The sequence below is a fragment of the Euprymna scolopes genome, chromosome 26 (assembly GCF_053919585.1).
Source record: "Euprymna scolopes isolate OS-2025 chromosome 26, ASM5391958v1, whole genome shotgun sequence".
Classification (NCBI taxonomy): domain Eukaryota; kingdom Metazoa; phylum Mollusca; class Cephalopoda; order Sepiida; family Sepiolidae; genus Euprymna; species Euprymna scolopes.
The window spans coordinates 15,547,618-15,619,706 of NC_136507.1; positions in this window are offsets into that span (position 1 = coordinate 15,547,618).

A 72,089-nucleotide genomic window follows, 5' to 3' on the forward strand; every position below is an offset into this window, starting at 1 on the left:
ACCGGTAAAATATCCAGTAAATAAAATGTTGTTTTGTAAATCGTTATTTATTTATTTTATTTATTTATTTATTGCATTTTTTCTTGCATTTCTCATACACCAAATATTGATATAAATATCACTAAAACATCCGCTAGGTCATAAGATTTATTTCGGTACCTAACTTGCCTGGGTGGGTTGCCTGTAGGCTGAGATAAACCGCGTCACACACACAGACAGTAGGAAAATGTATGATAAGATTCAATTGTTCTTACGCAATTCTAACTTCCCGACCTGAAATGCAATCCTTTTTTATTTCCGGTAGTAGTTCTAGGTTATTTTATAGGACATGAGAAAATGGATCATCTGAAATGTACATGTGTGCACACCCCTGGCTAAATATTCCACATTTTCACTAACGTATACTAACTTTATTTAATTCACAAGCGTGTATTGTTCGCATTCCGTTAATCACAGTAATATAGCAGGCATCTGTCAGCTTTTATTTTATTCATTGTATCCACCTCTACATCCAACTTCTAGAAAACTGTTATTTACAACTGATTGCAACTTAACGCTTTCATCCGCTGCGCTGTGTAAATGTCAGATATAATAAAACAATATACAACTATAAAATTCCGAAATATAAACAAACCTGTATTATTTTTTTTTTTTCCTGATTACTGTTCTCATCTTGGGTGTTATTTTCACAACGTTTCGGTGAATGCAACCTCCGAGATGATTTGCTATGTTGAGCACTGACGGGGGATGCCAAGTCACCTGAACAATTATTATGATGATCACTTTTGATATCTAGAAAATATGTATCAATACGAAATATATTTTTAGGATAAAAATATTATTGTAGAAATGTATTAGGAATGTTAATGTAGGAATGTTGACACAAACAAGAATGTTAGCACATAAACAATGGAGATGATTTTAGTGATGGCATCACGTGACCTTAATATCACGTGTACTGATGACGTAATGGAATAGATTGGTAATACACGTAATGTAAGTTTAGTTTGGGTTTAGATGGGAAAAGTCGAACACGAAAGATATCGTCTCCGCGTTTTGGAAGCTGGGAGAAACGCGACTTTAGCATAATGTAAAAACAATGTCTTGCAGCTCCAATGGGAATGTTATATGAAATATATAGCCTATTGCTGTTTGGTTTCCTTCGGAGGGTGATTAACTTGAAAAATAAGAAGAGACGAATACACAATGAAGATAGATATGGTCTTTGTCAGACTGAATGTAAATGAACTGCTTTATTATACGTGAAACACCCACACATACAATAAAAGAATATTTTAACAACTAGAAGTCATACTCTATATATCACATATCGCAACGTTGATGTGACATCAGTTATATAGACCCTGTTTATATACCGCCCGACCATACAGCAGTGTCTTTTCGAATACGGGAAAATTTTCTGTCAAAATCGGGTTCCTGAATTCTTGAGTTCGGCATGATACACCTGAAGGAGGTTGCTATTTACATCGACCAAGACATTATGAAAATAACACTCATGATGCGAACAGTATTCCCAACAATCTAAATAATTAAAATAATTAGTCCTCACTTCAAAAATTCCACCAATATTTAAACGAACTTGACTTTTATAATCTTGATATAGCCTTAGACATTTCAATAAATGTGACGAAATTAGTCAATGCTAGTCTCTCTCTTTCTCTTTCTCTCTCTCTCTCTCTCTCTCTTTCTCTCTCAGTTTGTATGTCGTACTTTTTGAGTGTAAGTTTAAAAATAGAACAAATAGACAAGGAAATGAAAAGGTACGGCAAAAAAACGTTTATTCATTGCAAAACTAAAAGGATTACCTTTGAGATTATGCTTATAAATATGTGTACAATAAAGACTTAAATGGATGCATACGACTATGTGTGTGTGTGTGTGTGTGTGTGTGTGCGTGTGTGTGTGTGTGTGTGGGTGGGTGTGTGGGTGGGTGTGCGAGTGTGGGGGGCAAAGTTTTGGGACATGTTTCACATGTTGTGAAACGTGTTTGTGAAGCGCACGCGTGCTAGTGAGTGTCTTTATTAGTGCGGCAGGTTGTCTCAATATTCCATAAGAATCTTTCACCTAGTGATACAAGAACCAAGTGAAAAATTGTTTCAGCAATCTGTCCCAATAATATACGGCGAGACCGGAAGAAAGAAATGGATCTTCCTGTGCATCCTGATTGTAGCGATGTCTTTCATCGCCAACTAATTCGGGTCTGAAACACCCTCTGGTTGCTGTATGCGTAGATGCGTAGAAATTGAAGACGTCAGAACCGAAATACGAAATCAACCACCACACTCCTATGGTTAAAAATGGTTAAAATGTGGATTCGTACAGCAGTAATAGTCAGTGACTGATTCCTAAAAAAAACTCATGTTACAGAGTAGATTAAATACCAATAAAATAAGAGGACTGTTTAAGAATTTTTAACCTAAATTGTCTAATTAGTAGGGATATGAGAATATTCTTTTCATTATTTTGACTCTCGAGTATATATCAGTTAATATCTTATATGCTTTTATATAGAGTGATGTGGTTCTCGATTGATTAACTGTGTCTAACTGTGTCGGATATATACTCGAGAGTCAGAACAATGATAAGAATATTCTCTTGTCATAGCCCTAATTAAATACGTTTAGCAAAATGCACAAGTAATAAATGATAAACAAATATGTATTTGACGTTTCTGAATTTTTTAGATGAGGATTGGTTATTCGTATTATTTGGATTTATCGGACTACTGTTCTCATCTGGAGTGTGATTTTCACAGCGTTTCGGCATATGTAACCTCCAAATTTCTTCAGGTGTATGTCAAACTCCTGCAAATTCCCGAGTTCGACAGAAACATTCGACATGATACACCTATAGAAGGTCGGGGGTTACATCGATCGAAACGTAGTGAAAATCATACTCAAGATGAGAACAGTAGTTAGATTAATCCGAATAATACAAATATATATTTGTTCATCATTTATTGATTATGTCATTTTTCATTCTTCTAGTTATTGAACTCTCTCTCTCTCTCTCTCTCTCTCTCTCTCTCTCTCTCTCTCTCCGTGTGCTTCTTTTTTATTGTATTTCATCTACCCCATATGTTTTTGTATTTCTAATCTAAATATTTTTAATTGTTTCTTTTTTTACCTTCAATTTTGTATGATACCAAACTTTTTCTCCACTTCTGATGAAAAGCATTTAGCTTCGAAATGCCATTGACCTGATAATGCGATAAAGCTCTTATGTAATTTTATACCTTATCTTTTTTATTTCATTATATACATATATATAAATGACCTTGGGACATGTTATATGATAAGCAAACAAAATAATGGGTCTATAGGCAGCCATTCATAAAAGAGATATTCTATATATTTTTATATAAATAAGAAAACAGAATATTTGCGAATAGTTGAGATATCTAAGAAGTCAGAGTCGATAGTTTAAGGGCCGTGCGTTACGTGGATCACAAACTCGTAATCCTAACTTCTTCAATCAATTATATAAATTGTATTTCATTAAAAAAATCTTAATAAGAGTCAATGTTCATTGTTTTTCATATTAGAAAGAAAGGTCAGTGAGAAAGGTTGGGAATTTTCAAAAAATAAATTGCTTATAAGTGAACAGATGATAAGGAAGGGATTCATGATCTTCCAAATCACATCTTTACTTCATTTGTAGATATCGGTGTCTCTCAGCGCTCATAGATTGAGTCTTGAGTGTGGTTCAATTTCTTAACGAACACTCAAAACGTGGCATACTCACACTGACTGTTTTTTTACACAACAATCACCACATTATCAAGGCCAAGAGGCCACTCAATGATAAGGGTTAAAGAGTGTACAGTAGAAATTGGACAATATAGTAATCATTAGTAATGAAAATTCGGTAAATTTGTTACCTCATATGGAACGGCTCATCAAGAACTTATTTACGTTAGACTTGAAGACAACCATATTGTATTCAGCCGGAAAGCAGGAAAACGGAAAACAATTCCACAGGCGTGCAGTTTTTGGAAAAAAAGCTTTGTTCATGGAATCTACGTTTAGGTTTCGAGACAGATAAAGAGTGGGGGGAATTATTGATAGTGTTTTCAGCTAGACAAGTGTTTCTTGTGAAAGTTTGGCCAGGGGGAACCATAGACTGAAGCTCAGTCGAACACTTTCCATGAAAAATAACGATACATCAGAGACAAACTCGCAACATCTCTTCCGTGAGAAAGAGGTTGCAGAGAAGAGAAAAGGACATCTACTACGAGGCTACGAAGTCTATTTTGAACTCTATCAAGGCAGGACAAGTTCATTCTAGCAGCTCCTGCCCAGATGTGGCAACAGTATTCCATCCTTGGACGTACCTGGCTCTTATATAGATAGAGAATTGCATCAGCAGTGAGATATCTACTGGATCGATAGAAAGATCCGACCATTTTTCCAGCGGCCCTGGCAACAGATTTGATGTAGGTGTTCCATTCAAGATCAGGAGTAATTGTCAAGCCCAGAAGCTTGTCAAAATATGGAGCCTCCCCAAGACGAGGGTCATCCATTTCAATTGATGCCAGATTTGGATCAGAATGTTGATGATGTAAAGAGAGAAGCTTGGTTTTAGATGCATTAAAAGTAACCAGCCACTCCTTTCCCCATTGTACCACGTATTCAAGATCAGAGGAGAGAGAATCAGAGAGAACTTAGTCGTTTACTGTCTTAGATGTGCTACCATAAATGGTAGTGTCATCAGCATAGATGTCAACGAATGATTTAAGTTTATGTTTTGGGAGATCATTGATGCAGAGCAGGAAGAGAGTTGGGCCAGGATGGACCCCTGGAGGACTCCAGCATTAATACTGTGGGCCTCTGATTTCTGCCCATCAACCACTACTCTTATGAACCTATCAGAGAGAAATGATTTAATGATTTAGAAAACATTTCCAGTAATACCGTAACTGGAAATCTTGTGAAGTAGGCCCTTATGCCATATCTTGTCGAAGGCCTTCGATATGTCAAGAACAATTACCCTGGAAAGGAAATCTTTGTCAAGAGATTCACTAATCCTATGTGATATAACCGTTAGCACATCTGCTGTAGATCTTACAGGGCGGAAACCATATTGCATGTCACTAAGAAGGTTGTTTCTGTTGAGGTGGTTGACTACTTCTTTATTTAATATGGATTCCAACAACTTACTCATGACACACAGGAGACTTATTGGTCTGTACTGAGAGGGAGATGACTTTTCACCTGAATTCTTAAATACAGGGCATACTGATGAGGTTTTCCAGGGTGTTGGAAAGCACTTCTCCTTAAGGCAACGCTTAAACAGTTTTGTAAGTATGGGGGCAAGTTCTGGTTGGAGCTTTTTCAGCACTATAACTAGAATGCCGTCAGGGCCAGTTGCTTTAATGGAATCAAGGTTCTTGATTAGCTTGGCGACCTCACGCACAGATGTTTGTATGTTGCATAGCTTGTTGTTTGTTATAGGAGGAAATACAGGGAGTTGATGGTCATTGTCGCATAGGGTAGAATTAGCTGCCAAGTTCTTGGCAAATAGTCTAGCCGTGTCTGATGCTGACGAAATGACCTCAGGTCCATTGATGATAGTTGGGATAGAACGCACGCTTCTGTTCAAGATCCTGTTTGCTATTTGACAGAACTGGTGGCAACCAAGCCTCTGCTCAGCTACTTTGGATTTAACAGACTGAACATATAGTTCTCTTGCATGTTTTATTACTCTTTTACAGTAGTTGCTGGCAGTCCTGAAAGCAGCTTTAGTCTCAGTACATCTATTACGTTGGTAGATATGGAAAAAGTGATTTCTGTGCGCGATGGCAGCAGCACATTCAGAGCAGAACCATGGCTGGCTGTTAGATTTTTGTTGGAATTTTTTGGATGGTATGAATCGGTCTATGCCTACAATTAACCATTTGGTCAGGTCTTATACTATAGAAGACACATCCTTTTTAAACATGGAATGCAGAGGTAGGTCAGATATGAATGTACGGAAGCTATCCCAGTCAGCGATAGAGTATCAATATACAGTACGGTAGAGAGGTACGTCTGAAGACTTATTACATTTCATTTTTATCTTAACTGATACAACGGAGTGGTCAGAGTATCCCAATGGAGATAGAACGGAACATGAACACAGCTCAGGGGAAGTTGTGAGGAAAAGGTCTAGAAGGCTTGCATATTGACCGGGTGTATCGGGCACATGGGTGGGTTCGTGGACAATTTGAGTGAGGTCATAGGCAATGGCAAAATCATGAAAAAACCTCCCCTCGTCATCGGTTTTATTTGAGTGGGTCAGCCATTCCCCATTATGAACATTGAAGTCACCACAAATGTGAATTTTAACCGAAGGATGAGCAGACAGGATGTGGTCAATTTTCTCAGATATGCTCTTAAAGATACTAACCTCATTGTTGTGGGGGCGATAGAGGGAAAATATAAATGCAGTGGTGTAAGCTAGTGCAACCTGAAAGCACATATAAGGTAAATTAGGGTCTTCTCTGGAGATATCTCTACCACACGGAAAGCCATCTTTGATGTAGGCACATATTCCATGCCCATGGCGATCTTGGGGGTCAGATTTAGATGTAAAGTTGGAGTATCCTTTAATTATGAATTCGTCTAGAGAAGTGGTTGACCCTATGCCAGTTTCACTTAGAAAGAATATGTCCTGTTTCGTCTCCTGTAATTGTGTTTCAACCTCTGGAAGGTTGGAACGTAGACCCCTGATGTTGGAGAAGGAGACCTGGTAGTAGGGGTCTACGTTGGAGGATGGAGTTCTAGGTGTATTCGTGTTTCTTTTTTTTTTAGATTTGTCATGATTGAGGTTTTAGGGTTTGTGGAGCAGGTCGGTAGACTTGGTTAGAGCAGGAATGAGAGGGAAAATAAGAGAGAAAAAGACAAGAATTTTTTTCACCGCTACTTTGAAAGTGCTCGATATGTTTTGTTAATTTACAAAGAGCATTGTGTTCTGCTGATTAAGTAGAAGGTGAAATGATTCACAACAGTGCTCAACCCGAAAAGGGGGCTTTGTATAATGGTCATTCATAGGCAGATTGTTGTGCTGTATCACAGCTCTGCAAACAGTGCAGTTAGAATAGCACCATCCTGAATCAGGGATCGAACCATCTAGTTGATAGCCGACAGTTGTACTTACTCGCCCTATAAAATCGACGCCCACAAACTATCTCATCAAATATCTGTTTATAGAAACATTTTACCGCTACTTTTAAAGTGCTCGGTTTGTTTTGTTTATTTAGAAAGAACTTGGTTTTATGCTAGTAAAATAGCACTCGAAATCATTTACGAGAGGGAGGGTGCATTACACGATATTTTGTTACAGTCCAAATACCAAGTCCTTATTCACCTTACGAATCGTTTTTTTTTTCTTTCAAATTAAAAAAGTTTGGAAAATTTACGGATCCTTTTTCGTATACAAAAGAACAACCGATATGTGTGTATCAATCACGGTCTTTTGCATATCTCAATGAAACAGACAAAAATTGTGAAGAGATTGATTTTAAAAGTGAATTTTATTATAACATTAATGCTAAAAAAATATTATAAACCAACATTTGTAGAAGAAAAATTATACAAAAATTTGAACCCATCTCTACAAATTTAACATTTGTTTTATTTAGTGGAATATCTTTCATTGAAATATATGGTTACATGTGTCGTTACTCGAGAGTCGTTTAATTTTTATTTTTGTTTTATCATTTTTAATTATGCCAATATTTTTATAAATCAATATTTTTCTGTATTAATTTTTATATTATTTTATGTAGAGAACTCTATATGTCATATTACAATGTAATACGTTAAATATGTGATTATATGAGGCTTCATACATAAAACAATATTATTTTACTAATCAATTGCATTGTTTTTTAATGAGCATAGATTACTTCATAAAGACTGTAGTGCTATTTGTACTTGATTGCTTTTTAAGTGTTTTGATCACCATGGCAACAATGTACCTCATTTTTGTTTGTTTTGTTTTGTTTTCTAGTCGGCAATTATGATTTTGATCGCTGAAGTCGCCGCGTTCAAAGCGAGGCTAATATGACGAAAGGCGCCGGAAGGAATTATATCATTTGCAATGCTGAAATCTAGGAGTGCCGAACATGATGGCGTCGGTAAAGTTCTCTTTCGTCTCGACAAAACAAACCAAGCGAACGATAATGAAAGTGAAAGTAAAAGTAAAAGTGAAAGTGAAAGCGGAAGTGGGGTAGAAATTCACACGGCGACACGTGGGTTTACAGGGACGTTATTTTTAAGACGAAAACGGGAGCGGATACCTTTTTAAAGCAACGACCACTCTATCTGCGCGATTTTTAACTAACGCCTTACAAATCTTCCTTTGACCTAGTACAAAATCAACATTATGTTTCCTCAGTAGGGGACGATACTAAAGATATTATTACGAATTACTGTTGTCTCGTTCCCTTGAACAGTTCGGTAAGTGAGGTTAAAGATCCAACGCTCCCAAGGACGAGTACTTTGGCTTTTAAAAAAATGTCTCGCAGTTCTGTCGGCATTCTCCGGTAAAGGCGACTTACATGATTAGCAATAAACTAACCTGTTCTAAAAAAGAGAAGTTAAAATCTAGGCAGATGGACTGCGCAGGATCAACAAAATATCGCAGTAAAAACTGGTTTAGATTTTGTTTAATTTGGTGCCGAGGGGAAAATATTATCTGATCACGGCTGTAAGCTGCAACCGTGAATTAATCAAAGAGTCTAGTCCGGCGCCTTTTCCTAGGCAGAAAAGCCACTAGTATCTATGTCATTGTTGAGATGACCTGACCCCTGTAGGCAGAGGTATGGTCTTGGTCCTGTATAATTCTAAGAGGTTTATCTTTCTAGGCTTTGCTTTTTTCACTTTTTGAGGTGCAACTTTATTGCTAATAGTCAGATGTGCTACTGCTAGAGAATGACAACAGGGTTGCCCAGGGAATTTTGCAAACAAAATGCCCATTCGTCTAGGGCGTTGGCTATTCAAATCTCCCTTTTCCGACCCTTGTGTCAAATCATTACGCCGTGGTTGGGAGGTAAACAGATCTCTACAACTTCACGACGTAAAGATGTCCGAGTTTGCAAGACGCAATTGAAGAAGGTCGGATGTTATATCGATCGAAATGTTGAGAGAATATCCAAGATGAGGGCAGTTGTCAGAAAATTCCAGATAATACAGACTTTTAGATTAAATGGAATGCATTTACATTGCAATATTGAAAGTACTTAAGAATCCATGAACATGTTTATTATGGTAATGTAATATTTAAAACTAGCAGGGACACCCGACGTTGCCCGGAATTGAATGAGGATCAACAATGCTCTATGCTTTCAATAATTTTATTGTCACCGAAATCAATAACATCGCCCATTTTTCAATCAAATCGATTGCTTATCTGCTCTAGTCAGGGACCCACCGCAATGCAATGGAAGGAATCTGCACATGCTTCTCTGCAGTGACTAAGTCACTGCAGAGAAGCAATACACGGTAGCTAAGATTGCACCGTAGAGAACTTACAGTTGATATTTATTTATTAAAGTTTAAAATGAAAAAGTCAACGATCATGTTTTCTAAACAGAAATATTCATTCCCAATGCGGATCCTTCTTATCAAATAACCTACTGCTGATTTTATTCGCCAGGCTTTTCTGTTTGTGCGGTGATAGAACTTCTAAAATGTACTTGTGAGAGTAGGCTGTGTAAGAGTGTTAACTTTGGTCAAAATCAGACTGTTATTTCATAAATCGGATTCTTCCATTATCGAGTTTCGAAACTTATCGCAGTCATTCCGGTCCAAAACCTGTCTATGACCATCTCTCTCTCTCTCTCTCTCTCTCTCTCTCTATATATATATATATATATATATATATATATATATATATATATATATATATATATGCATTCCATATATATATATATATATATGTATATATATATATATATATATATATATATATATGCATTCCATTAAAGTTCTCTTTGTAAAAATTTGAGTAAACAAGCTGGTTAAGACCATTAATTTTCATCTCCATAATTGAACAGATGTTACGTTATGGGGTCATCTGTATGACTGTCTGTATGACTGTGTGTATACGGTACTGTTGTATTGTCGGGGGTTGTGTATGACATGAACGGGTGTATATGTTACGTACGTGTGTCTAACTCGTATAATATCTAGTGGTATAACCATAATGACAACAGATAAATTTTAACAACAGATACATTTTAACAACGGACATGTAAGAAAAGGGACAAATAACAGTTCTCTGGGGTTGTAACATCTATCCAATCGAGAAAACCTGACAGACTAACGAACAAAGGCATCCATCTAAAAGAGAAAACTAAGAAATAAAAATAAAAGAGAATGCAAGTTAAAGGGCGGTTAGAGGGGATCGTTATGGGGAGAGACGATACGAATTGCAATTACTCTGTGAGGGGTTCGCCTCTGTAAGCTGCTGACGTTAACCAATGGTTGAACATGAAAGAGGTCAGTCATTTATTGTGTCGATCACTATGATCAGAGTCTGCCCAATTATGTTCTATTTACTGCTCGACCACGCTTTAAGTTGTCCCTGTTTTCTTTAACCCCCATCTCTCTTTCTCTTTCTCCCTCTCTTTCTCTTTCTTTATCTATCTATCTATTTATATTGCTCGCTTTCTCCTTCTCCCTTACACACTCTGCGTTTCTATCTCTCTTTTATTCTCACTCACGTAGCTATATATTTGAATAAGGTTTTCCTTTCTTTCAATTTAACCACCTTCTTTATTTTCTCCTCTATCGATACCTGTCTTCCTGTCTTTCTGCCTCTCATTCTCTCTACTCATATATTTATATATATATATATATATATATATATATATGTGTGTGTGTGTTTGTGTGTGTGTGTGTGTGTGTTTTGTGTGTGTGTGTGTGCGCGCATGCGCGCGTGTGTGTGTGTGTGTGTGTGTGTGTATGGCTGTATGCATGTATAAACATCTTTATAAATAAACAAATACAGGAGTGTAAAGTATCGGTAAATCTATCCATCTATCTATTATAGAAAGGAACTTTGTGTGTGTCTGCGTGTGTGAAAGAGTTCGTTCCTTATGGACTCAAAAACTGCTGGGCCGATTTTTATGAAATTTCAAACAAATGTATATACTGCTGATCAAAAATTTAAGATCACTTAAAAATCTTTTAAAAAAACTTTTTTAAGGATAGATTTTAAACTCTTCCGACTTAAGGTTATCAACACTACAATCTAAAAGGTTGTGGGAACAAAAAGCTACATTCCAAAGATTTATTTTTAAAATTTACACTTTTATTAAATTAGACATTTTACACATGATCAAAATTATAAGACCAGAGACACAAATTCTATTAAATTGTACAAAAAGTGTATGAAAAGATTCAACAATCAAACTTAATAATGAGTTCTACTTCCACTGCATGTGACGCTTCCTTCCGATACACCGCGATAGGTCCCTAACCAGAGCAGGTAATTAATCAATTTGATTGAAAATGACGATTTCACCCATTTCGATGATAATAAAAATATGGGAGTGTTATACATTCGTTGATCATCATTCAATCCCGGGTAACCTCGAGAATCCTTACTGGTGATTGTATAAAAACAAAATATATAATTTACGAGCGTTTCTTCGGTACCCTAGTGGTAAGAGCTGCCGACTCTCAATTGAACAGTTGAAGGTACAATTCCCTCGGAATCGTGTTAGTCCAGCCGCACTGAGAAGCTGTGAAACAGTCAGTTATTGGAGTACAACTATGGCACTATCGTTTCCCAGGGGGGTACTTGGTTGAGGAACGTCCTGGGAGTGTAACCAGCTCCCCGGGGGAATAAACGATATCCAACGATAGGCACACGCAAACATCAACGTAACGGGTCGAGATGTCGTCGGCTATAACTGGCTGGCATGGGTCGCTTCTTTATTTCGTCGTTACAGGCATCTTTCTCTCGTCGGCATTAATGGTATGCTGAAATCGAACACTTATACAAAAATAGCGAACAAATGCATTTTTATAAAAAAATATATATAAATTATTTAAGACGTAACAAGTAGGAAGCATATTCAGTGGACCCATTGCGTGCACACCAAACTCCTATATCCCGCGCGTACGGGGTGCAAGCTTCAACTATTTTAAAAACAATAGAATTATATTTAATTCTCTCTTTCTTCATTGAAAGAAAGATAAGAGGAGTGAAAGAGAGAAATAGAGAAAGAGAGAGGGAGAGAGAGAGGGAGCATTCATAAATAACGTTTAAACATTATTTTGTTTTTGTATCCATGAGTTCTTTCGGGTTTGACCTTTCAAACTCTAAGTTTTATATCGTTTTGCCTTGGTTTAATATTATAAACAAACTGTCATTCTTGGCTGTAGTCATACCATAACATTTTCAAAATAACAAGCACCTGTTTAACACATTTGCACCTCACAATTGCAGATCAAGTTAGGTGCAAGGTTCATTAATGTAGAAGCCCCTCTCAGCTCTCTCAAAAGGGGCGCTCTCCAGTGTGCCACACAACATGTATTTTTTTTAAAGTGTCACAATCATGTCGTATGAATCGGTAAATTTTATTGTTAGCATTAGTTTCCCCGATATTTTTGTAGTTAGAAGATATCAGGTACTTACGGGAGAGACCAGACAAGGTTGCCAACATCCTAAGTGTCGTTAACCACTTTACCACCTCACCACCGTTTTTATAGTGCAAAGTATTTTGATATTTTCTGACCTTCTGTAGTACTATTAATAAATCAATAGATATTACGAGAATTATAGGATAACCGGAAACTGTGCCGAAGTGCGCAGAGAACGATTGATTTTATTTCCTTTTTGTATTTCTTTGACAACTTGCATAACAAAAGCTTTTAGGGTCTAGTCTATTTAATCCAGACCCAAATGTTTAATATATGGGTTCATACCTTTTCTACGGGTATTAGTGAAAGTGATGCATACGTCATGGCAAACTTAAACATAGTATGCCGAGCCCACAGTCGGCGCATAAACACCCGTCTCGCAGAAAACACTATTAATAATTTCCCCCACTCTTTATCTCTGTCTAAACCTAAACATAGATTCCATGAACATTGCTTCTTTCTTAGAACTGCATGCTTATGGAATTATCTTTCGTTCCCCTGCTTTCTAGCTGACTACAATATGGTTGTCTTCAAGTCTAACGTAAACAAGTTTTTGATGAGCCGTTCCATATAAATTTAGAAAATTACCGAATTTTCATTACTAATGATTACTATATTGTCCAATTTCTACTGTACCCTCTTTAATCCTTATCTTCGAGTGGCTTCTTGGCCTTCATAAGTGTTCATGCCTATGTAAAAAATATATATAGTATATGTACTCATTAGGAGTTCTCACACCGGGCATCATCAGAGATTGCTCACTGACAAAAACCTGTGGTGTTCTCTAGAGCCTGGGTCACAGCAAGTCTCCCGATCTTTCTAGTATATTACCTCTTTTGATAACCTTTGCAAATAAATTTGCGTTATCGCAACAGTCACTTGCCATTGACTTCTCGCTAGCAATAACCATTGGTCATAACTGAAATTATGGTGACAATAAGCCTCCTCAAAATCTCAGTCCTTTTTGCACTCATCCAGTGGAGGTTTGGTTAGTACTTTCCTTCCTTGGCTTTTTCATCTTTCTTGACCCTTCGACTATTTGGTGTAGTGTAAGTCAATGCAGGCTCTACAGTTTTTTCTTGTTGTTTTTTTTTTTGGGGGGGGGGGGGGTTAGTCAATCTACAATGGTGCAGTTTCAGTTATCTTGGTTGCATCTTTATCTTAGATCCTATATGCCCGATTAGCATTTGTCGTTCATGTGGATTAGTTTCCGCATTCGATGTTTTTATTTAAGATTCCAGCTGTTTTCAGATTTCCCGTTCTTTACATAATCTTAATCTTCCACTCGATTCTGATTTCTTCTATTCATTTTTTTCAATTTTTTAGGGACTGTTCCTAGTTCTTTTACAATTATTGCTATATATATATATATATATATATATATATATATATATATATATATATATATATATATATATATATATATATTGTGTGTGTGTCAGGTCATGTCATGTCATATGCTACTGATACCATGTAACCCAGTACTATCTGCCTCATGGTCGGGTCACCGATGACTAAACTGGTTCCCCCACCAAACTTGTTTGGTGAGGAGGGTGGCTAGTCTCCATGAAGGATTAAAAACAAGACCTTCCAAAGGGCGAATGAACCCTTTTTCGGGGTCAACGGCCAACTAGCACCGTGTGTGTTTATGTGTATGTATGTGTGTGTGTTGGGGTGGAGAGGGCTCCTGTAAGCCGTGGTGAAGGCAACCTTTCTAGGAGAAGCAAATCTCTGATTTAAAAAACCATAAAGCGGGAGACCAGTACCCGCATTAAGCTGGTCTGCAGTTTAACTTGTTGCTGGCTATCTTGCTGGATCTCAACATTTTGAACCGAGAGAGAGAGAGACTTAGCTGTCGTAGAAAGCTAAGACTGTGTAACATCATCTGTGTATAGATACTCCCTCAGGGATTTGTCTATAAAAATGGTCCTGTGGCGAGAGAAGTCATTTTTGGGCTCATGGAATTTAAGTGTCTGAGGGAGTGGCACTCGTCTGACAAGACGCTGCAATCATCAGATAGATAGATAGACAGATAGATAGATACTCATCGCAGATTGAATATTGTAATGCTCATAACTTTTGGTTCTATAGGATTAAACTATATGAAAATTTGCATGCTTTTTGAAGATTATAATACTATTTTTTGGTTAAAATTTATGACAATTGGTAAAAAAGAATCTATATTTTCAAACTAATAAAATGTGCCCAAATTTGCCTACATTTGTAGAAATAATGTCCTGGCAGGCCAGCTCTGGTTTTGTTGATTCTGTTACTCCCTTATGGCCTTGCCAGGTAACTAATATCATTTATTTTATTAATCGATTTTTGTAGTCAGTTTTTTAATCCCAGCAGAAATACAACGGTAGAACAGATCAATGTAATCAAACCGTAAATATTTTGAAGTATTTGGAATTAACATAGGTTGTTTTAGAAGGAATTAGATTACAGTGATAACACGGCTCTGGTTGGTAGAGCTTGATCACTTGCTTTAGAGATGCTTGTTTTTAATAATAAATCTTGATTTCAGTCAATAGTGTTGCATAAAGGTCTATATTTGTTGTCCTTACTTAACTGAAATGGAAGTATCAAAGGAAATTTTCCTCGAAGATCATTTATCTTATTTTTCTCAGAAAACTTACGAAAAGGTTAAATAAAATATTTTTGGCTCATATTTGGTGTCATTCTTTATGAACATGCAGAGTGGAACGATAAGATAAAATTGTTGTCATAGTAAAGACGATTCCATTTCCGTTTGATGAAACCAGGTTTCCTCTTTTGTTGCAGACCATCTACTAGTTGCCCAGTTGTGTACAAATCCAAAGAGCATGGCTGAACGTTACATAATGTTCAACGAGCGAGATCGGAGATGCACCGCTGTACTACTCATGCTCTCTACTATTGCCAGTACCCTCAAAATGCAAATCCGGGTGGTTCAATGCTTGAGGGCATAATTCAAAGAAATTTCCGGTCACGATAATGTTTTGGGGTGTGGTTTCAAGCGAGGGCCATATCATGCCACCTCACATCTTCGAAGTCGGCTTGAAAGTCAACACCAAAATGCACCTGGATGTGCTAAATAGTGTGGTGATCTCCTGGTGCAATTAGGTGGCCGCTGGCAAACTCTGAGTGTGGCAGTAGGACTCGGCGCCAGCCCACAAGTCAAAAGAGGCCCAGGTTTGGCTTCATAAGGAGTGCTACGACTTTGTACTCTTCTTTCACTGTCCATCTTAATCTCTAACCTGAACCCGTTTGGTCATACGCCGAGAATATCACTAATATGACCTCCAACAGCACCTCCAACAGCACCAAAGTCAGCCTGATCGCCGCCATCCACCGAATATTCGCCAAGCTCTCGCCGGGGCTTATTGAAAAGGAATGCTCCCAGTTTCGGACTCGTATCGAAGCGGTGATTGAGGCTGAAGGCGACTACATTGAATAGATGTCAGCTCTACTATATAATCAAGTTACCTGAATTGATTTTTTTAATAAAAGTTTTAAAATAAAGCTGTAGTGTTTTTTTCTCAAGGGCGCCAAATTTATCGTTCCGCCCTGTATTTTAGAGAAGCAGAATAAATTTCAATGGACGCAAATGCCGCTTGACACAAATGAACATAAGCATAAAATCAACGCCTCATGCCATCTTTAAAGCTCACTCGTGTAAATGGCTACTTTAAATGGAATAAGAAAAGTAATTTTAATTTTAATTAAATTTTTCAAAAGATATGATTGGCAGGGAATAAGACAATTTATAGGAGAGATATTTTAATAGAAATGACGAGAGAATATAAGATCTTGTCAAAAAAGAGAAAATACAAAGTAAATGCCGACGCGTATTTGTACACAGAAAATGGCGTCGATTTACGCATGCGCACTTAGAACTGCAACGATGGCGGCCATTGCATAGTATCAGAATGAGTTGTGACTGCCGGAAGTAAACGAAATAGCAAGGTATGTGTGGGGAAAAATCAGATGACAAAATATAGAGACAGGTAAATGAGACGGATAATGACAGGAAGTAAGAGGATAAAAAGATAGGAATAAAGAAATGAAAGAAAAAAGAAGAAAAGAAAAATAAAGAAAGAAAAAAGACAGCAAGTGAAAGACAGGATAATTTTAAGAAATAAAGGCAAAGGTAAACGAACAAAGAAGGAAATACAAGGAAGAGAGAGAAAGAGAAAGAGGGAGGAAATAACTAGAAGAAGAAAATGGAGAGAAAATGTTAAAAGAAGAGTCATGTGAACAGATATAGAAAATGTTAGGAAAGAAAGTAAAGTAAGAAAGAAATATATAAAAACACCCAAGATAAAAAGAAAATAGATAAAAACAAGAAAAATTAATAAAAAGATGTAGATAGATATAAAGTCACAATAAAAGAAAGAAACGTCGGCTAATAAAAAAAGAAAAGTTACAAATAAAAAAGAAAGAAAGAAGAAAAATAGAAAATAAACAAATTAAAATAAAGTAACGAAAGGAAAAAACAGAAAAAGCAAAAATGGAAAGTGAATGAAATAAACAAAAAACTATTAGAATAAAATGGAAAACATTTGAAACAAAAAAGAGAAATAACAGTAATCTGTTATAAAAAATATTATTAATATTAAGAGACTAGCAGAACCCGTGGAAATTCCGCGGTGGTTGAATTTTGTTTCAACACATCTATAATATAAATCTCACTTGTCTGTTTAAATGTATGTATGTATGTATGTCCGCCTAAAACTTTCGACAAAAGCGACGGATTTTCACGGGATTGGTATCGTTCTGAAGCTCGACCTCGAATAATTGGCTTAAAGTATTAATTCCTTCACTCTCAACTAGGCACTTTTCTACAAGAAGAGGTCGTTTTTTTTTTTCGCCGATATTTTTAATAGTCAACTCTCTTTTCGATTGGCTAGCATTAATTAAAACATTCGTCACTTCCGGTAAGCCGATAGACGCAACAGCAAAGACGTTACATTTTTCATGTTATTTTCCTCCTTCGCGATACGGAATTGAGCCTGCCTACCTACTAATGTTCTTCTTTTTTTTTTGTTCAACACACACGTCCAAAAACCCAGGCTAAATCCCAAACATCTGTGTGTTTGTTTGTTTATTTATTTGATTGTATGTCCGCCTAAAACATTTGATAGACGCTTAAGTACCTGACCAAACCGGTATTGTTTTAAACTTCCTACTTTCGAGCGACAAATATCGAAAAATTGGCCTAAAACCTTCATTCACTCTCAACTGGGCATTTTCTATAGGGCGAGGTTGCTTTTTTCGCCAATATTTTTCAAAGTCGATTTTCGATTTACTAGCCATAATTTAAACAATCGTCACTTCTGGTTTCGCAATGGGCGCAACAGCAAAGACGTAATGTTTTTTTTTCTTTGGATTTTCACGGGATCCGTATTGTTTAGAAGCTCGGCTCTTCTGACGACAAATACCGCATAATTAGCTAAAAACATTAATTCCTTTACATTCAACTATGCACTTTTCTACCAGGAGGGGTAGCATTTTTCGCCGATACTTTCGAAAGTCATCCCCTGTTTTCGATTGACTAGCCTAAATTTAAACCTGCACCACTTTCGGTTTGGCGATGGACGCAACAGCAAAGACGTCACGTTTGTTTGTTTTTTCACGTTCTTTCTTTTCCTCCTGCGCGACACGGGTTCGAGCCTGCCTGCTTACTACCACTTTTTGTTTTGCTCAACACACACCTCCGAACTCCTAGGCAACGCTGGGCACCCAGGTTAGTCTATAATATATATCTCATCTGTCTGTTTAAATGTATGTATGTATGTATGTACTTCTGCCTAAAACTTTCAACAGATGCAATTTCAATTAAAAAAAAAACAACTTCAAATTGAGAAGGCAAAAAGAAAGTCCGCAGCAACAAATTCGCTAAAAACCAGCTTAAATTATCGTCCCTAAATCAGTTTAAAATATCCACCAACGGGCAACAAAGCATCTCTAATCGTAATTGTTGTTGTTCCAGGTTATACATCGTAACATTTAGTCCATATGCCACGACTTTCTCTTGGTGATCGTCAGGAGCTCATTAATCTCCACGTTTCTGGTTTAACCAATCGAGAAATCGGCCGCAGATTGAAATGTAAGGAGAAAACGGTACGAAAGACTGTGCAAAAGCACCAAAACACCGGCAGCGTTCGTAATGCCCCTAAATCTCGTCGTACTAGAGTTACTTCTTACAGGGAAGACAATGCTATCAAGATCTGCAGTCTAAGAAACAAATTTGAAACGGCTTTTCAAATCCAACAACAGTGCAATCTTGTTAAAAAGTGCTCTCCTTCTACTGTCAAGAACAGCGCCGTCTGGGCTTTGTCAGATGCAATGAAGATCATGACTTTTAATATTGGTCAAAAGTGCTTTTTAGCGACGAAAGCAAGTTCAATAGGCTAGGCAGTGATGGTAGGTAGTACGTGCGTCGGAGAAAGACGAAGAACTGAGGTGCAGTTTCAAAGCTGCAAGTTTTGGTGCTTGGCATTATTAGTACCAATGGTCTAGGGTCTACAGTTCGCTTGCAAGGTCGAATTAATTCGACCAAGTACATTAATATGTTGGCTGAGAATTTTCTACCCTACTTTGGTCGGAATTTGGATGATAATCCCATCTTCATGCAGGATAATGCTCACATTGACACAGCTGACAATGTCAAGAGGCTCCTGGAAGAGCGTGATATTCTGTGTTTGGATTAGCCTGCCCAATTTCCAGACCTCAATCCTATCGAAAACGTATGGCATTACATAAAGCAACAACTACGCAATGATAAAATTTCAAATTTGGAAAAACTTGGGACAAAAATTAAAGAAAAGTGGGATGCCTTTCCTCGAGGTATTGCTGCAGTCTAATTTAAGAAATTCCCAAAAGATTGCAGGCTGTCATATTACAGAAGGGCTATGCTACTAAATATTGACTAGTTCATTGTGTTTCTGTTGTATTTGTGTTACATTAATGTCCTAAAGTTACATTAAAATAACAATTTTCCATTGTGCGGAATTCCTTTTTGCATCCCCAATTTGAAGTTATTTTCTTAAATTGAGGTGAACACTAGAATATTTTAATTAAAAGTCAAATATGAACAGAGGATTATAGAAGAATAAAAGGCCAATCAAATGAGGTATAGGTTGTTTAAACAGTTACATTAAATTTAACTTAAATTTGCATTTTTGGGACTTTCCTTTGCCGCCTGTATATATATATATATATATATATATATATATATATATATATATATATATATATATATATATATATATGCCAGGTCATGTCATATGCTACTGGTACCATGTAACCCAGTACTACCTACTGGTTTCTCCACCAGACTTGTTTGGTGACGAGGGTGGCTAGTCTCCCTGAAGGATTAAAAACAAGACCTTCCAAATGGCGAATGAACTCTTTTTCGGGGTCAACGGCCAACTAGCACCGTGTGTGTTTATGCGTATGTATGTGTGTGTTGGGGTGGTGAAGGCTCTCGTAAGCTGTGGTGAAGGAAACCTTTCTAGGAGAAGCAAATCTCTGATTTAAAAAACCATAAAGCGGAAGATCAGTATCCGCATTAAGCTGGTCTTAAGATTAACTTGTTGCTGGCTATCTTGCTCTTGCTTTTTGTTGAATCTCAACATTTTCAACCGAGAGAGAGACTTAGCTGTCGTACAAAGTTAAGACTCTGTAACATCATATGTGTATAGATACTCCTTCAGGCTTTTGTCTATAAAAATGGTCCTGTGGCGATGGAAAAGTTGTGACGCGTGGAGGCTTGAAATGCTGGAAGCATGCAATTATTGATCTCAACGACCGTCGTCAGTGTCTTCAGTGACATGTTTTAGCGTGTGAATTCACCGGTAGGACTAAAAAAAAGAAAAAAGTCATTTTTGGGCTCATGGACTTTAAGTGTCTGAGGGAGTGGCACTCGTCTGACAAACGTTGCAATCATTATATATATATATATATATATATATATATATATATATATATACTAGAAGGCCGCCCGGTATTACCAGGTCGTAAAATACGGTTTAATATTATATTTTAGTACAGATTTCGTATTTATTATTATACTAGTGGGGGTAAATAAAGAATAAGCGAACGATGTTAAATATTATAACCAAAAAAAAAAAACAGTGAACCCGATGAAAAATAAACAATAACCAAACGATGTTAAAATTTCTTTTAAAAAAAGTCGAAAAAAAAAAACAAAAAAAAACAAAAAAAACAGCGAGCGTGATGGAAGAATAAAAAAAAACGAACGAAAAAATGACATAAATAATCCTGTTTTAATATTAATATACAATCGAAACAAAATATATATCTGACATCCGGCTCGAACGCACAATCTTAAGATAACAACGCTGCTATCATACAGACTGGTCTATGTCCACAGCATCGAAATTTTATCGTTTTTTAAATATTTAAACTAATTCAAGAAAGAACTTTTTTTTTTGCGCATGTGTGTATGGCTAAATTGTCATGATGGAACGATTTTTTGCTACCCCACTCTGTAGAAAAGTGCCTAGTTGGGGTGAAGGAATTAATATTTTTAGCCAATTCTTCTATATTTGTCGTCCGAAGGGTCGACTTCAAAATGATACCGATCTCATGAATATCTGTCGAACGTTTTTGCGAGACATACAACATACATTCATACATACATACATACATGATGATTGCAACGTCTTGTCAGACGAGTGCCACTCCCTCAGACATCTAAAATCCATGAGTCCAAATGCCTGAGGGAGCATCTATACAAAGATGATGTTACAGAGTCTTAGCTTTGTACGACAGCTAAGTCTCTCTCTCGGTTCAAAATGTTGAGATCCAGCAACAAGCAAGAGCAAGATAGTCAGCAACAAATTAAACTGCAGACCAGCTTAATGCGGGTACTGGTCTCCCGCTTTATGGTTTTTTAAATCAGAGATTTGCTTCTCCTAGAAAGGTTGCCTTCACCATGGATTACGGGAGCCCTTTCCACCCCATACATACATGCATACATACATACATACATACATACATACATATATACATACATACATTTAAACAGATTTTTGCCCTTTATACTATTGTTTATATGTGACTTAATATATAGTAATGATTTTAAAAGTAAAAAAAAGAATTACTCGTGCGCCATCACCGAGAATAAAAACCAAAAGGTTTAACTTACGTTTTACTTTTTTCCTTTGACGTTAATGTTTGCTGTCAGGCTAAAAATTAAAACAAGAACCAATAGCTATGACGTTACGCATGCATGTTCGTAATGCTGTCGTTCAACTTCCACCTGGAAATTTTTTTTATTTTTTATTTTTTTTACACTTTTGCACCGATTTTGCACGACTAAAACCCAAATAAAAAGTTTCGCATAGGTTCGAATAACCTATATGTTAATTTTAATGTCTGTATACCAACAAAACTGACAGAGGAGTTCGGTAGGCAAAATTTTGGAAACAAAAATATATACGCATACATAAATACATATGAAAAAAGATTTGTGTTTACTATAACCTTTTTACGCAAATATTACGCAAATATAAATCATGTAGAATATCTGCATGAATATAATTACACGTAATATTTGCTTAAAGACGATCATCCAAAAACCTAATAGGGAATTGATTAAAATAAATGTTCAAAAAAAAAAAAATATGTAAATTAGCTAGATCTTTTGCAGATGAATGCAATTCTACGAACTATACATAACAAAGTTGTTTTTTAATAAATAGAAAAAAAGGGTGTTTAATATAAATATCAATACACAAAAAAGCAACTTTATTGGGATATATATATTATATATATATATATATATATTATATATATATATATATATATATATATATATATATATATATATATATACAGGGTGCCCACAAAGTCTGGCTACATAATCTACAGGATGCCTCCACAAAATCTGGTTACATAATGTAGCCAGACTTTGTGGACACCCTATATATATATATATATATATATATATATATATATATATATATATATATATAAATATATATATATATATATATATATATATATATATATATATAGAGAGAGAGAGAGAGAGAGAGAGAGAGAGAGAGAGAGAGAAGAATAAAGAAATTAAAATTTTCAGATAGATTTACTATTTTGAAATTCATAATTTAAACATATTTCGGAGTAGAACTCCATCCTCGGTATTTTGTTTTTTGGAATTAACAACGAGAGTAAAAAGTAAAGACCTAGAAAAAATAGAGACAAACAAAGAATGCATTTAAAACACACACAATAAAACGGGGCTTAAATAGAAGCAAAATCTAAGAAAGGCACAAAATGTACCAATTTATTTTAGTCACGTTTATTAGATCGATAGAGATCGATAGAGAAGAAAATGCAAAAACATAGATATAAAGGGAGATTGATATATAGAGAGATATAGAAAGTTAGATAGAAAATATATAGATATAGATAGAAATCAAGGGACAAAAGTAAAATGCCAAACAGACACATCGATAGGGAGTAAGAATAAAAACAATGTGTATGAAATAAAATACGCATAAAGTGCGCTTGACAGCCAAATTACAACGTAATATTATGAAAATAAATATTTTACTTGTTTGAAATTTTTAATTTAAATATATTTCGGAGTACAAACTCCATCCTCAGAATTTTGTTTGTTTCTTTTTTTTCTTGCCATGTTGTAAAGGTTTAGAAAGAAAAGTGATTGGTAAAAATTCGCAGGTTGTCTCTCTTGTCTAGATAGATAGATAAATAGATATGAAAAACTGTGATACACACATAAATACATACATATTAAAAACGAAGATAGATAGATAGATAGATAGATAGATATGAAAACCTGAGATAGATAGATAGATAGATAGATAGATAGATAGATAGATAGAAAGATAGATATGATAAACTGAGATAGATAGATAGATAGATAGATAGATAGATAGATATAGAAAACCGGGATGGCTGCCGTGCAAAAGATTTTTTTAATTCAAGTAAGCTATGAAAACCTGAGATAGATAAATAAATAGATAGATAGATAGATAGATAGATAGATAGATATAGAAAACCGAAATAGATAGATAGATAAATAGATATGAAAAACTGCGATACACACATACATACATACATATAAAAAACGAAGATAGATAGATAGATAGATAGATAGATAGATATGAACACCTGAGATAGATAGATAGATAGATAGATAGATAGATAGATATGATAAACTGAGATAGATAGATAGATAGATAGATAGATAGATATGATAAACTGAGATAGATAGATAGATAGATAGATAGATAGATAGATGGATATAGAAAACCGGGATAGATAGATAGATATGAAAAACTGAGATACATACACACATTAATATGATGGGAACGGTGCGTTGGCTTTTTTTTTTTTTTTTACATAGGCGTCACCACTTATCAAGGCCGATCGGCCACTCAAGAATAAGAGTTAAAGAGTGTAGAGTATTCAAAAGGACAATATAGTAATCAATCGTAATGGAAGTTCGGTAAATTTGTAAACTTAAGTGGAACGGCTCATCAGAAACGTGTTCACGTTGGACTTGAAGACAACCATATTATAGACAGCTGGAAAGAAGGAAAACGGAAGACAATTCCACAGGCGTGCAGTTCTAAGAAAGAAGCTTTGATCATGGAATCTATCTATATAGATAGATAGATAGATAGATAGATAGATAGATAGATTGATTGATTGATTGATTGGTTGATATGAAAAACTGAGATAGATAGATAGATAGAATGATATGAAAAACTGAGATACACACATACATACATACATACATACATACATATTAAAAACTAAGATAGATAGATAGATAGATAGACAGACAAACCTCCAGACAGGAAGAAAGAAAAATGAAATACAAAATAAAACGAATCTACTCGAATAAACAAAGACAGTAAAAAAAAAGAAAGACCTGGAAAAACAAAAACCCCAGTAACAAAAACAACGATAAAATGAGGCTAAAAATAATAAAAGCAAATTCACAGAGAGAGAAAGACAACAAAAAAGTACGGCAAGTTTATTTTAGTGAAGTCAAGCAGAAACAACACGGATGTAGTCTGAGCCGGACGCCTGCTATGGCAGAGATCACGTGTCCAGTCAGTTATTTGGCTAAAAAAAGAACCTCATGAGACGACAAAAGGGACAATCGAACAAAATAACGAACGTTCTTAAGATGCGCCCATTCAATGTACGTATTTAACGCTGAAAATGCTATTTGAAACGAAAGCGTGACAGATCAACGAACATATTATTTTAAACTACAACAAAAATTCTGACGAGGATGCAATCTCAAATCACAGACTGACGAAAGTGCCATTTCAAACGTACGCTTGACAAATGGACAAAGATACTATCGCAAATCTCAGTGTGACAGACCACGCAAACTCTCTTTCAAACTATGACAGACAGGGATGCTACCTCAAACTTAAGCGTAACAAACTAATAAAAATTGTATTTCAAGCATACGCACAGAAAACCAAGGAGATGATTGATAGACTAACAATAATGTTATTTCAAACTTGACATGCCAGACCATCGAGCATGCAATCAAAACTAGCGTGAACTGTGGAAATTCCATAACGGCATCTTTCATATGTAATCTATTGCTGCTGGGGATTCTGTGGACGTTTAGCGTGAATGAAAACACCGCGATATTATTATAGCCTTCTTGTTAAAACTGTAAAAGTATTTATCTAAGTAATCTGGTTAATGTAGTGTCAGAATATATTTGGTTATTACGGTTCATCTCCAATATCATTCCAGGAGTCTGTGACATGTTCCCATTGTATGGACGCCCTGTGCGAACAGAAACCCAACGATATCATCATGCCATCATTACACAGAACAGATACTACCCTTGGATCCTAGCCAAAAAGCTAAGAAAGTATATTATAGATTGACGTGTTGCCCTAAAAGCAACGTCATTTTTATTTTATTTATTTATTATTTTTGCATTACATCTTCAGTGATCGGGAGATCCTATATATTAAAAAGGAGGATAGGTGATAATCAGAGCTATGACAACAGCATATTCTTTTCATTGTTTTTACTCTCGAGTGTATATCCGACACAGTTAGACACAATTAATCAACAGAGAACCACATCATCCTACATAAAAACATATAAAATATCAATGGATATATACCTGAGAATCAAAACAAGGAAAAGAATATGCTGTTGTCATAGCACTAGTGATAACATACTACGAACATTAAATTAATCTATCTATATACTAATTTAATGTTCATAGTATTTTATCACCTTCTATTCTCCTTTTCAATAAATGGGATCCCCCGATCGAATAATTTATAACCTGGAATCCGTGACACAGGAACATGCGTACTACGTACGTTAAAGGTACTACGGTATTTATATATAGATGCTATTTTAAATCTACGCGTTACAGACCAACCGACCGAATGCAATACTCTTTTCTTTGTTTCATAAGACGCGACGATTCAATCTATGATTATATTAAATGAAAACGCCTTTCCATACTTAAGTGTGACTGACCAACGTAAAAGTTTTTTTCATAATTTAAAGATGACATATCGATTGTCCGACAGACAGGACTTCTGATTGACACACTTGGACGTATATAAATTAATGTGCGTCCATTTAATCTTCGAATGCGTCTAAACTAAAAATAAACGCCACCAACAGCGTCGATAATAGCCTTTCTTTGAGGCGATAACGTTTAGTCGGGACGCTGACGCTGGAAAGAAATATATAAATGTCGTCCGAAAGATGTCTAGCACTAATAATTCCACGGAACACTGATGTTTGTTTCAGCCAATTTAAAATCTCGCAGTGACATGTCTGGAAGTCTCGTAATGGCTGTCCCGTTACGCCTCATTGCGCATGCTCAAGGTTGGCTTTGAAGGACTCTCGAAATAAAAGTAAAACATGGCGCCTGGACGAAGTACGTAATCTTTGCGTACTATGCAAATTTTATATACGCTGTGATAATTATATTTATGTTGTACGAATTCGTCAGAGATTGCGAGTTATTAATAATTTAGTAAATAATCTGGACGAATGCGAACGTTTTGTTTTATTCATCATATCTATATCACAATAATACGATTAAATGTTCTTTTAATCAATAATACAACATAGTCTTTTAAAATACTGTACCCATCTAACTTTTCCTATATATAATTAACCTTGTCTCTCTCTGTATCTGTCTGTGTAATGAATAGTTTATACCAAACAACTCTTTCAATTTTTAGTCTGCAGACTTAAAACTTGACATTTAATTGATTTGGAACAAATTCCAATTGGACTTTAGCCGGTAAAAATAGCTGCTTAAGTGAATTTTTGTTTAATGGCAAGCGCAAGTCGTATACCTTCTACTCATGCGCAAAAATACATTTATATGTTTAATAACGTTATTTGTTATGCTTTTGTGTGCGTATGGATGTGACTCAGACGATAACAGATAGTGCTGGATAGTTATATGTTTTGGTTTCAGTTCTAGTTGATGCCGCCACAAATATTTTTTTTTTAACTTTTGAAATCATTATTATATATGTGTTACAATATAAGAATCAATAAAAAAAACTGGTTCTATAATAACAAAACTACAAACATGAATCAATTAAAGTGTCATATTTACGCGTGGTTTATGATCAGACAACATCAGGATATATTGGATAAAATAAAATTATTAACATTGGCTCTATAAGAATAATAAATACAAAATCAGCATAAAATAAAACATATTTAAGCGTGTTTGACAAGGCAACGCCAGATAGCATGTTAGAATATACTGTTAGAATATATATATATATATATATATATATATATATATATATATATATATATATATATATATATATATATATATACTTCAGAATAACATTATCCAACAATCAGCTGGTATGGAAACCTGTGATTATAAGATTTACAAGATATTAATGGCAATAATATTCTATTAGTATTATCCCATCTAAATAAGAATTGCTCGATATACAAGTTAAGCAAATAAATCTAATTTTAGTCATTCAATGAATTTAAAAATTTATGACGTGAAATATTTAAGTTTCATATCAAAGATTTTTATTAATCTATGTAAGACAAAGAATGCATAAGAAATATTTTAACTCCTTATCCTATAGGGTTTCAATGTCTACCATCTCTTCAGAGGAGAAAATATTAGCAAATAGCTAAATGCATCCTATTTGCTAAAGTCAGTAAGACATGGAAAATCATTATTAAAAATTGAATGAGTTATTAAAAGTCATAGAGTAAGGGAAGTTAAAGAAAAAGATATAAAATTTTACATCCAAATTGTATGGTAAAATCCGAAGTGAATGTCCTTGAAAGCAGTGTGGTAAAATGATCGAAACTGCTTTCAAGGACAGTCAACTCGGATTTTACCGTGCAATTTTGATGTAAACTTTTATATCTTTTTCTTTAACTTCCGGCAACGTCGAGTCTTCCTATTAGTTATATTTACATCTTTAATAAATATAAATAAAGTTATTTATATTGTACTCGCTAGCAGTTCTTATAATGGATATCATCGGAGACTACTCACCGACACTAGCCAGTGGTATTTCCTGGAGTCTGTGTGACAACAAATCTCCCCAGATTTCCAGTACTCTCCACCTTTTTGGTAACGTTACCAGCTTTGAATGCTAGTTTTGCTTTCGGTTTCGATTCTAGCTGATGGCACCCAAATACTTTTTTTTTCTTTTTGAAATCACGACTCTGTAATATAATATATATGAAATCGGAACAAATTAGAATATTATGCTTAAGTGTATTTTACGACCGGGCAAAGCAGGTGCACACCCCCTCGCTAGTTATGTGTATATTAAGTATCTGAAATGGTTAACTTTCTGATAAACTATTTATTAGTATCTTCTTTTGTTATTTTTGTGTAAATATTTATCTTTTTGTTTTTCGTTTTTTTGTTGTTTTTTTTGTTTTTAGCTATTTATTTATTTATTTATTTATTTATTTATTTTTGAAGGAGTTATTCAAATACAACGTTAAAAATAGATTACAAGCAAATCATGAAACTGTATTACAAAATATCTAGACTCACACACAGAATATAAAAAAGACGTTGAGAAATAAAAAAAAAAGGAAAAGATCGTTAAATCTAATATATAAATGGCTATATATCTGTCAGTCTGTCTGTTTGTCTGCATATTTTCAAACTCTATCTCCTCCGAAACTAAAAGTCGCAGTGCGACGCTAGGGGCTTCAAATGATTGGATTTTTACGGGCCGTTCCTTTCAGGGTGTTTAGCTCGTTAAAATTGTTTTTAAAAGGTAAAAAATGGGACAGAATACAATAAGCGTAAAACATTTTATACATTCATCTTAGTTTATTTTTAAATTTTTAATTTTTAGCCAGCTTGCATGCCTGTCACGTGGTTACATTATCACCTTTGAATGCTTTTCGGTTTTTGCATTTGAAATCACAAATCTATAATAATTTATATACGAAATCTGGACAAATTAAAATATCATATTTAAGCGTATTTTACGTTCGGGCAAAGCCGGGCGCTTCCCCCTCCCGCTAGTCTGAACTAATAGGACAAATTAAGTTGTCGTCAAAGTGAACGAGAAAGAAAGAGAGAAAGAAAAGATGTCGGATGTCGTAAGTGGGCCTGACTTCCGTTAGTGAACAGAAGATACTTGATGTCTCTTTGAAAATTGGGAGGGCCGAGTTCGTTTTCCAATAATGTGGGACATGTTTAACATTTTTAGAATCCAGCGATTATGTTTGGGTGAAAGACGAAAGAAAAAGAAAAAAACAACAATAAAAATAACAAGCACAATTAGAAGAACGAGAAAAAGAAGACGAAGAATGAGACGCAGAATGAGAAATGAAAAAATGATGAACAAACACGATAAAAAGAAGTAAAAGAACAAGAAAAATAAAAAAGAAAAAGGATGAGAAGAAGAAGAAGAAGAAGAAGAAGAAGAAGAAAAAAAAACAAAATGAAATATAACCTGTAGATTAAGAAAGAGAGAGGGCAAATGAAATAATAAATTGGAATGGTGAAGACAGGAGCAAAGGATGAATAAAAAAGAGCAAAAAGAAAAATAATATAGCAAAACGGTGAACAGAGAACAGAAAAAGAAAGGAAAACCGAAAAAGAAGAAGGAAAAATAATAGACCAAAAAGTAGGACGAGAATAAGAAGGAAAAAAGAAGAAAAAACGCAGAAGACAAAGTAGGAGAAAAAGAAAAGGAAGAAGAAAAGGAAAGAAAAAGAACAACAACAATAACAAAGAAAAAGAAGAAGAAAAGGAAAGAAAAAGAACAACAACAATAACAAACAGAAGAAATAATAGAAGAAGAAGAAGAAGAAGAAGAAGAAGAAGAAGAAAGAAAGAAAGAAAGAAAACGAAGAAGGAGAAATCATCTTTTGGGAAAAAAAAGAATAGAGACTGTCTCTGGTCGCTGAAAAGAAGCGGAAAAGGGGATTTGTAATTTGCGTTCTTGTCTTCAAAATGGCTTCCCCTCATTTTCAATTTCTAATTTGTCGCATCCGATTGGCCCCATTGGCTTTATTTGTTCAAGAATATTCGTTTGCATGTAGGCGAAGAATAAAAAGAAAAAGAAGACGCGTGTAAAAGGTTCAGTTTTAGTATGCAAATAGGGTAAACTCTTCATTTCATTACTGTATCGTCTTGTAAAGTTGCTTCTCATTTCTACACAAATAACTCATAATAAAGGCAGTTATCACCATTAAGAACTCATACTATATTATAACAGCCAAACTGTAGTCAATAGACTTTCTTTAATGTTAGCTCTATTGAATCTTTCAAGTTTTAATATTGGATCCTATATGTTGTAATGATTTATAAAGTTAAAAAAAAAATAACTTGTGCACCACTACTGAGAATCAAAGCCAAAACGTTTAGCTTTCGATTTACTTTTTCTTTGCCGTTAATTCCTGAACTATGAAGACATGTTTGCTGCCAGGTTTAAAATTAAAACATATTCTCGGCGGGACACATGAGTCATTTTTTTATAACTTTTTAAATCATTACTATATATTGGGTAATACGAAATCTGCATTAATCAAAATATCATATTTAAGCGTATTTTACAACCGAGAAATGCCGTGCGGCTTGCTAGTATATATATATTTATATATATATATATATATATATATATATATATATATATATATATATATATATATATACACTTGTGCCCGATATTATTCATACCCCTCGGATCTTTGAGATTTTTATAAGAATATTGCTCAAACCAGAAGGTAGACAATATTAAAGGGATTTCAAACAATAAATCAAGCATAAGCATTTAATTTAAACTCAACAAATGAATAAATTATGCAAGTTTGAAACATTATACAAAGAAAAACAATAATGGCACTAGTTCAAAATTATTCATACCTCTCTTACTAATAGTCAATAGCATGCCCTTTCCTCTTAATAACTGCTTGTAACCGTTTTGGATATTTATCAACAAGGTTTTTACAAGCATCAACACTGATTTTTGACCATTCTTCAATGCAGTAGTTCTCCAAATCCCTAAAATTTCTAGGTTTCCGCTTTTTAACCTCAGTTTTCAATATGCGCCTGAGGTTTTCGATAGGGTTCAGGTCGAGACTCTGGCTAGGCCATTCCAAAACATTAATTTGATTATCCTCAAACCATTTCTTGACTATTTTCGCAGTATGTTTTGGATCATTATCCTGTTGAAGGACCCAGTTTGGTCCTAAATGGAGCTTCTCCGCATCCTGTCTAATGTTTTTCTGGAGTATCTCCAAATATTGCTCCTTCTTCATGGGTCTATCTATCTTGACCAAACTACCTGGACTACTAGCCGAAAAGGAGCCCCAAAACATTAGGCTACCACCACCATGTTTCACCGTGGGTATGGTGTTCTTTGGGTTGTAAGCTTCTCCTTTCTTCCTCCAAACGTAAGAAGATTTCATATGACCAAACAATTCAATTTTTGTTTCGTCAGTCCACAAAATACTTGAGAAAACGGACTCGGGAGAATTCACATGGGTCCTAGCAAACTTTAGACGTGCTGCAAGGTGTTTTCCGGTGTGCAATGGAGTCCTTCTTGGTCTTCTCCCTTTCAGACCATTTTCATGCAGAGTCCTTTGCAATGTTTGCCTTGATATTTTTATGCCAGAAGACTCCAGATTTTCTAAAATGTCCTTAGTAGTGGTGGTTGGATTTGCATTAACACTTCTTACAATATTCCTGGTGGCTCTAGCAGACAGTTTCCTTTTCATTCCTCTACCAATCAAGTTGTTTGTTGTGTGGTGGCTCTGGAATTTTTTGATGATGCTCTGTACTGTTGCTGTAGGGACCTCAAATTTCTTAGAAATTTACGTGTAACCTAAACCATCCTTATGTGAATTCACAATTTTAGTCCTAAGATCATTACTAAGCTCTTTTTTCTTCCTCATTCTAATAATTTTTATTCTTTTATTGGTTTTCAGTTGATATCATTTTAATTTCTGAAAAATGCAAAAAACGAAATGAAATTAATCAAAGGTTGTATAAAAGCATTCAAAATTACACTCAAACAGGAAACAAACAGTCAGAAACTCGATTAATACTGAAAAAATAAGGGGGTATGATTATTTTTGAACATTGCAGATTTTATAAATAGCTGTATATTTCTTTTATTACAAGTATCCCGAGATTTTAAAATGACGAAAATGATCAGAAGAGGTGTATTAAGAATATGTATCAATATGGACGTAAACAATAAATTCTTACAAAGTTACACCTAATAAACTCAATTTTCAAGGTGGGGGTATGAATAATATCGGGCACAAGTGTATATATATATATATATATATATATATATATATATATATATATGCATTTCTCGGTTGTAAAATACGCTTAAATATGATATTTTGATTAATGCAGATTAAATATATATTAGATTTATATATATATATATATATATATATATATATATATATATATATATAGACATCCACATACAATACTGTTTCCCTGTTTCACAGCTCATCAGTATGGCTAGACAAGCAACTACCTCAAGCCAGGATCGAAGAAACCAGACGACAGTCGGAGCTTCTAACCGTTGCGCTATACGGCTGCTGCTATGTGGGTAGTGAATTAACAATGTTTTGACATTGTCCAAAGTACGTAAGCTAAATTTTTTTACACAAAGAGCATCGATTCATACGCTTCCCAAATGCTCAACCTAAGATAGGGAGCCTTATAGTCATCCACATACAGTACTGTTTCGCTGTTTCACAGCTCATCAGTGCTGCTAGACAAGCAACAACCTCAAGCCAGGATCAAAACTCGATCGCCCAAACGACAATCGGAGCTTCTAACCGTTGCGATATATATATATATATATATATATATATATATACATATATATATATATATATATATATATATATATATATATATATATATATATATGTTATTTTCACCCCAAACACATAGTGTCATTTTGATGTAAGAGGATACTATTTGGGACTAAAGTTACAGGGTTGTAGGAAGTTTGGTAGGGAAATGTATGTTCACATTGTACTTGAACTTCTGCATGTCAGTAGAGTCAGGGCAGCATGGAGACGGAAGGGAATTCCAAAATCTAGCTGTTCGAGGCAAGAAGCTATCCGAGTAGAAGTCTTTCTGACATCTAGGGATATCTACAGATGTACAGGTGGAATTTTACTGTTTGCTGGGTTTGTCGGGGTATGAACGCCGTGGAGGTAAAATGGCATTGAGTTCATCAGAGCACATTCCATTAAAATATTTTTCTTTACAAATATAAAACAGAGGCTGAAGGGAGGCCAATATTTTTCGCCCGAAAAAATGCCCCTCCTATATAAGATTCGAAACCGGCAGTACCGATGGTTTCTGTAAAGTTTTCAAAATAAATATTATGGTCTTATATAGGATTTTTTTTTTTTATTATTATTATCGATCACTTCGCTGGAATGCTTTCCCGCAAACAGCACACAGTTATATATATATATATATATATATATATATATATATATATATATATATATATATATATATATATATATATATTACTGACTTTCTTATCTACTATTTATAATTATTGGTTCTAATATACTATTAAATTGTATATTAGGTCTATTTAACGTATGCGCCGCTTCTTCAAGATATCTTACCCAATGCTGTTCTTCTATGTTTATAATATTTACTTCTTCGCACGAGTCAGATACACTTACTTCACCTCCAAGTTTTAGTCTTACTGGTGTTCTTCTAGTCATACAGTTAGTGTTCTTATTTACTTGCCTCCCCATGAGGGCAGAGTTGGGCACAAGGTCGTGGGGAAAATCCAGCTCCATAAAAAGGGACACTCTGGATTGCAACAAAAATTAAAATTGCCTCATTCTAGGAGGATTTCTCCTCAATGATCGAGGACGAAAAAAGTTAAGTGTAGTATCAGAACAGATACGACACTTTGCTTCTAGCTGAAAGGTCAAGAAGAACTTAGTGTTAGTCCGAAATTGAAAGTCATAAATGCGACTCGAGTCGAACCCGGATTTACGATAGCGGAGACATCATTCAATCGCACGTGCCACCACTTTGTCGTCCTTTTTGGGTTCCGCCGCGACAAAATGTAGACGTTGTTCGTCATCTGTCGAAGAGTGGGTGTGGTCTTCCCCTGACGTTACTCCCGGCGACGTCGTTTATAATCGCTGTAAACAGGATAATTTAGCATTCACACTGAAACGACAAGATTCAAACGTCCCCTCGGGCTTTTGCCCCTTTCTCCAGGCTTTTAAAATGTCATCACAAACTTGTCCAACGATGCGGAAACTGATATCCACGTGTGTCCGACTTGACATATTTGGACGCATTTCCTCACGTTTGAACATTTTATCGGCCTTATATGAGAGAGGGGGCGTTGGTATGAATATGCACGTCATGTCACTGCGTATATACACAGACACATGCGTACATGCATTACACTATAATAAAGTCCAATGTATATTTATTTGTGTACGTATATAAATATTTACATATTCATACATCTATCTATCTATCTATCTATCTATCTATATATATATATATATATATATATATATATATATATATATATAAAAATATATATGGCAATTAAGCTACACGGAATATTCCGCGTTTCATCCTCGAATCTTTAAGCCTGACGAATCCTAACATTGATGAAGCGTGAAATATTCTGTGTAGCTTAATTGCCATATATATTTTTATAACATTCTTCCTAGCTCTACCTATGTATTGAACACTGTTGAAGTAAATGCTTGAAGTTTACGCATAAAATAATACTTTCGTATATTAGTTTATGTGATTAAATAAAGTAGTCATATATATATATATATATATATATATATATATATATATATATATATATATATATATATATATATAAGGTTGTGTATTTATTTTTTATAAGCGATTCTGCGGTGTTTTGTTTTTGTTTTGTTTTGTTTCGTTTTTTGTTTTTTCAAATGGAGAGATTATCTGACTTTGTTTATATTCTAGTCTCCCCAAGATTTTTCGGACGTATTGTTTGCAATTTATTTATTACTTAAATATTTATTTAAATATTTTCTACGAGCATAAAATTAAGTTTATAGACATGACATGTTTCGAATTTCACTTCTCGTCAGTATAGCTAAAATTATTGAAACTCGAACTCACTACTGCAATATATATATATATATATATATATATATATATATATATATATATATATATATATATATATAAAATGGAACTTTGTCTCTGTGTGTATTTGTGTCTGTGAATACACTTGCATTAAGAAAATAATAAAAAATAGAAATCACAATGACTGCAGAGTGATTTAGGGAGGGCTTACGCGAATGTAACTCAATAATTTATATATGAATATGCATATATATATATATATATATATATATATATATATATATATATTTATATGCATATATATATACACATATACATATAGCTATATATATATATAGAGAGAGGGATTTATATGCATATATATATATACACACACACATATACACATATATATATATAGATAGATAGATAGATAGAGAGAGAGAGAGAGAGAGAGAGAGAGAGAGAGAGAGAGAAAGATACAAAAGTTATGCCAAAGTACACCCTTCACACATTTCTGCAGATATTAAACTATATCTCTTCGTGGGACAACACGGAATGCCTAAATTGAAATCTTACATCTGCGAGACTACGAATTAATCAGATAAATAAAAATATTCGATATGAATCCGCTAAAGTTTAAGTGGAACCCAAGTGGAGTCAACTTCCCCTTTTTTTCTGTAATCTTTTATTTTAAATTTTAATAATGATTACTTTATATATATATATATATATATATATATATATATATATATATATATATATATATATATATATTATTTAATCCCATACATTAATATACGAAGACGTAATTTTATGCGTAAATTTTCAGTATTTATTTCAACAGTGTTCGATGCATACATAGAGCTAGGTAGTAAGCTATGAAAATATATATGGCAATTAAGCTACACAGAATATTCTGCGTTTCATTTTCTCGTGAGCATTCCTCTAACGAATTCTCAGCAGAATGAAATATATATATATATATATATATATATATATATATATATATATATATATATATCATGGAATAAAATCGATGTTTAGTTGTTTATTAAGTCTATTAGTTCATTGACCGTTATTCGAAGTTTGAAAGGATCGAAAATAGAATTAGTAGACAAAGATAGTCGATTTTATTTAATGAAATATGCTTAAGAGAAAAAATGCTGTCAAAATATATATATATGTATGTATAAAGGTATAAATAAAATTATTGACAGAAAAGTATATACTGGTGTATATAGATTTATTTATCAGTTCAGATAAGGTCAGGACATCGATAAGTGGGTGATTTATTGATGGTCTTTCTTCATTATCTTTATTTTTATTTTGTTTATCTTTATTGTATGGAGATTTTTCTATATTTTTACGAGGTCCCCTATATCAGTTTAGTTTTGCACAAGATCACAGTGTAGTCCGATTTACCCAGCTCCAATTCTTTTTATAATACGTTAAATTTTGGCTTTTATTATTATTTAACCATTTATTTATGTATTAACCTGAGTGTTCCGCATTGCTTGGGTGTTTTAAGGTTTGTCTTTAGCAGAAAAAAAATGGTTGCAAGCAGGCAGGCTCGAACCCGTATCGCGAAGAAGGAAACATCGTGAAAAAACAACGTGATGTCTTTGCCGTTGCGTTTATCGCACAACCGGGAGTGACAAAGGTTTAAATTAAGGCTAGTAAATCGAAAAGACTGGATGACTTTCGAAAATATCGGCGAAAAAAGCAACCCCTCCCTGTAGAAATGTGCCCAGTTGAGGGTGAAGGAATTAATGTTTTTAGCCAATTCTTCGATATTTGTCGTCCGAAGGGTTGGGCTTCAAAACGAATTCGATCTTGTGAAAATCCGCCCCCTCTGGCGAAAGTTTTAGGCATACATACATACATACATACATGATGATGATTGCAAGGTTTTGTAAGACGAATGCCACTCGCTCAGACACTTAAAGTCCATGAGCCCAAAAATGACTTCCATCGCCATTTTTATAGACAAATCTCTGAGGGAGTATCTATAGACAGATGATGTTACACAGTCTTAGCTTTGTGCGACAGCTAAGTCTCTCTCTCGGTTCAAAATATTGACATCCGGCAACAAGCAAGAGCAAGATAGCTAGCAACAAGTTAAACTGCGGACCAGCTTAATGCGGGTACTGGTCTCCCGCTTTATGTTTTTTTTTTAATCAGAGATTTGCTTCTCCTAGAAAGGTTGCCTTCCCCACGGCTTACGGGAAATCTCTCCACCCCAGCACACACATACATACACACAAACACACACGGTGCTAGTTGCCTGTTGACCCCAAAAAAGGGTTCATTCGCCCTTTGGAAGGTCTTGATTTTAATTCTTCAGGAAGACTAGCAACCCTCCTCACCAAACAAGTCTGATGGGGGAACCAGTTTAGTCGCCGGTGACCCGACCATGAGGCAGGTAGTACTGGGTTACATGGTACCAGTAGCATATGACATACATATATACATAGAGGTGATATTTATATTATATATTCTCTATTTATTACTTTATGAGACATTTGGTTATGCAACTGCATCTTTCCCGTTTTACCCTCATTTTCTCCTCTATATCCACATCACCAACTTGTCCCTGTGAATATAAACTTTCCTTGTGCCTATATAATTTTATGCATATATATATTTATTATATATTTTTATGCATATATATATATATATATATATATATATATATATATATATATATATATATATATATATATATATATATATATATATATATATATATATATATATATATATATATATATATATATATATATATATATATATATATATATAAATAATTTCGGCCACCGATTCCGTAGTCAAGGGGTAGGACTGCCGACTGTCATCACGACGGTTCTAGGTTCGATCCTCGGCTTAGGAGAGGTGTTAGTCTAGCGGCACTGATGAGTTGTGATACAACGAAACAGGTCTGTATGTCGATGACTAAAATATATTTTATAAAGCTCCCCTCTTTGGTAGAGCACTCTCGTAAATTATCTTACTCGCTACTTAATTTAGCTGAAATAATGCGAAGCTCGCGATTTGTTTACAAACAAACGTTTGAGCCCTCTACGAGTAGCGGACGAATGTTTATTTAAATAATCGTTCGGACAGGTTAATTTCGGCCACCGATTCCGTAGTCAAGGGGTAGCATATGACATACATGCCGACTGTCATCACGACGGTTCTAGGTTCGATCCTCGGCTTGGAAGAGGTGTTAGTCTAGCGGCACTGATGAGTTGTGATACAACGAAACAGGTCTGTATGTCGATGACTAAAATATATTTTATATTATATATATATATATATATACGAGCAAACAGTTAATAAAACATGTTTAAAACATTTTGAAATGAGTTAAAAACATATTTAATCTGAAAAGGAAACACTAGATAAGTGGATAGTCTTTAATCCGCGGAGTTTCGAAGAAATACTCTCCTTCTCATCAGAGTGTAGGAATTAGCAAACTGCGGGATCGGATTTTGCATGCAGAAGTATTTGATGCAACAACAAGTAAGGCAAAGATCTTATTTGATAACAAAAAAAGTGAAGCAGAGGGAATATGGTTAAGAAAAAGGTGATTACATATGAATGGATAGTCTGGTGGAAGATAAAAAAAATCCAGTGACGGTAAAATCCAAATGTAAAACTTCAAGAAAGTTAAAAGAATTTCCATTTGTACAGGTAAAATCCAAGGAAATCTCGTAATTGGAAGAATATATATATATATATATATATATATATATATATATATATATATATATATATATATATATCAAGGGTGTGAGTTTCGTTATAGAAGCGTTAATTTAATTTGAATAAAATAAAATACGCATCAAGTACGCTTAAAAGCAAAATTACAACACAATATTAGGAAAATAAACATTTGTTCGTATCCGTCACTTTTCTCAATAAAACACTATTCTCAGCCCCCCCCCATTCTAATTGTATAAATCCTCACCTTAGTTCTGGCCTTAGATATGTCCCGCTAGCTTACCATGAGAAACCCCTGTATATTTATTGTATCTATAATTTCCATAGTTCTAAAATCCCGTTCTCACCTCACTGTACCCTCTCTCCTTATGTTATCAATTACATGGATCCTTCATCTACCCCCATGCTATTCTCTCTTTACTTTTTTCAGATATGCCTTATCTACTGTCTCTTGCTCAATGTACTTTAAGTTAGAGGTCGGATTCTTATATATACGTAAACATGCTTTTCTCTCCTCTTCTGAAGAGAAGTATTAGGTTCTGAAATACCATGATCTAAAGAGCATCTACAAACTCTCCTTCCATCGATGTCCTGTCTTTATCCGAACCGATAAATAAATCGATATACACCAGTATATATGTTTTGTCAATAATTTTCTTAATATACATATTCTTCCCATTAAAAGTTGAACTTCTTTTATCTTGATATGTCCCCATTTAAAGATTACTTATTAATTTTTTTAATCCTTTATATATATATATATATTGTTTAAAGAAAGGTTTTAGATGAGACAATTAATTGGTACCATCAGTTTCAAACCCGATGATTAGGACCGTTATATATATATATATATATATATATATATATATATATATATATATATATATATATATATATATATATAAGAGATGAGTATTGGTTGACGAGAGCTTGATATGGGTATCTAAAACGGTCCTAATTATCGTGGTTGGAGCCGACGGTACCAATGACTTTCCCATCTAAAAGCTTTCTGTATATATATATATATATATATATATATATATATATATATATATATATATATATATATATATATAAGCAAGCTCTTATTTTCGGAAATTTCTTATAATTGAACACTCTGCTGGGTTTCTTTAAAAAAAACAAACAATTATATATATGTATATATGTATATATATATGTATATATATATATATATATATATATATATATATATATATATATAAATAAAAAGGAGCAAACCGTATTATGTGTTTATCAACGTTTCGTCTTTATTTCGAGACTTCCTCTGGATAATATATATATACATATATATATGTATATATATATATATATATATATATATATATATATATATATATATAGCTACTTCATTTAATCACATAAATTAATATACAAAAGTATGAATTTATGCGTAAACTTTAAGTATTTACTTCAACAGTGCTACTATATACATATATGTATATATATACATATATATATATACATATATATATATATGTATATATATATATAGTAAATTATGACGAATTCTCACGAGAATGAAATGAGGAATATTCTGTTTAGCTTAATTCCCATATACATATTCATAACTTACTACCTAGCTCTACCTATGTATTGAGCACTGGTAAAGTAAATACTGAAAATTTATGCATAAATTATATCTTCGTATATTAATTTATGTGATTAAATGAAGTAGTCATATAGATATACACACACATATATATATATATATATATATATATTTATATATATGTGTGTGTGTGTGTGTGTATATATTTATATATATATATATATATCAAATTTTTAGTCAGTAAATTATTTTTAAAATTTATGACGTGAAACGTTTGAGTTTCAGATCAAAAGAGTTTTATTATTCTATCTAAGACAAAGAATACCTTAGAAATATTTTAACTCCTTATCCTATAGAAGAAAATATTAGCAAATAGTTATAATGGTTTACACCTTATTTGCTAAAGTCAGTAAGACATGGAAAATCACAATTAAAAATTGATTGAGTAATTAAAAGTCGTAGAGTAAGGGAAGTTAAAGAAAAGGATATATAAGTTAACATCCAAATTGCATGGTAAAATCCGAAGTCAATGTCTTTGAAAGCAATGTGGTAAAATGATCCAAACTGTATTTTGAGTAATCCGCATCACAATGTAATGTCAGCCGATCGGTTTCGCCTTAATTCATTAACATTATATATCAAGAGGGGCAAAAACGAGGGCACCTATGTATTTTTAAAATAAACCCAGCGTTATAATATATATATATATATATATATATATATATATATATATATATATATATATATATATATACAAAGGCCGTATATCTTAGAAGCTATTACCGTTCAAACCTAAGAGACACCCCTTCTGTTTACAAAGGGTTTTTTTTTGTTTTTTAAACAAACATAGATAGTCGCCAAAATATTCAAATAATAATTTGAGTGAATATGACGCAGAATGGAAAATCAGTCAACTCTGAAATTCGTTTCGCATGACGGTTTTCTGAGTAAATAATCCAGATGTAATACTTAGCTTTGATACAACGAAACAGTATGTCTGTGGTTGACTATATAAGCCCATCCCCTTCTTTGATAGAGAACTTTCGTAAATGACTACGCTTGCTGCTAAATTAGCGTAATGCGAAGCTCTTGGTTTTCAAATAAACAAACAAAGGTGGCAGTGGTCCCGAAGAGCATAACAAATTAACAAACACGTTTTGTCCGATTGAACAAGGAACGTTCCAAAATTAATGTTTCCTATTTACTTCCACCCGAATGGATCAGATGGGATTTCAAATTGTATTGTTATGATGACTGAATTATGCATTTATAACCTTAAAATTTCATCTCTTTCTTGCAGACATTGACGGTGTTAGACTCTAAGAAAGCAACCCGTGTTATAGACGTACGTCAGAAGCAGAGATGCGTTATTGAATTCATCAATACAAAAAAAATGAGTCGATCAACATTTATCGACACCTGTTGAACGTTTACAAACCAATATAGTTAATTTCAGCACAGTTAGAAGATGTGTTCGTCGATTTCAGAGTGGCGACAAAGATGTGAGTCAAAAAGCACTCGCCAGACTTTTACGACCGTTAAAAAAGGATAGCAAAAGGGCATTGAGAGTGATGGCGATGATATAGACGAATAATATCTGTGGCAGAAAAGGTCGCTCGTTTTATGGGTACCACTTCCGTTCTGTAATTCTTCAACGTTTTAGTTTTATAATTAAAAGATAGGAGACCCTACTTTTGCAACGACTCTCGCCGTTTTGATTAGGAAAATAATACATTAGACATTAAAAGATTTTTTTAAAATTCCTTCCACAACAAACTTCCTTTAAAAGCCATAAGTCCTTTGCATAAAATAAACAAACATCCCACACACAAAAATGTGAACTATGAAACTTGTCACATCATTTTAAGTTGTTAAGCATACTAATAAGCATTATTAAATTATTAGGCGTTAAGCAATAACCTTTTTCGAGTTTTAAATGCGTTTGTATGCAACATCTCAGTATTGAAGGCGATCATTTAATGTCGGAAATTACTAGCCGTTAAAAAACTAAACCGTAAAAGACATAGCATTTCCTTTACCATCTTATATTTGTTTTTTGTTTTTTTTATCTTATCAGCCTCATCAGTAGAGCTGTGACAACATTCTATTTTTACATTCTTTTGATTCTCGAGTATATATCCGACACAGTTAGACTTAGCTAATTAACCACGAACCACATCAGTCTATATAAAAACATATAAGATATTAACAGATATATACTCAAGAGTCAAAACAATCAAAAGAATATTAGGTTGTCAAAGCCCTACTTATCAGCCTGATTTAATGTATAATATTTCGGTTTCTATTTTATGCCTAATCTTTGTGCTAAAGATCATACTTCATTAAAATAAATTTAAAAAAATTGATATCTGCTCTGAAATGAGTGTGCACTGATTTTTTTGTTGATGTTGAGGTTTTGTTGACTAAATAAATAATTTTTTTATCAATCATTTCTCTTTGTCTGTCTATTTGCCCGTCTTTTTCTCGGAAATTACAAAGCCGAACTCGCTGGAATTTTGTATAGACCTTTGTTATGACAAGGTGCAGTGAACCAAGTATTATAGAATCCGTTAGACGTACAGCTAGAGATTAATAGAGATTGATACGGATTAGTCACCACAATACTCTATTTGCTCTCACTTATCAGAATGGCTTTAATTATGTTTAGACCATTATTATGATAATATGTAGAGAACTATATCAGATATATCTCTGCGTTCCATGTTTAAAATAAAAGTATTCTCTATACTATCTGACTTGACGGAATGGTTAATTGTCCGTATAGACTTCTAAATACCCTCAAAAAAATTCCAACAAAAACCTAACAGCCATCTGTGGTTCTCTCGAGAATGTTCTGCTGCCATTGCGCACAGAAATTACTTTTTTCCCATTGCTTTCAACACTAAAGCCTCCTTCAGGACTGCCAGCGACCACTGTAAAAGAGTAATAAAAAACGCTATAGAGTTCTATGCTCAGTTCATCAGGTCCAAAATAGTTGAGCAGCGGCTTGGTTCCCAACAGTTTTAGGGAATAACAAACAGGGACCTTAACAGAAGCGTGTGCTCTATCTCAACCATCATCAATGGACCTGAGGCAATCTAGTAAGTATCGGACAAAGCCAAAACTGATTAAAGAGCTTACTGCATGTCCGACTACACTTTATGTAAAATTTCAAATGTTTAGACTCCAAATTGGCTGACTAGTTTGCTAGAGACCGCAAAGGTCAAATATTTTGAACTTTGAATCCTTGGCAGCCAAATTTTTGGCCAAAAACCGATTAAAAAGCTTTCCCTATCTCTGATTTTTTGTTGGTTGTTTTTGTTTTACGGCATATCAACCCTTTTCAGGTTATTTAATGCCGAATCCAAAGATTTTGAAGAAACATTTTAATAGAATATATTTGTTTTTTGTAAGTCAGTTTCTATTTAACCCATAGTTGGGACCCTAACAGGTACTACCACTCCGGGTTAGAGTGGACCTGGGAGCAATGTTAATCAAAGGGTGGCTCCACACTCCCCAGAGCCCACAAGCTGGGGCCTCACCATCGGATATAGTTTAAGGTCATATCCAGGACCCCCATTGAGAGACTTTTACCCTCTGCAGGGGGACAGTCAGCATATTCTAATGCCCCACCGACAGGGCCCCCTATCTCTGAATATACTTCGTGTAAAATTTTAAATGTTTAGACCAAAAATTAACTGAGTAATTTGGAAGAGACGTCAATTTTTATTTTTAACTTTGACCCCAATTTTGACCATTTAATATTTATTGTTTTGGACTCAAATCAAATTAAAACGTTTGATCCATGTCCAAGTAACCTACATCTTAAAATTTTAAGTGTTTAGACCCAAAATTAGTGGAGGAGTTTGGTAGAGTTTTCAAAGGTTAAATCGTTAAACTTTGACCCCTTGACAGCCAAATTTCTGGCCGAAAACCGGTGAAAAAGATTTTCCTAAATCTCAGTACTCCTTATGTCAAATTTCGAATCTGTAGACTAAAAGTTCACAGAGTAGGAAATGTACACACACACACACACACAGACAATTTCACTTATATATATATATATATATATATATATATATATATATATGATTATTTAATTTAATCACATAAATCAATATACGAAAGTATAAATTGATGCGTAAACTTTAAGTATTTACTTCAATAGTGCTCAATACGTAGGTAGAGCTGGGTAGTAAGTTATAAAATATATATGGCAATTAAGCTACACAGAATATTCCGCGTTTCATCCACGCTAGGATTCATTAGGCTGATGAATCCTAGGGTGGATGAAACGCGGAATATTCTGTGTAGCTTAATTGCCATATCTATTTTATAACTTACTACTATATATATATATATATATATATATATATATATATATATATATATATATATATATTCACATTTGCTATTTTTATTCTTACTCTTGTCTTGTTGTTCGAATATCACAAATTCCAAAACGACCACATTTCCCGTCTCGTCATTCTATATATGTAAGAATTTGTATCCACTGTCTTTTTTCTTTCTGTACTCAAACCGAATATCCCAATATCATTCTTTCTTTCTATCTATCTATTAATATACCAATCTCTTATTGTGGCCATCATTTTGCGCAAGTATAACCCATTTCAATATCACAATGACTTTTCGATCCTAAACGACCATCAGAAAGTACCTGCACCGACTATTCTTTAAAATGTTTCCTCCACCCCCACCTGAAAGCCCGACCCCTTTAATCCATCGCTTGTAAAAAAAAAAAAGAAGCCTAAACACAACGGACATTGGCGATCGTACATTAGTGACATGCCACCAAGAAGCACCCGTTTCGACCAGAGCGATAAAAAATCAATTGCCTGCAGACAGCAGGATGTCGTCGTACAAGATTTGACACTGCCCTCGTCAAGTGGGGGGGGTATGCTATGTCCATTGAATTCACGAAGTACGATAGGTGCGGATAGCAGGGTGTGGTTAGGGTGACTGGACACGGGTCATCTTTGTCTTTGGAAAAAGAATAGATGCAAAGTGTAATTTAAAATAGATGGAATGGATGTCCGGTGAGGTGGGCTATACGGTTAACCTGACAGTGATCGTGGCTGAGAGCAAAAGGGCAAAAGGGGGAGAAAGAGACGAACACTTAGGATATGAAAAAGGGGTCAGTTAATGCGTAGGTGACATGAGAAAAGATTCATAGAATGTTCTTGTTTACTAGTGACTGGAAACAGGGAACCTAGATGAGCGCACGTTTACGTAACAAACACGAGAATGTAATCGATGAAAAGTTAGTATAAGCACTGTTGATAGTTAAAAAGTACAACTCGGTTATAGTTGAAACTATCTGCCCTTTTGTTGTTTTCACCAATGAGCGATCAATAAACCAAATAAAATAAAAGTTTTTACATACATGCGTGGTTAATACGTGCTCTTTATATTCGCTATATTTTCGCCGTTTATTTATTTATTTATTTATTTATTTGTCGTCGCCGTTTTCCAAAACGTCGTTTCGTCTAATGGTCGTCGATCGTCTATTTAACTAAAACGAATAAAACTTTTCATGCAGAAAAGACACAAAACGACGTTCGCTGATTTTCTTCAAGGTTTTATTTAAGATAATTTACTTATGAAGACAGACAAACTCTATATAATTATAAAACTCTGAAGACCTTGCTTGCTTTCTTGCATGTTGCATCTTTTTCTCGATGATCGGGCGATTCCATCTCTTAAAAAACGGGATAAGTGAATTATTATATATATATATTAATATAGTGAATTATATATATATATATATATATATATATATATATATATAGTTTTGATCTCACTACAATATATTAGGTTCAATATAATAATCGACAGACAATTGCCAATATAATAATAAATACGTAATCTGCATAAATTATACTATCATATTTAAGCGTATCTTTCGACCGGCAAACGCCGGGCGGCCTGTTAGTATCATCTTAAATATTATGTAGTCAATAAACTTAAATGCTAACTTAAACAATTAGGCGCGCATACGTACAGACATCGATAACATTCCCTGAGTTCATCAGTTTTCTACGTTATTTTGCCTTGTCTCGGCTTCTCGGGAGAGAATTGAACTAAAAACCTTACTTTACTATTGTTCGATTAACGTGACGTAATTCGCCATTCTTAATCGTTTAACTCTGTTTTATCTACCGTGTTTTTACCTCTATTTCTCCTACTCGTACGTTGCCTGTCTAAATATTATTTTACTTCAGTCGAAGTTCTCAGAAATCAAGGGGCCCACGACCTGGGGCTAACACTTGAAGTCTATATGAGATACATAGATATTCGAATGTTCCATTGAAGTTCTTTATCTCTCAAACACTGAGTTAGTAAAGAAATTGAGAACATAATTTTCCTCTCCCCAATTAACCATTTTTATACGTTGTAGTATATCTTTCATGTTGGTCTCATGGTCTTACTGGATTCCAGGACAAGAATTTATCTAGTCTGGTGGAGCATCGTTTCGTGCTATTACTTGAGGTAATATCACTTGGAGAAGGTGCACCATTCTTCGGAAAAGCTGTGGGGTAGCCGTAGTGAGGAGATCTTATTTGGGCTGCGAATACTACGTGATTTTGAATATTTGGTCAGGGTTTACTTCTATGGAAAAAGTATCCTCATGCCTGGTTGTTCTGACAAACCTCTGTACAGAGAGACCTTAGACACTCGAGGATAGTGTCTAGTAGGCATTCAAGTTCTCTTCAGTATGCAGATTAAATCCGTCCTTATATGTACTAATATGATCCATGTCAAAATTCACACTAGCTAACTTAATCGTTACTCACGTCGGTTTCCATATATGTAACAATTTTGGCGTTTACGGTTTTGGCTGTCCAAATTATATGTTCAAACAAACAAGAAACCTATTCGTAACATGGGAAAGACAGGAGCTTTGACGTTATCGGAAAGGAAGATGAATAATTATCAGAATCGACCATATCTTGCTTGTTTTTGTTGTCTCATCTGCGGAGCAGAAACCGAGAATCAAAAAGAGGAGACAATATTGACTATAAGCAACAATTCTTAAATATATTTTATGTAAAGTTTCAGATTTATTTTTAACAAAATTATTATTTGAAAAGGAGGGAACATTGTTCGAAATACATTGAAATACGATAATGCCTATAATTTGTATAGATAATGTCTATTTTGACGATTTTAGTTATTTTTTCAGCACGTTCCCAATAAAGAGCATGCGTAAATGTGTTAACATTGTTTACAGCTGTTTCAAAGCAATGTTTATTTAAAGTCATATAGGGCATCATAATATAGAATGTATGTTATATATAACCAAAAAAACACTTCGTCTGACTTTACTTCGTTGCTTTTAGATTTATTATAACGTTATGATTACTTTTTAAAATGTTAATCCAAACGTTGCATGTAGAGAAAGTTGCGCAAAAAATTAGAATTTCGACACAAACTTTCCAAGTGAAAGCAAAAAGTCTCTATTTTCTACGTTTACCACACAACTCGCCGACATGCATTTAACACAATACAAAAGTGCTCAATACATAAGAATTTATATGACGCTACACATTCATGGGCATCCTGCGGTCAGCCAGTTATAACTAGCTAGAGACCTCTTCAGGCGATATTGCTTATACAAAAGTTTAGTATGTAATGAAAATTATACAGAGATTCACAATAAACAAAAAAAAATCAATAAGAGGTAACATTAAGAATAAAAAGATAACGGAAAAAGGGGGTAGAGTAAGATTTGTATCACAATAAAAAAGAGAACATATGTAAAAACATGGAGGAAAGAAAAAAGGAAGGAAACGATGGGAAGAGAAAGAAAAGTAAAGAAGAAAAAAGAAAAAGAATAAAAAGGAGAAGAGTGCAAATAAAAATATTATCAATTAATAAAGATATACATAATATAGAGTCTCCAAAATGTCACTGAAGGATTTTGCACTTAAATAGATTCTTTTTTTATGATAAATTTCTGTAACTTTAACACAATCTAAGATATTTGGAATTTTTTAATGCAAAGTTCAAACGATCTTTATTTATGAAAAATAATGTCTTTTAAATGTTGCCCATTTTCAGCTTCGCATATTTGTGAGCTTTCCAAAACATTCTTCATGACAGATTGCAGAATCTCTGGATTCGATTTTACACCTTTACATCGTTCCTGATGTTTTCTTTCAATTCTTGCCAGGTTTGGGGCTTGTTTAGAATTGTGTTGTGAGTTGGGCTATCTCTTACATGAAAATGCCGTCGATAAGCTATTTAAGTCAAAACAAATGACCCCTGATTTTGGTAAAATAATTTCACAACATGCGCACGCATATTATCTGTAAAATATCTGAAATAAAGGAAAAAATAATCATTTATGGTAAAATGACAATGACCTTAAATTCTGTAATGACTTTTTGGACAGTCTGTATATTTTCTATTTCTGACCGTTATGTTAGCCGGATCTCAATGCACGACACCAGACACAGCTGGCTCTCAGTACACGGCATAGGACAAACTTATGCCGTAAATCTCTCTAGTACGACGACAATTTTAACAAAATTCGAAAGAGGTAGTAGAAAAGAGAAAATATCCGGGCTCGTGAGTGCGTAAGTTGCCAATTTGCACGTGTCTTATTTTTTTTTTTTTTAATCTCTTTCCTTCCCTTTATTTTTTCCGATCTACTGACCGGAAATTTACGATGTAAGAGTGTAAAATCGAATCCGGAAATTTTGCAATCTGTCATGAATAATGTTTTGGGAAAAGCACAAATATGCGAAGCTGAAAATGGGCAACATTTAAAAGACATTATTTTTCGTAAAATTCTGTCGTCGGATTTATCAATCGTTGACCGGTCGTGGTCTTAATATTTTTTTGTTCCGCTCTGCGTTGTTACCAAGACTATAGAATCATTATCTCACAAACAGCAAGGTCGTTTGTGATAGCACACATTCATATACACTAAGATCTATGCTAACAGACATACACACATACATGTGTACCTAGAAAAACTTATCAATGTTCGAAAATGATCCTTGTCCTCACCAAACAACGGTGATAAGTAGGGCTATGAAAACAGAATATTCTTTTCATTATTTTGACTCTCGAATATATATCAGTTAATATCTTATATGATTTTAGATAGAGTGGTGGTGGTTCTCGATTGATTAACTGTGTCTAACTGGGTCGGATATATACACGAGAGTCAAAACAATAAAATGAATATTTTCTTGTCATAGCCCTAGTGATAAGAATAACTTTCCTGTTGAATTCGTTGGTAAAATGTTAAGTTATTTCCGTACGAGAGTAGATATTTCGTACCGCAAGGATAAAGTAGTAAGACGATTGTAACTCAATAAGTGATTACATTATGAATGTCTTTTGAGTTTAAGTGACTACAATCTATCCATTTATTACGTAAATATACGATTATCATAAATTTTACATCAAAGTTTAGGATTTAATTGATTAAGTTATTTTAAGATGATTTTATTTGGATTTACGACCAGGAAGCCATTATGAAATGTCGAATTTTAAATGTAGGATATTATCATTAGATTTTCTCACAGTTAAATCCTCAGCAGTAGTTAACAGTGACCCTAGTGTGAGCTAATATTATAATAATGAAGTGAAACATTGTAAAATATGCGTTTTACATTCAAAAGCTTATAGATTTTAGATGACGTGTGTCTTTTATTATTAAACGCAATACGATCCACGGAAATGCTATTTTCAATAAGATCTGAAGTGTGCTTATAGCGGAATGTTTTTCTGTTGTATTAACATTTTTAGCATAAACATTGATATTTTTTATTCTGTTTTCACTTACAAACAAGGCACGGTGCGACTTTAATACAAGGGGCTACTATCGGGGGCATAAGTTGCAGGGATACTATATAAGAGATTGAGCTGTTAACATTACACGAACTTCTGCATGTCAGTATAGTTGGGAAAGCAGGAACCATGAAGGGAGTTCCAAAGTTTAGCAGTTCTGAGGAAGAAACAACTAGAGTAGAAGGTTTTCTTACATCTAGTGATCTCTACTGTGTAGGGGTGGGATTTTGGTAATTGTCGGGTTTGTCGGGGGTATTTACGTCGAGGGGGTACAAGGGCTTGTAGCTCGTCAGAGCATCCACTATCAAAATGCTTGTAGAACAGGCAGAGGGGTGCAACATTTCGTCGATGGGACAGAGGTTGAAGCTTGAATGACACTTCGGGACCTATCAGGTTGGCGACTCTCCTTTGAACCCTGTCCAAGAGCTGGAGACAAGTAGCAGATACAGCAGGTACAGCAGCCCAAATGTGACAACAATACTCAATACATGGGCGAATGGTAGCCTTGTAGAGGTACAGGATACTTTCAGGTGTAAGTCACTTTCTAGCACGGTAGAGAGATCCCACCTTTCTCAAAGCGGCTTCCAATGTATATGTTCCAACTCATGTTCGCTGTGAATGTTAAGCTGAGTAGTTTGAAAGAAGTACTTTCAGGTAATGTATGTTTAGCCATAGCTATTGATGGTTGAGAAGGTTTCTTGTGATTATTGAAGGAAACAAGCTTAACCTTGCCAGCATTGAATGTGATCATCCATTTTCTCCCCATTCCACCATAGATTTAATTTCTTACTCTAGTCATTCTGCCATTTCCTTGGATATGTGTGCATTTGTTTTTCCTCGTACCTGTTATAGAGCGTGGTATCACCAGACAATATACCCATCTCACAGACAATTTTGTCAGGGAGGTCATTTATGAATATTAGGAATAATAAAGGGCTAAGGATAGATCCAGGAGGTACACCTGCATTTATATCATATTGTTTAGATGTATGACCATTGAGGACAACCTGGATTCTTCTTTTATTTAAGAAGGATTTAATTATGTTAAGTATTCGTCCAGTGATACCATATGATCTGATTTGCCTGAGAATACCATACTCTGCCAAAAGCCTTAGATATATCTAGGGTTAACGCTCTACCCTATCCTGCTTTGTCCAGTGATTGGTATATACATTCAGAGATTACAGTTAGGATATCTTCTATAGAACGGGCTTGCCTAAATCCCTATTGTTGGTCGGTCAGAAGTTTAGCAGCTGTAAATGACTAGTATCAATGTTTTTATCGGTGTTGTTGCTCCATTTGAGCATAATTACAATCAGTATAGATTATGTTATTGCTGTTTTTATTGTCATTATTTGTAATAAAAGATGTAATTATATCACGGTGCATAAAGACATTACCTAGATGAGATGGAGTATTGCTCATATAGTTACACTTATTAAGCATTTGCGTTGCTATGTTAGGATTCAGATCTTTTCGGGATTAAAAATAAAATTAAATATGTTAATATTTTTATGAATAGATAAGTAATTAAATTTACATCAGAAATCCGTTACATTATGATATCAATAACGATGAGAGGGATTGCAAGAAGTAAAACGGAATGAAAGAGGAAACCTCTTTAGGCCATGGCATTTCAAAGTTTAATGCTTCATATCAAAAGAGGAGAAAAATCAGCATTATACAAGAGTAAAAGGCAAGGAAGCCAACACCGATTTTATATACATTTAAGGTTAGAAAGTTCAGAGTGGGTGGGACGTAATGAAAAGGATGGGAGCGAGATCATTAGGAATAATTCCAAAGGCGAAGCAAGTTGTGTGAGACGGGGTTGGGTACCTAAAGGACTCAATAAGAAGAAAAGAGCAGTTTATGGCTAAGGAAAAAAAGGAATATGGAAGGACACATAGGAAATAAAGTAGGGAGTAGAGACACAGATGATAGAAAAATGAGGCATAAAACGAGGAGGAATAACATATAAAATAATGTATACTCCTATAAATTTGGAGTTTTTTGTGTATTGACACACACACACACACACACACACATATATATATATATATATATATATATATATATATATATATATATATATATAAAAATAAATAGAAAAAAATGAGGGACGCATACGAACAGACATCGATAACATGTCTGAGTTCATCAGCTATCTACGTCATGTGGCCTTGTCTCCGCTTCTCGGGAGAGAATTGAACTAAAAACCTTACTTTACTATTGTTCGATTAACGTGACGTCATTCGCCATTCTTAATCGTTCTGGACGTATATAACGTTCATTGGACAAAACAGGGGAGGGTAGAGCGGTAGCCCTTGATATATCTAAGGCTTTTGACAGGGTATGGCACGATGGTCTTCTAAGGAAAATTAGATCATATGGAATCACTGGAAGAATTCATAATGTAATTAAATCCTTCTTAAGTAAGAGAAAAATCAAAGTTGTCCTCGACGGTCGTACATCTAAACAATATGACATAAATGCGGGAGTACATCAGGGGTCTATCCTTGGACCTCTATTATTCCTGATATTCATAAATGACCTCCTGATAAAATTGTTTCGGAGATTGGTACATTTGCCGATGACACCACTCTCTATAACAGATATGAGGGGAAAACAAATGAACACATATCCAAAGAAATGGCAGAAACACTAGAGGATAACCTCCAATCCGTAGTGGAATGGGGACAAAAATTGATAGTCACATTCAATGCTGCTAAGACTAAGCTTGTTTCCTCCAATAACTACAAGAAACCTTCTCTACCACCAATAGCAATGACCAAGAACACATTGCCTTAAAGTACTTCTTTTAAACTCCTCGGCCTAACATTTAAAGGGAATATGAACTGGAATAGATACATTGAGAGCATTGCCAAGGCTGCTGCAAGGAAGGTTGGCTCCCTCTAAAGTGCTAGAAAACTACTTACGCCTGACAGTATCCTATACCTCTATAAGGCCACCATTCGCCCATGTATGGAGTACTGTTGTCACATCTGGGCTGGTGCATCTGCTGCTTGTCTCTCGCTCTTGGACAGAGTTCAAAAGAGAGTCGCCAACCTGATAGGTCCTGAACTGTCATCTAGGCTTCAGCCTCTGTCCTATCGACGAGATGTTGCATCCCTCTGCCTGTTCTACAAATACTTTAATGGTGAATGCTCTGACTAACTGAAAACACTTGTACCTCCCCGACGTAACTACCCCCGACAAACCCGACAAGCTACTAAGTCTCATCCCTTTACAGTAGAGATCCCTAGGTGCAAGAAAGCCTTTTACTCCAATAGTTTCTTCCCCAGAACTGCGGGTCTTTGGAACACTCTTCCGGGATTCTGCTTTCCCAACTGCACTAATATGCAGAAGTTCAAGTGTAATGTTAACAAACATCTTTCTACTCATCTCCCTTCATAATGACCCTGCTAATTAAGTCCCTGATAGTAGCCCCCTGCTTCAAAGTGGCACTGTGCCTTGTTTGGGGTGAAAATTGAATAAAAAGAACAAAAATATCTTTCTATCTATTTACCTACACTATTCTATGTCTCTCTCTCTCTCTCTCTCCATATATATATATATATATATATATATATATATATATGCATATACACACATATATATATATATATATATATATATATATATATATATACACACCTTATTATGCACTTAATAATAAAAAAAGAAAGTTCAACTCTGTTTTATCTACCGTGTTTTGACCTCTATTTCTCCTACTCGTGTGTTACCTGTCTCTGAGTATGATTCAGTATGCAGAGTAAGGCCATCTTGATATGTACTAATGTGATCCATGTCAAAATTCACACTTGCTAACTTAATTCTATTCATTTTTTATACAACTTTGTTCTATTTTTTTAAATACAACTTCGTTATATATAGATCGTGAAATTGCATTCATCTGTAAAAGACCTAGCTAATTTGCATATTCTTTTAAACAATCATTTTAATTAATTCCCTATGAATTCCCTATAGATTGTTTGTTTTATGGGATGATCATCTTTGGGTTTAAATTTATAGGAATAAAGATAATAAATACTGTTGTGTCTGCACAAATAATTAACAAGAACGCGAAAGTAAAGGTATACAATAATATATTAGGAAGAAAAGTTATATACATATTTACATTCTTCAGACATACTTCAGTTGGAGATATTTCGGCAGGTGGCGTGTTGCATGTCTTACTGGAGGCAGTATAGGCGTCTTGCCTATTTGACAATCGTTCCGAAGTCCCCCGGTATTGGTGATTGCTACCTTTATATATCTCACTCACCCGCCTATGTTAATTAGTGGGCGTCTCCACAACAAATACGAAACCTGCATTAATCAAAGCATCATGTTTAAGCGTAATTTACGACTGGGTAATGCCGGGAGGCCTGCTAATAATATAATAAAAATGAGAAAATAAGTGAAAACAAAACAATATAGTTTTATATATAGATATTGTATTTTTATTTAAAACTTTACCATACTTATAATTACTATACGTATTCTTCATAGTTATTAAGGAATATTACAGAATTTTCTGACAATATAAGTTTGTATAAAACAAAATGGCAGACGAAGAATAGTTTCCGGTAGGTAGCCAATCCGAATAAGTCTTGAAACGAATAGCAGGGTTTCTTTCTCGTGTGAAGGCGAAAAGTTATATGCAGGATTCTTAAAGGATTCAGTATATTTCATGAAATGATCCTGGTTTCTGATTGGTTGGCATCAGAGTGTAGTTAAATTTGATTGGTCAGGTTTATCACTTTCTTTTTTTTTATAAATATAATATTTCATTTTTTTTTTCACCATACCCCTATATAATAGTATGGTGGGATTAAACCAAATAGCGACGTCCCATCAAATATTATTTAATTTTTGTATAATTATCTTTATAATTAGTTTCTAATTTCTTTAGTTTTACCTCAAACAAGGCACATTGCAACCGAAGTGTAACGGATTACTCTGATAGGAGAAAAGGTTTGAATCGACAGCCTTTGTACTGTAGTTTTCACATACTACTGTTTTCCACGTATGCCGTAAACAGAAAAAACACTCTCTATCTTCGTCTTCTGTTTATTATATCTTTATGTACGTACTAGCAGAGCAATCTGGCGTTGTTCGGGATCGAATGAGGTTCAAACAAATATTCCACACTCCAATACTTTTATTTTCATCTAAATCGGTGAAATCCCTGATATTTAAAAATAAATCGATTGCTCTGGTAAGGGACACCCTGCAGGGTACCGGGGTGAAGTTTCACATGCCTCCCCTCAGTTCAAAATATATTGTAGTCTACATTGTTCAAAATATATTGTAGTTCAAAATATATTGTAGTCTACATTGCACTGTAGAGAATCTACTGTTGAGTTTATAAAATTATATTAAATAATGGCTTCATTTAAAGTTTAGATAACTTTAAAAGATGTTTTTGGTATGACTATAGAGTGGTATGGTGAAATAAAATTTGAAATGTTATATTTAAAAAAAAAAAAAGTGATAAAAGTTGACCAATCAAATTTAACCACACTCTGCTACCAACCAATCAGAAACCATGATCATTTCATGAAATATACTGAATCCTTTAAGAATTCGTGCATATAACTTTTTGTCTTCACGCGAGAAGGAACCTGCTCTTCGTTCTAAGATTTCTTCGGATTGGCTACCTACCGGAAACTATTCTTCGTCTTCGTCTGCAATTTTTTAACAATTCAAAGCTTCTTTGAATTAGTATTGCCATTTTGTTTGAAACAATATTTGTCTTTTCTTCAGAAACTAAAACGACTCACAACTCAAAAATGTTTGTTCACAATACATTCCTATGTTTCCATGATTGTACGAAGAAACAGAAAGAAGGGATAGGAAATTAAAACGCAATTGGTTCGTGAGAAGTTACCAGTATAAAAACATCTTACGGTAAAATGTGACCTCTATAGTGAAGGGCTGGAATTTTTCTGCTAGTCGGATAGGTCGTGAGTGTTTACGCTGGGGGAAGGGTAGTTCATAACAGCACATTCAGATTAGAATTGCCGCAAGAATGCAACTCTGCAGTTATCTGACAGAGATTGAAGCTTCGTAGACAGTGTGGAAACCTATAGCTTATAAATTATTGTATTTAACTATTTCTAAGGAGAAGGAAGAGGATTAAGTGCATAAGGTATATATATATATATATATATATATATATATATATATATATATATATATATATGTATATATATATATATAGAGAGAGACATAGAATAGTGTAGGTAAATAGATAGAAAGATAAGTAGGTAGGTAACTAGGTAAATTCCTAACTACCTACATAGATAGATAGATAGATAGATAGATAGATAGATAGATAGATAGATAGATAGATAGATAGATATGGAACGAGGTAGATAGATGCATGGATCGACAGATAAACAGATAATTATATATAGACAGCGAGATAGATAGGTAAGTACGTAGGTAATTAGGTAAATGGCTATTTAGTAGTGATGGGATGATTCCAATATTTTTCCCGATCCCGATACAATTACCGATTTCGATTCTTTATAAATCTCTAAATATTTAACTATAAAATGGTTATTATTTTCGGGACTATTGTAAATACACATCTTAAATGTGCATATAATTTCTCAGCAGTAAAAACACACACATGTGAGGGAGTGATCTATAGATTTTAGTTTTGCTGCAAGTTTAAAACAATAAATATTTATTTTATTATTACTACCAAGACTGGAATGTTTTTTTAACTAAATAAAAAATATACTTAAAGAAATCGCTTTTTAGCACCGGATAATAGGCACAATTTTTTTTCGATTCCGATACCCCCAAAACTTCCAATTTTTCCGATTCTTGATTCTGATTTACGATTCCGATTAAGCGTCTCAGCAATACTATTTAGATAGATAGATAGATAGATAGATAGATAGATAGAAATAGAAATAGATAGATAAATAGATAGGGAACGTATATACTAGCAGGCTGCTCGGCGTTGCCCGGTCGTAAAAAACACATATATATTATATTTCGTACAGAATGAACACCGATTTAAAAGTTTTCCACATGTCTGAATATCCTATATACCAAATTTCAAGTCTATAGATCAAACATTCGCTTAGTATATAGAAGATTCCTCACACACACATTCTCACTTTTATAGATAGATAGATAGATAGATACATACATAAATACATACGTACATACATACATACATACATACATAACGGGAATATGTCTTAAAAGAAAGTGTGAATTACTCGTCGTTTGCAAAAGATTGTCGCTTCCTGAAAATGTCATCAAAGCAAATGACAAAATGGCGTTTGCACTTTAATTTGTCGCCGAAGACTCTTTCAACGACGACAAAATTGGATGGCATTGCTTCGTGGGGCGAAAAGAACGGACGAATTCGGTAGTGGTTGACGCTGTCGAATGAACTCCTAGTGCAGAATTCATCGCGACGTTATTTAGAATAAGTTGAGCGACGGAAAGCAAAAATCCATCGACTAAAATGAAAGTAGCGACAGAGTTGAAAGACGGGCAGTTGTCATGGGTTCATGGGGCCTGCGACACAAAAGCTCGGCTGAACGTGTTCGACACGAATCGAAACGAAAGGACACTTCAAGACACAAAGTTTCGTTGTACAAACACGAAACGAACAATAACGCACAAAGAAATACTTATTGATCAAATCCTGCCTTAAGTGTGGGTTTAGCTACACTAAAACGCTGTAATCTAGCGAAATAGTATTCTATCGATAACTATAGAATAGTTTCGAAACCAGGTAGACAGATATGAAATCACTATATATATATATATATATATATATATATATATATATATATATATATATATTGTATTTTGTGTACAGAAAGTTGTTAGATGAGACAAGTCATTGATACCGTCGGTTTCAAGCCCGATAGTTAGGACAGTTTTAGATATTCATATCAAGCTCTCTTAAGCCAATACGCATATCATATATATATATATATATATATATATATATATATATATATATATATATATATATATATATATATATATATATTGGCTTTAAACGAAATATCCGGAATCATGCTGTTGGGAAACAAATAATTGTTTAAGGAGAAAGCGAAAATTCTTCAATAAAAACGATTTAAGGGTAAATTTATAAATTAGCGATTATAAAGAAAAAAATATCTTAAATAAACCTCGAGATGTCTTTCAGCCGACACATTGTCAAGAGAAAACATCGGCGGTTACAATTTAAAAAAATACTTATTGATCAAATTCCGTGCACATGATTTAATTAAACAATTAGTAGTAGCATAATGCATAAAACAAAATTTAATAAACAACTAAAGTTATAGACATAATATATCCGACACCGTTATAATATGTGTACAAAACCTGGGCAAAAATATTTTATAATGAAAATATTCTAAAAATACAGTATAGATATATTGTAAAAGTAGTAGTAGGATTTTATACTGACAACAACATGAATGGAAATGGGTTGACTTGGTGGAAGGGTTCATCTTTAATTGCAGGGAGGATAACTGAGTAAATTTTAAAAAACGAGTTCTGTCCCTTGGACGTTGAGTAATAAATACAACGATTTTGATACAAATTAACCTGTGGATATACTTCCCAAGTGTAGCCATAACTAGCTTATAATAGTCAATATTTATTTATGTAAATATAATTAGATTTTTAAATATATATTTTGTAACACCGTGACCAATCGGAAAATCTCTCTCTATTTGATAGAATAGTCATTACTGATCAGCCATGGCACTCTTCACGAATTGTTGCCATCGGTTCTTTATTTATTTATTTTTTGTTTTACATAGGCATAACCACTTATCAAGGCCAAGAGGCACTCGAGGGTAAGGGTTAAGAGTTACCGTAATAAATTGGACACTATAGTAATCGCTATTAATGGAAATTCAGTAAATTTGTTAACTTAAGTGGAACGGCTCATCAAGAACTTGTTTACGTTGGACTTGAAGACAACCATATTGTAGTCAGCTGGAAAGAAGGAAAACGGAAGACAATTCCACAGCAGTGCAGTTCTAAGAAAGAAGCTTTGTTCATGGAATCTACGATTAGGTTTAGATTCAGATAAATAGTGGAGGGAATTAGTGATAGTGTTTTCAGCTAGACGAGTGTTTCTTGTCAAAGTTTGGCGAGGGGGCCATAGATTGAAGCTCAGTCGAGCACTTGCCATGAAAATAATGATAAAGCAGAGACAACCCCGCAACATCTCTTCTGTGAGGTAGAGGTTGCAGGGAAGAGAAAAGGACATCTCCTACGAGGCTACGAAGTCTATTTTGAACTCTTTCAAGGCAGGACAAGTCCTTTCTAGCAGCTCCTGCCCAGATATGGCAACAGTACTCCGTCCTTGAACGTACCTGGCACTTATATAGATAGAGAATTGCATCAGCAGTGAGATATCTACTGGATCGATTGAAGGATCCCACCATTTTTCCAGCGGCCTTGGCAACAGATTTGATGTACGTGTTCCATTTATGATCAGGTTCTGCGCCATTCTGAGCAACTCAGCCATGCTAATGTCCGCCATGTCCTTCATGTTGTCTGACATTCTGGTTATTAGTCTTCCACGTCCTCTTTTGAAACGGGTTGTACCAAAGAGCAGATTTTTTTGTTAGGCCGTCTGTTCTGGCCATATGTTCCAAAAATCACAATTTCCTGTCATTCATGTTGTCCTGCTAACCATTTCTGGCACACCCATTCTTTACTGCATTTTATTCATACACGTGGCATATTTTTATGCAGGTTTCTGTAGCTCTTTTGTATTTTCTGTAATAAAAAACAAACATCAGTTCCCTGCTTTACCTTTCATTCAAACTTTTAAAATAAAAGCAAAAATATATTAAGTTTTCTACTCAAAACTTCTTACACACTGACGCCAATATACTTGCTAGAGGATTTGAAAAATTTCTATCTATTATCAAAAAAAAAACACTTTGTGTGTGTGTGTGTGTGTGTGTGTGTGTGTGTGTGTGTGTGTGTGTGTGTGTGTGTGTGTGTGGTTCCGAAACAGCTGAGCCTATCTTTTTCAAATTTCACACAAAGCTAATTTAATTTTTTGTATAATTATTTTTATAATTAGTTTCTAATTTCTTTAGTTTTACCTCAAACAAGGCATTTTGCAACCGAAGTGTAAAGGATACTCTGATAGGAGAAAGGGTTTGGAGTGACAGCCTTGGTATTGTAGTTTTCACATACTACTGTTTTCCACGTATGCCGTAAACAGAAAAAAAAAAAAAAAGAACACTGACGCCAATATACTCGCTGGAGGATTTGAAAAATTTCTATTTATTACAAAAAAAAAATGACTTTGTGTGTGCGTGCCTTCCTCATAGGTTCCGAAACGGCTGAGCTTATCTTTCGCAAATTTCAAACAAAGCTAATTTATATGTCTGGCAATGTTCTTAGATATGTTTTGTACAGAAATTCATCCGATAAGTCTTTCTTTCTTATAGCTAAAAAGGAAGAATATTTACAGGAGAATACTTTGCGTTACACCGGCTAAGAGAGATAATAAAATCTAAGCAAATCATTTCTTCTTAAAAAAAAAACTGAATTATTTACATCTGGGAATATAGCTCAGCGGTAGAGCATTCGACTAAAGATCGAATGATCCCCCTGTTCAAGCCCGGGTGTACCTCTCCATTTCATTTTAATTTTTTTCCTGATTTATGAGTTCAATATACGATAAAAGAAGCAGTACCATTTAAAATCGCCGCAAATCATTTCTTCGTTTGCATACTTTCAAGCTAATCAATCAGAAGTGACTATTCCAGGGCATTCATTGTAAAGCTCAAATATCAGCTGACGTGATATTGTAAATAAACACAGGCGGAACTTGATTTATTTATTTATTTATTTATCTATTTAATATTTTGCGAATTAGTTCACCGGGCAAATTATTTCTCATAATATATAATATTCAATAGAGGATTGATTCTATAATAATAAATACACAATCTTCATAAATCAAAATACCATGTTTAAGCGTGTTGTACGACCGAGCAACACCGGGTGTTCAGTTAGTATGGATATAAAATGATATTTAGCAAACCACAAAACTAGCATAAAATATCGAACGAACTATTTGGCCAACCGAATAGATTAAGAGGCTAATATGGATGTGTATATATAAATTGTTATATTTGTTACGATCAACGAATGTCCTAAGACATTTATTGTCATTGAAATCTGTGGCATAAACTTTTTTTTTCAATGAAATCGATGGATCGCCTGCTCTAGTAAGGAATACATTCCTCTTCACGGTGACTTAACCAACATTACATTGTATGTCATATTGCTGTAGAGACCCTATTGTAGATTTTAGCATGATTTAATTGTGCTCTAAACAGAAACATTCATTTCGAACACACCTCTGCCTTATCAAAGAACTTACTGTTGATTTTATACGCCTGGCCGTGCAACTTGTGCGGTGATAAAACTTCTAAAATTCATTTGTTATGTTACGCTGTCTCAGAGTTTTAACTTCGATCAACATCGAACTGTCCCTTCTGTCCGAATTTTTTCGCTTATTGATTTTCGATACTTATCGGGGCATTTCGATACAAAACTTATCTAAGAACACTGACTGACACATGAGGTAAATTGTGTGAAATTTCAGAACAATTAGCCTACCCGTTTTCGAGTCCATAAAGAACACACTCACACACACAAACAAATGCTTTTTTTATATATAAGTAGAAATTGTTTTGGGCCAATAAACAAACATAGATATCTATATGAAAGCATTTTCTTTAATGCTGGAAAGAGTTAGCTCCATTATATTATGTAACCTTTTCTATAACGAGAGTGTCTATATTTTTATTTATGAAATATATTTATTCACAGACACGTGTTTCGTCATCATACAGCCTATCAGCGTGGCTGAACTATAAGGAGATTTGAAACAGCGACTACTGTTATTGAAATTCGCTGTTTTTAACGTCAGACAACAAAGCATGACTAGAATTTTAGGGAAATAAAAGGATACATTACCGTTAATTGTTGACGATAGTAACAAACGAGCGAATTCAGATATCTACTGTGAAATATTATATATATATATATATATATATATATATATAATATAAAGATGAATGCCTGTGTGTGTGTATGTGTGTTTGTGTCTCGTCACGAATAGGCTCCTATATGGTTGACTATTTTAAAAAACTGATAACATATAATGATAGAAGATGTATCGAGACACAGGAATGGATATGGTTGATCTGGCAGAACAGTGGTTCATTAAAATTGTGGAGTCAGCGTTCGCGCCTGGTCCACAAAGTATGGAAATAAAAAATTTAAAAATTAGAAAAAAACAAACGTTTACAAGTGTTTTTGATATAGATATACATAATAATAGTTTGGTAAGTATGTTTTAACTTAAATAGGGATGGTATAATAAAATTGTGGGGTCTGCGTTCGCGCCTGGCCTCCATAGAATGGAAATAGGCACAAACTTTAATAAAGACTTTTCATATCTATCTGCGTCAGTATACTTTGATAATTATGTTTCAGTTTGAAGAAATATGGTATAATAAAATTATGGGGTGTTCGTTCGCGCCTGACCTCCATAGAATGGAAATATGTCACAAAGTTTAACAAGGTTTTTTAATATAGATCCACAGAATATTGTAATAAGTGTTTCAGTGTGAACAGGTATAGTATAATAAATTATGGGGGTTATCTATTTTATTTTTACTTTCATCATATTTTGCTTTGGTTTTGATACCCCCAAATTCGAAGCAATCTCATTACAACCCTTCCTTTTCATAACCTATCGTACTTTCATAAATCAGAGTCCATTTTCTGTAGACTGTTTTTGAACCCAGTCAACGACGGGTACTTTTGCTAGTATATATATATATATATATATATATATATATATATATATATATATATATATATATATATGTATATATAATGTTTCACATTTATATACATATATATATGTATATATATATATATATATATATATATATATATATATATATATAATGATTGCAACGTCTTGTCAGACGAGTGCCACTCTCTCAGACACTTAAAGTCCATGAGCCCAAAAATTACTTCCATCGCCACAGGACCATTTTTATAGACAAATGCCTGAGGGAATATCTATACACAGATGATGTTACACAGTCTTAGCTTTGTACGACAGCTATCTCTCTCTCTCTCTCTCTCTCTCTCTCTCTCTCTCTCTCTCTCTCTCTCTCTCTCTCTCTCTGTTCAAAATGTTGACATGCAGCAACAAGCAAGAGCAAGATAGCCGACAACAAGTTAAACTGCAGACCAGCTTAATGCGGGTAGTGGTCTCCCGATTTATGATTTTTTACATCAGAGATTTGCTTCTCCTAGAAAGGTTGCCTTCACCACGGCTTACGGGAGCCCTCTCCACCCCAACAAATATATACATACACACGATACTAGTTGGCCGTTAACCCCGAAAAAGGGTTCATTCGCCCTTTGGAAGGTCTTGTTTTTAATCGTTCAGAGAGACTAGCCGCCCTCCTCACCTAACAAGTCTGGTGAGGGAACCAATTTAGTCGCCGGTGACCCGACCATAAGGCAGGTAGTACTGGGTTACATGGTATCAGTAACATATGACAGGACCTGACCATAATATATATTATATGTATATCTATATATATATAGATATAGATATATATATATAATGTTTCACATTATATACATATATATATATATGTGTACATATATAATGTTTCACGTTATATACATATATATGTATATATATATATATATAATGTTTCACGTTATATATATATGTATATATAAATATAAACATTATGCATATGTTTCACAGCACACTCACACACACACACATATATATATATATATATATATATATATATATATATATATATTAATGATAAAATATTATATTGAGAATTTCAAAACAATCCCAACTTATATATATACATATACTATTATTATTATTATTATTATTATTATTATTATTATTATTATTATTATTATTATTATTATTTATTTGTTTATTTATTTATTTATTTAATCAGTTAAAATCTCTCATATGTTTTATTTATTTTGTTTATATAATTAGTTTCGGGTCATAACGTAATATGCTACTCAATGTTAAACAGCACGGATGTTGTCATGGGAACGCGCTATAAAATTTATTTAAATTGATCTAATAACTTATAAAACAGAAAAAGTGTTTTACACCTAAGGGTTCTTTATTTATTATCATCGCTATTACTACAGACATTTTTATTTTTATATTTAATGATCTATTTAATTTAATTTCTTTTTATATATTATTTCTTTATTTATTTGTTGATTTATAATTTGATTTAATTTTTGTTTAATTTTTTTAAGTTTAAGGAGACATCAGGTGTGTTCTAATTCTGTATATTCAATTGTACATATGTGTGTATATGTGTTTGTGTGTATGTATTTGTATGTATGTGCACATGTATATGCATATGTAAATATATACGTGTATATGTATGTGTATATATGTATATATGTGTATATTTATGCAAAAAAAAACGTTATATAAATAAACAATCATAGACAGATTGATAGCACGTTCCCATGGCAGCACCTGTGCTGTCTAACATTGAATGACACAATATCGTTGTGAGCCGATAATAATTATATAAGAATTTAAAAAAAGGATATTAATAAATAAAGAAATAAAATAGATAAGAGATTTTTTATTCATTAAATAAATTATATATATATTGTTTTAAATATAATGGGCGGAAGTCTCTCGAGAGCTCTTTCAGCTATCATCTCATCAAGAGAAAATCGATAATAATAATAATAATAATAATAATAATAATAATAATAATAATAATACTATTTCGAAAGTAAAGAGTTCTATGGGGAACTATTGAATGTGCCAAAAATACGGGGACACTAAAATAAAGTTTATCAACGTTTAAAAAACGATTAAAATAATGGCACAACGAGGGGAAAAAACGGGAGAAAAGATTCACAAGAGAAACAATGTGTTAGATGTTTCTTTCTACCGGCACAAAGAAGGTTTCCGCATCGCAATAGAGACAGACTCCAAAATCTTTAAATGGTTTCTGGGGTCTGCTCTATGTAGCACCTCGAACCATTCAATTCGTTTTTAAACGTTAATAAACTTTATTTTAGTGCCCCGTAATTTTGGCACATTGCATAGTTCCCCATCAGAACTCTTTACTTTCGACATAGTATTATTATTTTTACGCTATCGATTTTCTCCTGATGAGATGATAGCTGAAAGAGCTCTCTTCCGGTCATTATATTTAAAACTTTATTTAAATTCTGTACTTCTAAACATTTATATATATATAATTAAAAAATTTAGATCAGCAGATTTTATAGATACAGACAGCCTAATAGAAATATGAATAGGTTTGATCTTAAACGTTGTGTCCATTATCCATTCATAACACCACTTACTTCCGGTCAGAATTTAAATAATAGCTGATATGTCATTCGTAAAAGTAAACAGAAATAAAACCAAATACCTAAACCAACAAATAGATAAAAGAGATAATATATATAAAAACGATTAATTAAATTGATTAAACATATAAAAATAAAACTGTTCTTCTTTGTCTATAATTTTTCGTAAGTAAAAATTATTGACAGAGAAGAACGGTGGAGAATAAGACAACTTAAAGAAGCAGCACATGTGCTGGGGACAAATCAACTACTAAGTAGACCTAGTATAGAATTTAAAACAATTGCGAACCGTTAATTATAAACAATAGATAATATATACAAGTAATAAGTAAAAACATTAATATATATATCTATATATATATATCTATATATATATATATATATATATATATATATATATATATATATACCTTATGTATATACGTTAATATATAGTTATAATTAGTAACAAATAGTGATATTTACAGCTACAAATAAAATAGGTTTAAGGCTCCTAAAATTCGTTCTAGAATCGTCTGCAAGGACCCGTGGTTAGAGTGCTTGGAAAAATTAATTGTAAAACATGATATTCTTCTGAAGATTGAAGGCTCAATCCTCAATGTGGGCGACCGAAAAATACATTTGCGAATTACTTTGGACCTCTATCAAGTCATGGTTGAAGGAACAAAAGCATGCTATCCCCGCGAAGTAAATAAAGGGTTACCAAATATACAACTTGGATCATATTACCCAACTGCTGTAAAAAAAACGCCAACCATGGATTTTACCACGCAATCTGGATCTACAATGTTCATATCCTTTTCTTCAAATCCTCTTGCTACAGGACTTCTGATTAATTAATTATTTCGACTTTGACCTTCCATGTCTCACTGACTTTAGCAAATAGGTTACATACCTTTATAAATATTTGCTAATATTTTCTCTCCTCTGATGAGATTGTAGACATCGAAACCCTATAGGTTAAGGAGATTAATTTTCAAAAGTGTGCTTTATCTTGCTTAGAATAATAAAAATCTTTGATATGAAACTACACTTGATTTCAATAAGGGTTTTTTTTAAATTCATTGAATCACAATTTAATTTATTTGTTCTATCTTGCATATCGAGCAGTTCTTATTTAGATGGGATAACTTATAGAATATTACAGCCAGTAATATTTGGTTTCCATACCAACTGATTGTCAAATAAAAAAAATTATTCTGAAGTATATATATATATATATATATATATATATATATTAAGTAATGTGATTTATAATTTAAAAATTTTTTAAAAAATTTTAAATTTAAAAATCAAATTTTAATTAAATTAAAAATCAGTTTCATAGGAAGGAACAACAACAAAATCAATTATCTGTACGATCGTTTCGGAAATCCGTGCTTTTTATTGTGGTATTTTAATTAAACTAGTAATTTCACTGTTACATTAAAATACACTTAGCTCTTTAGACTATTGTTCTAATCTCCTTTAAATTATATATATATATATATATATATATATATATATATATATTCATTCATATATATTCATTCATATATATATATATATATATATATATATATATATATATATATATATATATATATATGTATAAAATAGAGCTGTCATACAGGTCATTAAATATCTCTCCATGAAAATAACCTGTGCTGTTCTTCCTGGAAGCAAGAAATCTCCTCAGGTTTCCAGTACTCTCCTGTCTTTCGGGATAATTTGCAAATAAATTTGCGTTATCGCAACAGCCACTGGAATACGAGCTGCAATAAGCCTCCCGTAGGTCCCAGTTCTGTTTGCACTTGTCCAGCGGAGGTTGGGTCAGTGCTCTCACCTTGGTCTTCCTATCCTCCTTGACCCTTCTCGACTATTTGGTGGGGCGATGATGTGGCAATGGGATGATGGCGAGGGGAGAGAGAACTTATATATATGCAGTTTCAATGTTCTTGGTTATTATTATTATTATTATTATTATTATTATTATTAGTAGTAGTAGTAGTAGTAGTAGTAGTAGTAGTAGTAGTAGTAGTAGTAGTAGTAGTAGTAGTAGTAGTAGTAGTAGTAGTAAACAGGTGGGAAATAACAACACTCCAAATGCAAAAGATACAAGGGAGTTCTGGAGTGGGATTTGTTCTGTCGAAGAGCGATATAATGAGAAGGCTAGCTGGTTGGGAGAGGTCAGAGAAAGACTATCAGAAATGCAGCAGATGAAGGACGTTGAGATAACCATCGATGACAAACTGGAATGCACCTGGTCCAGAAAGGATGATGGGCTTCTGGTTTAAACAGTTTTCATGCCTTTATCCACCTATAGCTGCTGCTCTGCAAAGGGTTGTAGAGTCGGGAGATGTCCCTGATTGGCTTGTGAAGGAAAGATCCTGCAAAAGGAACAGCTGCCAATAATTATAGATCAATTACATGTCTGCCATTGATGTGGAAACTGTTGAATGGAATATTTGCGGAGAAAATTTATGAACATCTAGAGAGTAATGGTGTTTTTCCTGACGAACAAAAGGGGAGCCGGAAAGGCTCGAGAGATACTAAAAAGCAACTACTAATTGATAAAGCAATAATGCAGGATGCGAAGAAGAAGAAGAAGAAGAAGAAGATGAAGAAGAAGAGGAGGAGGAATCTGGGCATAGCATGGATCGTTTACAGAAAGGCTTATGACATGGTTCCTCATTCATGGATACATGAAACACTATTGATGATGAAGGTTGCTGAGAATGTGGTAGAGCTTTTGGAGACAAGTATGGCTCAATGTAAAACGGTGCTGACAGCAAACAGAGAGGAAATGGGGCAGGTTGGCATTAAATGTGGGATATTTCAAGGAGATTCGTTATCGCCACTTCTTTTTGTAATGATAATGATGCCACTGAACATCCTCTTGAAGAGAGAAAAACTGCCGTATAACTTTGGATCTGGTGACAGACACCTCACCCATCTACTGTTTATGAATGATTTGAAAATATTCGATAGAAATGAAAAGGAAATGGAGAGACTTGTAGAACTTGTGGGGACATACTCAGAAGACATTCGGATGGAGTTTGGGATTAGTAAATGTGCGGTGCTGGTGATGAAAAGAGGAGTAAAGGTTCATTCGAATGGAATAGTGCTGCGAAATGGAGAAATCATGAAAGAAATAGAAGATACAGGATATAAGTATTTGGAAGTGCTGGAGGGTGTAGGCATCATGAACAGAGAAATGAAGGAGAAAGTCAGGAAGGAGTATCTTAGAAGAGTGAAACTAATTGCAAAGTCGAAACTGTATGGAGGAAACCTAATGAAAACAGTAAATGCATAGGCAGTCTGTGTTTTGAGATACAGTGCGAGAATTTTAGAATGGTCTGACAAGGATTTGCATGCCATGGATATCAAAACAAGAGAAGTTTTAGCAATGTTTGGTATATTTCACATTCGAAGTAGCGTAGCAAGGCTGTATCAAAAGAGGAAAGATGGTGGGAGAGGATTGAAAAGTGTAAAAGATTGCGTTAGAACCGAGGAGATGTCGTTGAAGGAGCATGTGGTTAGAAGTGAGGAGTGGATGCTTAAGGTAGTGGCCAATGAAGTGAAGGTATGTGAGACCAAGGCTGATTATGTGAAACGTATGGATAGAAACAGGGCAGAGGAACTGGCTAGGAAGAAAATGCATGGAAGGTTCTTCCAGGATAAAGCAGAAGTGGCTGATGAAAGATCATGGCAATGGCTTAGAGCTTGGTATCTGGCTAACAGTACTGAAGCTTTTGTTTGTGCAGCACAAGCTCAGGCATTAGGAACACGATTGTTAAAAAAAGTGGTTCTAGGAGAGGAAGTTGCTGCAGAATGCCGGATTTGTGATAAGACCTCAGAGTCAATTGGGCACCTTGCAGCAGAGTGTAGTGGACTGGTCCAGAGAGAGTACCGCAAAAGACACGATCGCATGGGACTCCGGATATATTGGGACGTGTGTAAGAGGGTTGGGGTGAAGTGTGCTAGAAAATAGTTTGAGGAGGTTCCTGATGAAGTAAGAACAAGTGAGGATGGCAAGGTAGAGATATGGTGGGACAAAAGTGTCAAGACGATCAATCAATTGGAACATAATCGTCCGGATTTGGTCGTCATTGACAAGGTCTCAAAAAACTGGCAGATTTTAGACTTCTCAGTACCCTGGGACAGGAATGTGATAGAGAAGGATAATGAGAAGTGGAGCAATTATGTTCCATTGGCCTTGGAGATAAGGCGTATACACGGGGTTAAAACACAAATAATCCCGGTCGTAGTTGGTACACTAGGAGTAGTATCAAGTCGTCTGGAAGGACAATTGAAAAAACTACAAATCCCCGATGTTTTGGGCGGCTTTCAAACCTCTGCAATTATAGGTACCACCAACATCCTTAGGAAAAACCTTGATCTTTGAAGCTCCTAGTTTGAAGCCGGGATTAAGGGAAATCCTCTGGAAATGAGACGTTCATAAACGAAATCAGAATTATTATCATTATTATTATTATTATTATTATTATTATTATTATTATTATTAACAACTGTGTTTGTGATTATATATGAGTTTATCCATTCATCTATAATTCTCTAATCCCTCCCCTCTAATCTAAACTTTCTACAAGAATGTATTTTATTCAGATTTTTTCAATTATACTTAACGCTCTGATTATTCAATAATGTTAGTCTTAATATATATATATATATTTATATATATATATATATATATATATATATATATATATATATATATATATATATACATATACTCAGGTATGTATTACGTATGTACATATATATGTATGTTCATGTATGTATAAATATTTATATGTATGTATAAATATTTATATGTATATATATGTGTGTGTGTATATATATGTATATATATGGATGTATGTACGTATGTACCATGTATATATATATACATGCATATATATATATGCATGTATGTACGTATGTACGTTTATATGCATGCATATATGCATGTATATATATATATATATATATATATATATATATATATATATATATATATATATATATATATATAGGGTGATTTGTCTTTTGATTTTATTCAATTTTATTATTTTCATACATTAATATTTCTCTAGGCAACAATTTAATTTGGGTAATTTGCTTAAAAGTTATTTAATGGATTAGTTTTTCGTTTAATAGAGAAATATATCAACGAAAAGCATAAATTGTCTCTGAATCGATTTTAAAAGGAATTGTCACCACTTTTTTCATATCCAGACCAAAGGCTATTCCGGGGCCTTTTTTGGCCATTCCTTTTCTCATTGTATTGTTCGCGTCACAAAAGAAATCGCGTTTAATTTCGACATTAGTCCGAAATTGATTCATATTCACTTTCTTCTTCTTCTTCTTCTTCTTCTTCCTCTTCTTCCTCTTCTTCTTCTTTTTCAGTATTATTATTAATAGTAGTAGTAGTAGTAGTAGTAGTAGTAGTAGTCCCCTCTGAACTATAATATCATCAGGTATTGTGCTAGATACGCGCACAGAACAGACATGTTTTTTTTTACTGTTACATTTTTTACATTGAATCTAATTAAGAAATTTAGAATTTTTTACGCTACCATCTCCAAACAATCCCTTCTCTGTTCGAGGATCGCTTTCAGTTCTGAAAATTCTAGACTTGACAGTGAAAACCATCAATAATGAATAAGTGTGATTTTCTTTAATTTCTATTTCCCTTTTTATATTTATTTTATTCATCTCCTTAATAACGCCGATTGCCTGTATGGTTGTCTCAGTTTTATGGACACTCAAATAGCTGGATACATAAAGCTGAAATTTCTTATGGATTATCGTCTTTCTATCTATATTGCTTTGATGGGGTTTAATAGTTAACATTGACTAAATGACGCGTTAAAACCGGGACATTTTTTATTTTAGAAATTTAATTCTTTAGAGCAGGAAATGCGCTTATATATATATATATATATATATATATATATATATATATATATATATATATATATATATATATATATATATATATGAGTGTCTACATAAGTATATGCTGGTAAATGGCCAGTGTATTATTCATAAAGATGAATAATACACTGACCATTTTCTTTTCTAATAATTTCTGTATTATGTTTCTGTCTGTCTGTCCGTCCACTTTTCCTAAGAATCTACTGGGCCGATCTGGCTAAAATTTTGTATGAACCTTGTTTATAATACGCTGCAACAAACTTACTATTATGGTATCAGTCTGGTGCACAGTTAGGGATTAATATGGATCAATAGGGATTAG